This window comes from Benincasa hispida, chromosome 5 (assembly GCF_009727055.1).
Source record: "Benincasa hispida cultivar B227 chromosome 5, ASM972705v1, whole genome shotgun sequence".
Lineage (NCBI taxonomy): Eukaryota > Viridiplantae > Streptophyta > Magnoliopsida > Cucurbitales > Cucurbitaceae > Benincasa > Benincasa hispida.
The window spans coordinates 24038656-24110744 of record NC_052353.1 but is presented as its reverse complement, the minus strand read 5'-3'; the positions used below and the strand labels follow the sequence as shown (position 1 = coordinate 24110744).

The following is a 72089-nucleotide window of genomic DNA, read 5'->3' as shown; positions in this document are numbered from 1 at the left end:
TCGATTACTCGATAGCATTCACTCGATGACTTTTCTTCACTTAAATCGATGCTTGGTTGCTCAACAGCTTTACTCGATTGTATTTTATAGTATTTTGCTAAATACTCTATGGAATTTGATGGTACTCAATGGCATTTTGGTGTTTACTCGATTCTCTGCAATTTTTTTATTTTCTTGGTCACTTTGGATACTTTTGGCACAATTTTCTCTTAATGACTTCTAAATGCCTCGGGGACCATTTTACCTATAAAATTAGTAATTAAAGCAAATAATCAATACAATTTTGGGAAAATTATCATAGAAAATATACATTCTTTAAAGACCTAACACTAGGCAATGAAGGTATGAGTGGCTGCATGAGGCGATGGCATGAGCTAGGCGATGAAGATACATTCACTATGGTAGTCGGGCTGAATGCATGTGAGCTATGCGTTGACAAGGTGGGCGGTAGCCAAAGGCATGTGAGGTTAATAGGCGTGCGACAAGATTAAGCTGGGCGTTGACAAGGGAAAACGCAAGGCAAGGTGGTTGTCCAAGCGTTGGCGTAAGGGTTAGGCGATGTGAAGGAACCCAAATTGAAGGGAACCATAAACGGAAACAAGATCGACCCAAATTCGATTTTTCGTTGAATGTGAGATTTACGTAAAAGAAAGAAACAAGATATGAAGTTATATGTAAATTACAGCATGCTAACAAAAGGTTTTAGAAACCTTACCTTTGAATATTTTCTTCAAGATTCCCTCGAACAACACACTAAAAACTTGAAGACTTTCTTCAAGAAAACTTTGAAAAAGAGTGAACATGGCCATAAAGACTTCCTCTGTATTCTCAGGTTGAGAACTTAGGAGTGGTGGGCTCTGGCTATTTTTTATTAAGGAAAACTTAGTAGAGAAGAGAAAGAAGATTTGCAAATTATTCAGCAACAATTCCAAAACACATAACTCTTCTGTCTCTTTTCTCACTGCCAATCTCAATAATCATATTATTGAAAGAATGAGACTATCTTCTGTCTTTCAAAGAACCAAATACCACAACCACTTGCTTACGTGGGTTGAGAGAAAAGAGGGGGAGGGAGTTGTAACTCCCTCCCTTATTTTTATTTAAAATAAAATAAAAATGATATTTAATATATATAAATATAAATATGATAACTAACTTATCATATTAATATATAATATATTATATATATATAATATATATATTAAATTCTATATTATATCACATATAACATATAACCTATAGATTTAATATTGTATCACATACAATATAACTTATAGTTTCTTTTCTCTCTAATATTGTATTTAATATAAATCGCATTTATATTAAATTTAACAACTATGAATCTAATTCATAAAATAATATTTGAATCATATTGAAATATTTATTTCTCTCACTAAACTATAATGTATCAAATACATTATAATAATTATATCACATATAATTAAAACAACTTAATTATATCATATATAATTAAATCCCTCTACTAATTTGAACAGTTCAAATTAATCCAAAAACTGATTCTCGATTAATCCTATTGAGCTACCAAGGGACTTCATGGACCTGTAGCTTGAAGCTCCAACGGTACATGAATAATTAAATTATTCACCATCTGTTAACTGTCAGGCACTCCACTAAAGACCGACAGCTGCACTCTTCGCACTACAAATATATTTCTATATCCATTGGCTATAACCAATCAATAGTACGATGACCCTTCACAAATTGCTCATAAGTACAGTTAGGCCAAAATTACCATTTTGCCACTGTATTTACATCTAACTCCTTAAGTACCATTGATCCTTCTAATGAACAATAGATCATAGTCCAATTATGACTAAACCCCTCTCGGGCCAGGAGAGAGTGTGGTGCCACATTGTTCAAGACCCAGAATCAGCCCTTAAGGGAGCCATTTATCTACTTACCACGACCTCGGGGAAGGAGTGAATTCCTTTTTGTGTAACTGTGTTCCCAGCTCTCCAATCAGACGAATCCCCAAACCGACAGGCTTATTGAGTCGGCAAGCTGGCTCTCTCACCCATACAAATCAAAGGACCACCCTCATAGGCAGGAGTTCACAACTCACTCAGGATTCAAGTCATGTTATCTATGGTCATCCTGGTGAAATGCAAGTCTCTATTATGAACGGCGTTATATCTGTTGGGTTTTATGTCTTAAAACTCATGGTATGTAAACAATGGAGCTTATTCTGAAAATTTAATAAAGGTGTTATTGAATAGATCTATTGCTTGAATAGAAATCCAATCAACCTAAAAGTCCTTTGACTATTGGATGAGTACTTGAACTTTACATGGAGATATAAAGGTGGATCAGGTTCGAGTAAATAATCAAAATGATCTATAGTACATGGATAAGGTTGGGTACCTTATTCTGGTAACACTATTAGATATGGCCTCCTCTGTAGTTGTTACAAGGAGTTGTAAAATGCTACAAACGAAGTGATCCTAATTCATTCATGTTAGACATGAGAAGGGGGGTGTCCTTATGCAAAAGAGTTTGTACAAGATCGGACCACGAAATGAGTCACTCTTACTTTATAACGCTGTTTACTGTTTAAGACTGACTATTTCAAAGCGATGACCTAGGTAACTTGACCTTAATCTTGAGCTAACTATGAACTCCTATTTATCTAGGATTGCCCTTAGATGTGCATAGGTGAGGGTTGGCTCAACAACGTCGGCTCAATATGACTGCCATTTCAAGGGTAAGACTGAATAGATAGCTAGGGACATAGGGTGCAAGAGGGAATTCACTCCTATCCGCTTTAGGGACAGTAGAGAGGTGTTCCCTTAAATGCTGATTCTGGGGCTTGAACAAGGGATCTCGCCCTCTCATTTGGTATGAGAGGGAGTCAATTTTGTGATTGGATCACAAAACAATTGTTCATTAAGGGATCAGTGGGGACTTAAGGAACAAGAGGTAATTTCGGGGGTAAAACAGAGATTTGACCTAGCCGTTATTACGAACAACCTGTGAAGGGTTAATGTCACACCTCGCTCCAGATTACCCTCTTAACCTGGATGGAAAGGTGACTGTAGCAGTTACCAACCATTTTCCTGGCACTTATTGCCTATCTAACCTGTTAAATTTTGCTCAAACCCTGAATATGTACATATCATCAATATACAGACATATTAACTCAAAACTTAACACATTTACATTACAGGGTTTTGCAGCATTGTTCATACATGAATATTACAACTTAGTGAGCCCCATCTAGAATACTAGTCACTAGACGGACACATGTGTACTAACTAATACAGGTCTTTGATTATGCTTCCTTCAACCTGTTTCTTTGAGTGGCAGAGCAGCAACAGAAAAGTCTTTTGGGAACTGACCACTATCTAAAAGGAAAATATTTGAAAACATGAGCTAGAAGCCCAGTGAGTGACTAGCATTTAAAGCATAACGTCCATACATAAATTTGATATTAAAACTAAAAGCTTTAACTGGAAACATAAACTTGGCAACTATTATTCATGTCATCATCAACATCATATAGCGTTATTTTATGCTTTACTGGACTATGCCTTAGTCTATCAGTCTAGAGTGGCCCTCTTACTCACTCTTTATCATCCTTTACTGTATTACTACTTAACTAGGAAGGAACCCTTTTGTTCTCTTCCTAAAAACATAATTTGCAACCTTAGTTGAGAGAGAACCTTTACTTAATTCCTCAACGTCAATCCATAGTTAGTGTGGAGTGATCTTTACACTACCAATAACAACTTTTCTTACATTCATGTGATGCTAGTTTAAGTACCGTCATACCTTAGGTACTACTGCTCAGATACCTTCTCCGTGTACTTCAGTATCGAGCTGCTCGGATACCTTCTCCATGTCCTTCAGTATCGAGCTATCCAAATTCTAGGTTAAAGCTTCAGTATCTTCTCCGTGTACTTTAGTACTGAGCTATTCAAATTCTAGTACAAAGCTTCAGTACCTTCTCCATGTACTTCAGTACTGAGCTATTCACACTTAACTTGCTTATTCTTATTTCTTAATGACTTGGTTGCCCAAAGGCTTTCTATATCAATGCATCCTCTTGTTCATTGAAAAGCATAGCATAAAGATATCATTAATGTGAGATGCGTTGCCTGGTAACTATTTGAGAATAGTTGTCATAAATAGCTTTCAGTAAACATGCATTGCTCAATATTCATAAGCATTAGCAATTTACTAAAAACATTTAAAGCATTTAGAGTCACTCACTGCTTGTCGGGGCTCCTAACGGTTTATATGCCTCTTCTAGCTCCTCTTGGCCTGAAAGGACATAATCCCTAGTTAGCTTCCTTAGAATTCTCAGCAAAATGCTTCAGGTAGCTCGCTTACTAATGGAACTTTCACCAACTAAATAGCATTATTAGTAAGATGATCATCATGAGCGAGATCATCCTCATCAGCCAGACTTACCACTTCCAGCAAGATTTGTAACTTTCCAGCGAGATTTATGACTTTTCTAGCGAGATTTGTAAATTTCCAGTGAGATTCAGCACAAAACCAGCGAGATCTTTATCCTTAGCGACATCCTCCTCTTCCTTAACTCACTCTCGCTCTCGCTCTCGCTCATTTTCCTATCTCGCTCTCACTCTCGCTCATTTTCTTATCTCGATCTCGTTCTCGCTCATTTACTTATCTCGCTCACAATGGTGAGCTGCTTGCTTAATCTTCCCAAACAGCTGCCTACTTACGCTCCGATTCCCTATTCCAATTTAAAAAATTCATAACTCAAACTCTAGAACTCTTTTAAATAAACTTTCTTCTACAAAGTTGTTTATAATTGAGTTAACTTTCTTACCTTAAAATATTGGCCCCAAATTCCTTGTAATTTGGCTTAGATCTTCTAATCTTCACTTCGAGCCCTGATTAATCCGAGAATTTGCCCCTTCTACAAATTCTTCACTTTTTGCTATTCTCTGTGTGAGATATTTCTTTGAAAAATCAACCTCAAAAACTAGATTCTCCAAGCTTTCGAATGGCACTGATCTCACTTAATTTTCTCAAGTCCTTTTCCAAAACCGAGCTTCTGAAGTTCCTTTCCCTTTTATAGTTCCTTCCGCCTCCCCTGTTCAAGGTTCAAACTGCCACCTCATCCAGCACTTAGTGCTTCCGACCAATTCCCATTAGTGATTTTCTTTAATTAATTTATTTTTCCTTCCTTCATAACCCACGTTAGGCCTTCGCCTCATAATATAAATTTATCGTGCATCGCATACTCCATCGTCTAATGCCCAGCGCCTATCGTCTAGCATTCAATGTCTATCGTTTAGCATTCAACGTCTACCGTCTAGCACTTTTCGTGCAGCTCATCGTCTAACGCTGATGCCGATCATGTAGTGCCAATGCCCCATCGCTTAATACTATCGTCCAACGTATAGCATTATCGTTTAGCGAGATCCTTCGTATCGTCTTGCGCCCAGCGCCTATCGTCTAGCTCAATCGTTTAGCAAACGATCTCGCTCTAAGCGATTTCACTGATCTCGCTCTCAATGATCTCGTGCATAGCCTATCGCTTAGCTACTGCGAGCATCGTTTACATCCGCCCAATTACTACATGATCGCCCAGTGCCCACCTATACGATCGCCTACCTCATTGTGTAGTGCCCTGCTTTACTATACGATCGTCCAGCGCCTGCCTACACGATCGCCTATCTCATCGTGTAGTGTCGCACACTTACTATACGATCGTCTGCCCCATCATCTTGTGCTCAACATCTCGCTTTCTCCGCTCTCACTCACGCATATTCAACACATAAACAACTCTTGGCAACGCCTCTTGCCAATACTTCGGCCAATCATGCGTCCAACCTTACAAACGCATGGTTGCCTTTTCATCTTATGTGTTAATGTCTCCTAACACTTAATGCATGGGTCCTTTTTGACCTTACACATAGCCAAATTTTCACTTGTTACATTATCTAAAACTCACTCTTGACTAAGTATTTCTATCACTCAAAATTTTCTTCCTCGATCTGCCTACTTTCTTTACCTTCTTTCATAATTTTACTTAACACGCTTGTTACTCACTTATGTAGGAAAAATGGAGTACGGGGTTTACAGTTAACTTACTAATCATGGTTATATCGAGTGGATATAATATATCTACAGTGGGGAGAGTTCAACTATGGGCTTTAGTGGAGTGACCCATTAGTTAACGAATGAGGATTAGATCGGTCTAATGAGTTTAGCCGATTAATCTTGGATCGTTGGAGCCCATGATCTATAGGTCCATGAGGTCTCCCTACTTGCGCGGAAATGGGTTAGCTCTAGAGTAGTGTGATAAGTTAATTTGAAATGTTCAAATTAGAATCAAACGAAAATGGAGAAAATATATTTAAATATGATTTGAATATATGAAGATGAATTTGTGTAAAAATAATTTAATATTGGATATTAAATTAATTAGAATTATTTAAATTGTTTAAATAATTATTTATTAATTTTATTAGAAAATTAATTTATGAAATTAATTTGTAAAATTAATAAATTTTTATTTTAGAAATAAAATATGATTTTAAAATCAATTTTGGATTTTTGAAAATTGAAAAATCACACAAACTTGAAAAAATGAACCCACCTTCTCCTTTGGTTTATTCCAAGCATGAGCTGTATCCCATGCAGCACATCTCTTTGCATGATAGTCTGCGATATATTGAAGAGATTGGAGTGAAGAAAGAAATGATGAATCGATTGAATTTTTGCTGAAAAATTCAGATGAAGAAAGTGTTCTTCAAATGGGTTGGTTCAGTGAGTTTTCTCCATATTCCCTTTGATTCCAGCTTATTTTGAGTCCCACAACTCAATCTAGAGCACCAAGAGGATAGTAGAGAAGATCTTGAGGTGGTCTACACAAGGATTTGGAGAATTTTGTAGCTAGAAATAGAGATTTCAATGGTTCGGCCAAGGTATGTACTTGAAATCCATTACACTCTGTTTTTAGCATGTTTCTTTTCAACCAAAATTAATGAATTAGAATGCTTATGGATCCTGATTTCTTCCACTACGTGATGGTGTTGATCCAATAATATCATGGTCCGGTCTCATATAAACTCCTTTGTATAGAATATCCCCACTCACATGTCTATACATGAATGATCAGGATCATATCATTTGTAGCACTTTACAACAATTGTAACACCTACAAAGTGGATCATACTCGTAGTGTCACAAGGATAAGGTACCCATCCTTATCCATCTACTACAGACCATTTAGGTTATCACTTAAACATGATCCACTCGTATGTCTCTACATACATGTTTAAGTTACAAGATAACCTTGGATGTTAGTTTATTGGTTTGTGGTTAATACAACTAAAATATCCTATATTTTATAGACAATGAGTTTGAATAAAATATCATATATTTTATTAAATAAACAATGAGTTTGTTCAATAATATTTACAAACTATAGAACCCTATGAGATTTAGGCCATTAATCCCAACAATCTCCCATTTTACCTAAAGCTAGTAGGGTGTACAATATAGTCAAAACACAAAGTACACAAATAATAAACTAGGGCATAACACGCACCCAGTACAAATCTCCCGCTTGCCCTAGTCTAGACGTGGCCTGTTGTTAGCTCTCAAAAAGAGCTAATATTCCTAGTTTAATTCGGGCTCATTAGTGGATTTTATATGTTTATTTCTCTATTTTGTTGGTATCAAGCAATCAAGAGGTAGAATTAATCATTTGGTGAAGTACGGGTTTAATTTGAAGCAATTTGGAGTTAATTTGAACATACGGGCTTCAAAGGAGTTGAAAGGACCAAAATGCCATCGAGTTCCACCAAGTTTGAGGCAGCCATCGAGCACCATCGAGTACCATCAAGTGAAGGTTATCGAGTAATCAAGAAAACGTTACCAAGTGAACAAGGATCGAGTTTGGAGTTGTCGAGTATTGAGTAGCGAGTTTCTGGCAGTGGACGCAGCGTTGCAACGCTACTCCAAGCATCGCGACGCTCCAAGTTAAATCAATGCCAATGTCCCAATGCATCTCAACGCTCCAACCTAACTCTTGTGGACAGAATGCCCAGCGTTGCAACACTGCCTATCACTGTTGCAACGCTACGATCTTTGACAGACATGGATCTGAGTGCACGTGCAACCCAGCATTGCAACGCCATTCCAATTTTCAGTACATGCCGAATTTTGGAGGCCAAATCGATGGAGGCCAAAGTTAATATTCATTCTTCTTCTTTTTCCTTCAATTTTCAGGATCTTTAGGTTAGTTTTTATTTTATTTTTGGATTATGAATATGTATTGGAACGTATCCCATCGGTTTGTGTATGAATCGATGAGGTAATCTTTCGTTTAGTTCTTGGATCAAACGCTCTTTGTATCTTGATGAGTTTTCTATCTAATTTTATGCTTTGATTCATAATTATGTTTTTCTTAAATTTTGTTTAATTTAGATTTTCTTTTATGTGTGGATTGACGCCTCTATCATGAATTCATGTCTTCGCTAGTTAAATTCAAGCTCGCACACATGCTTGTATCATCCATGTTTTGAATTTATCCTTGTAGCACAAATTAGATAAGCATGCTTAGGTTTTTAGGTTGTCTGTGAATCATTGCATCGCACGTTTAATCTAGATATAAGAAAAAATTGATTATTTGAACACGACTTTCAAGCCTCAACTACGAATTAGCATGCTTGATCGGTTCGGATTAATTAATTTTCAAACTTATAGAGGTTAGTTAATTCGCATCGACTGGGTAGCTATGCATGTATAATTCAAATATATGATATTTTGGTTGAAAAGAATGATTTAATTTACAATGAATGGCTATTTGATTTGAGAACTAAAGGAATCCATTACCATTTCATATATCCATTGTATTTTATTTCCTTTTCACGCATTTATCCCTTCCACATAAAAACCCCCCATTTATCACTCTAGTTAGAAAATTAACTTAACAGAACAAATCGCGCTTCTCTGCGGATCAACTCGGACTTACCACTATTGCTACGTTTTAGTAGTGATAGAAGTAGTTCGGTATTTACAAATTTCATTTGCTTCGATTTGGAGTCAAACTAACGACATCAATTCCCGATCTAAACACCTATCCCATAGATCCATACTCTGCAAGTGACCCTTAAACACCTTAGTCGTGAGGACCTTTATAAACGGATCAGCAACGTTGAGTTCTGAATCTATCTGTATAACAATCATGTCTCTTCAATGTACAATCTCTTTGATGAGATTATACTTCTACTCTAAATGCTTCCTATGCTTGTGACTCCTAGGCTCTCGGGAATTAGCCACAACACCAATATTATCACAATAAAGTGTGATGGGCTTTGACATGTCTAGAATAACTTCCAGATCAGTCAGAAATTTCCTGAGCCAAAAAGCTTCCTTAGCAGCTTCACAAGCCGCAACATACTCAGCATCCATGGTGAAATCAGCGATGCACCCTTGCTTGGTATATCTCTATACTACCGCCCCTCCATTAAGAGTGAACACTGATTCTGATGTGGATTTTCTAGAATCCTTATCAGTCTAAAAATCAGAGTCCGTGTATCCCATAAGGATAAAATCCTTAGAACAATACACGAGCATATAGTCCCTCATTCTCTGTAAATACTTGAGGATGTTTTTAACGGCGTTCTAGTGATCTAATCCTAGATTAGATTGATATCTATTGACTATCTCCACTGCATAGTAGATGTCAAGTCTAATACATAACATCGAATACATCAAACTGCCCACAGACGATACATAAGGGATCTGTCTCATCTCTTCAACCTCTTGAGGTATCTTAGGACACTGTTCCTTAGACAATCCGTGCCTAAAAGGAAATAAGCCCCTCTTGGAATTCTGCATTAAATATTTGACAAGCATCTTGTCAATATACAATGCTTGAAACAGAACTAGCATTTTGTTCTTTCGATCTCTAAAGATCTGAATACCCAAAACAAACTGTGTCTTTCCTAAATCTTTCATTTGGATTTAGGTCGCTAGCCAGTTCTTAACTGCAGTTAGTAAACCAACATCATTCCCAATGAGTAGGATATCATCTACATATTGAAGGAACTCGTTTTAGAGGGAACCTATGAGCAAAAGCAGATCATCCAAATCCCATTTCGATTGAAAATAAACATTTACAGTAAAACATACAGATAAGCACTTTAACTAAATTACAACATGCTTTTGAAAAAGAAATAGAGTTAAGAGATTATACCTTTGAAGAACTCTTCTTCATGTTAATCCCATGAACTTTCACGAACACTTCGAACAACAACAAAGTCCCCTTGGACGGCAACAACTAGAATACTTGAACCAAAAGTGTAGGACACAGCCAATTGGTTACCTTGGTATTTTCAAGGTGAGAACCTAGGAGTGGTGGGCTCTGGCTTTTGGTTAGGAGAGTGTTTTGGAGTTTGGAGGAGGAAGACAATTGAGGAAGGAACAAACTATCACATAGAATTTTCTCAATCGTGTAATGAACCAAGTCTATCACATAGGCTCTTAACAATTCGTGTAGATGACTTAGGAAGAAGAAGAAAAAACTATTTTTCTTTTTATTCCATTTTCCATAAAAAAAATAAAAAAAAAAACCACTAGCCTCCCACTAAGGTGGTTAGAGAGAAACAATGGAATTAATTATCAAATAATTAATAATTATAAATAAATATGATAACCAACTTATCATATTATATTTATAACCTATAATTTTAATATTGCATCATATACAATTAAATTATAGTTCTTTTTTTGTATTTTATAGAATTTAATATAAATCATATTTATTTTAAAATTAACAACTATGAATCTTATTCATAGAAAATATATTTGAATCATATTCAAATATTTGTTCCTCCAATTAAACTATAATGTATCATATACATTATGTCAATTATATCATATATAATTGAATCTATTTAATTATATCATATATAATTGAATCTATTTAATTATATCACATATAATTAAATTCCCTCTTATTAATTTGAACAATTCAAATTAACTCAAAAACTGATTCTCAACTAAATCCTTTTGAGCTGCAAGACCTTATGGACTTGTAGCTTGAAGCTCCAATGGTACATGAATAATTAATTAAATACTTTAATTACATTATCCACCATTCGTTAACTGTCGGGCACTCCACTAAAGATCAACAGATGCAGTGTTCGTACTACAGATATATTTTTGTGTCCATTGGATATAACCAATCAACAGTACGATGACCCTTCACAAATTGCTCATAAGTACAGTTGGGCCAAATTATCGTTTTTTCCCTACAGTTACATCTAACTCCTTAAGTACCACCAATCCCTCTAATGAACAATAGATCATAGTTCCACTATGACTAAAACTCTCTCGGACCAAGAGAGAGTATGGTGCCACATTGTTTAAGACTTGAAATGAGCCCTTAAGGGAGAAATTTATCTACTTACCCCTGCTTCGGGGAAGGAGTGAATTCCATCTTGTGTAGGTGAGTTCCCAGCTTCCCAATCAGACGAATTCCCAAAATGGTAGATTTGTTAAGTCGGCGATCTAGCCACTTTCACCCATACAAAAAAAAGGACCGCTCTCATAGGCAAGAGTTCACAACTCACTCAGGATTAAAGTTGTGTTACCTATAGTCATCCTAGTGAAATGAAAGTCTCTATTATGAACGGTGTTATATAATGAGATAAAACATTTCGTGGTCCGGTCTTATACAAACTCCTTTGTATATCCCCACTCACATGTCTAATACATGAATGATCAGGATCAGATCATTTGTAGTACTTTACAACATTTGTAACAATTACAAAGCGGTCCATACACGTAGTGTGGCTAGGATAAGGTACTCAGCCTTATCCATATACTACAAACATTTTAGGTTATCACTTAAACATGATCCACCTATATGTCTCCATATACATATTTAAGTTACAACAACAACCTTGGATGTTAGTTTATTGGTTTGTGGTTAATGCAACTAAAATATCATATATGTCATAGACAAAGTGAATAAAATATCAAATATTATAAATCACTTAAATGTTTGTTCATATAAGGTTTACAAACTATAGAACCCTACAAGATTTAGGGAATCAACCCCATCAATCTCTCACTTGTCCCAAAGCTAGTGGGGTGAACAAGATAATCAAATTACAAGTACACAAAACAATAAAGTGGGGCATAACACCCAGTACAAGATCTCCCACTTGCATTAGTCCAACCGTGGTTTGTCCCATAGACCCATACTCCCGTGTCTATCGCCTATACACGATCGTCTATCTTTTTTCAAGCTGTCGTTTAATAAATCTATATTTACTTGACAATATCGTTTCCGTGAGAAAAGTCACAAATCCAGTCTTAGCAGAACTTACTAAAATTAGGAAAACAATTTTTCTTTTTATCTCACGGTTACCATGAACCACCAATAACCTCCCACTCAATTGGTTATTAGAGAAAAAGAATTAATTATCCAATAATTAATATTATTATAAATATAAATGATAACCAACTTATCATATTATATTTATAACATATAGTTTTAAAATTTCATCTCATGAAACATATAAACCATAGCTCTTTTTCTATTCCATGGTACTTAATGTAAATTTCATTTACATCAATCCTCCACTAGATGTATCTCATACGTTATACCGATCATATCATATATAATCAAAATACCTCTTGTCAATTTGAACATTTCAAATCAAAACCAAGAACTGATCCTCAACTGAATCCATTGAGCTACTAAGGGGACCTTATGGACCTGTAGCTCGAAGCTCCAACGGTGTGTGAATAACTGACTAAACTTTTTAGTCACGTGATTTACCACTTGTTAACTGCAAGACACTCCACTAAAGACTGACAGCTGAACTCTCCTTACCACAGATATATTATGTGTCCATCTTAACCAATCAGAAGTGCGACAACCCTTCACAGATCGCTCGTAAGTACAACTTGGTCAATAATCGTTATGCTTCTGTAGTTACATTTAACTCCTTAAATACCACTGATCCCTATGACTGAGTCCTCTCTTCCAAAGAGAAGCTGTGGCCACTATGTTCAAGCTCCGGAATCAGCCCTTATGGGAGCAATCTCTCTACTTATCCCTACTTTAGGAAAGGAGTGAACTCCATCTTGTGGATTGAGTTCCCAACTCCTAGATCAGACAAGTCCCCAAAAAGATAGGCATGTTGAGTTTTGCAATTTGCCACTCTCACCTATACTAATCAAAGGACCCGCTTCAAAGGTAAGAGCTTCCCAAAACACTCAGATTGAAGTCGTGTCACCTATGTGGGTTAGGTGAATGTCTCCTAGTATCAAGTCGGGCGTTATATACAGAGTTCTAGTCTCTCCGTGTGTCCTTATACAAACTCTTTGTATTAGGGACACCCATCCATTCCACATGAGAATGTCCAGGATCACCATTGTAGCAGTTACAATACTGCAAACCTCACAAAGTGGGCTATATCCGTAGTGTCACAAGGATAAGGTATCCCATTAATCCTTATACTACAGACCGTTAGGTTATCACTTAAGTATGATCCACTTGTAATCACATATACATGCTTAAGTTCACATAAGATAACCAAAGACTTTTTTTATTGGATATGAGTAAATTTCAGAATTAAATAACATTATTTTATTCATCAAACAATGTGTTCTTTACAAAACAACAAGACTCCCAGAGAATTAGGACACCAATCCCAACAGAATGTTCTACTAGGGTTCATTAACTTAGAAAATCTAGTTCTGAGTTTAAATAAATGATTTGTTGATTTGCTAAAAAAACACTTGCTTTTGATGTTTAAATAACTTTGATTCAAGTCTTATTAACACTTTAACAGCACATTCAACAATTTGCATGCATGTAACAAATTACTCTAATTCACCTTCCCAGGTCAGAGTGCGACATTTCCATTGACTGATCGGTGTGACTTATCATGCCATCGCATAGTCTTTAGCACACGATCGCATGATATACACTACTCGAAGGACGTTGCATGCCGTATGGACTTTCATGCTCATCGCATAGTCCAAAGCTCTGGCTATTTTGGATAGGAGGGTGTTGATAACGGGCAGAAATGCACGTTATCATAGTGCTAAGTTCTTAACAATGCGGCTGCATTAATAAAATGTGTTAGATTGCGTCCAAAAAGCATTAAGTTTATTGCATTGTGGTTGCATGTGTTCATTGCATAGAAATAGTTGATTTTTGTATTTTTATGCAGAATATGCGTTGACACAAGGCGGAAATTGCGATCATAGGAAATCATTGGTCGAGCCAGAGATTAACCGCAAGGCTTTGTGGTGATTGTGTTTGCAAACATTTGCTCAAGAAGGATTGCCGCAACTTGGTCGGTGCAACTTGGTAGGTGCATCTAGGTGAAAGGTATAATTAATCGCGATAGGACAGAAAGCTGATGACGGTCGAATCCGAATTAAGCTGACAGCCACTAACGATAACAAGTACATTCAGCTTTTCGATGACAAATATTCCACACATCAGTCAGGGAATTAAAGCCATCCCATCTGAGAAATCATAAGAGAGAAGCCGCCTTCACCCTGAAACTCTATAAATACCAAAGGCATCCCTTCAGAAAAGGGGTTCGAAAATTCATAAGTTTGGATCAGTTAGCTCAACACGTCTTTGTCCATAGTCTTTCCTTTTTATTTTAAGGAGGAGCAAGAGAAGAGTAAAGACATTGGAGATCGCTCAGGGCAACTCAAGAGAAAACCTTGAGGCGTAGAAGCAGAGAGCGGACCGACTCTCGCGAGAGCAAGATTATCTTTTGAACACGAGTAGAAAGACAGTGTAAAAGCCTGGGAAGCAAGAGATTGCTACCAGGCTCTTTATTCTATCCTTGCATTATTATTTTGTACTTCATCTATTGCTACCAGGCTCTTTATTCTATCCTTGCATTATTATTTTGTACTTCATCTTTATATTTATACAATGGAAGTTCTTATTCTACATCTATTCACTCTCTTAGTACGCATGAATAGCAAAACTAGTTGAATTAATTGAGAAGAACTAAGCTAACATAACTTAGGAAGTTCATTGCTTGTAATTATCTTGCATTATGCTATGCCAAATATCCCTTTAGAGCTACTCGAGAGAGAGTCTAAAGAAAAAACCTAAGACTCGAGAGAGCTAGGTTAGAATCTAGACTCGAGAGAGCAAGATTAGAACTACATAAACAAAAGATAGGGACATAGAGATAAGCTCTGTTTGCCAACCTGCATCGCATGCATCCTAGAGATAGGAATGATATTATGTGGTCGCCTTATTTGTGTGTGTGTTCATTTTGTCATCGCCTAAATAAGAATAGAGGTTTATGTGTAGGTCCTATAGACTTATCGCATATATCGCATGCGTTCTAACCTTAGAAGCCATGGCATTCGCACCGAGAGGTGGTTTACTATTGTATGCATGTTGCATGATCGCATAGCATGAACGCATCCTGGGAAGTGTTAGTCGAAACTTTTCTCAATCTGTTCACCGCATACTCATCGCATCTTCCATTTATTCAACTCTTTTCAAACTCCGCCACATTTGTTTATTTTTCATTATCGCAAACATCAACCTCAAAAACTATTGGTTTATTTGGTTAACGCGAAGTTTTCTTAAAAATTACCACCGCAACCTATTTTCCCAAGTCCCTGAGTTCAACCCTGGACTTACCAGGAAACTCAATGGGGTTCACACTTGGATTTCACTGAGAAAACTTGAGTGTTCAATGCATTTTCATCATCGCATTTCATCCACACTTCCACATCATAAATAACGCATCAGGTGTTTTGGAGTTTGAAGGAGGAAGACAATTGAGGAAGGAACAGACTATCGCATAGAGTTTTCTCAATTGTCTAGTGAACCAAATCTATCGTATAAGCTCTTCCCAATTCGTGTAGATGACTTAGGAAGAAGAAAAAAAATATATTTTTCTCCATTTTTCATAAAAAACCACTAACCTCCCACTAAGGTGGTTAGAGAGAAACAATGGAATTAATTATAAATAAATATGATAACCAACTTATCATATTATATTTGTAACCTATAGTTTTAACATTGCATTATATACAATATAAACTATAGTTCTTTTTCTCTATTTTATGGCATTTAATATAAATCATATTTATATTAAATTTAACAACTATGAATCTTATTCATAGAAAATATATTTGAATCATATTCAAATATTTGTTCCTCCAATTAAACTATAATGTATCATATACATTATGTCAATTTTATCATATATAAGCGAATCTATTTAATTATATCATATATAATTAAATTCCCTTTTATTAATTTGAACAAGTCAAATTAACCCAAAAACTGATTCTCAACTGAATCCTTTTAAGCTAACAAGGGGATCTTATGAACTTATAGCTTGAAGCTCCAATGGTATGTGAATAATTAATTAAACGCTTTAATTACATTATCCACCATTCGTTAACTGTCGGGCACTCCACTAAAGACCGACAGCTGCAATCTTTGCACTACGGATATATTTCTGTGTCCATTGGATATAAACAATCAATAGTACGATGACCCTACAAGAACTCTTATGCAAGAGTACCTATGAGCGGAAGCGGATCTTTCCAAAGGCATTGTGACAGAACTACCACATTTACATTCAAACAAAAAGATATGCATCATACTGTAAAATTACCGGCATGCTTTAAGATTAAATGATAAGAGAACAAGAAAACTTACCAGTTGAAGACTCTCTTCAGCAGAAATCTCGCTCTCTCCAAGGAATGTTAAAATCTCTTTCAACAAAACTCCGGTCGTCTACCATGAATGGCCTCCACACGAACAGTAGGAAGATGGGGATGACACCACCACTTGGAACCCTTAGTATTTTCTGTGTGAGAATCCAAAGAGTGGGCTTTGTTAGAATTTGGTATAAGGGAGGAGGACAAGAGATCGTATACAACGATCAAGCAAGTGGAAGAAAGTCGAGTCTATCGTATAGACAAAGTGCTTGATCATTTAGGCGAAGTACACGATTGTGTAGGAAAAGGGCAACAATATCTATAGGATCGTTTAGTAAAAGCTTAGCAGTAGATGATCGTTTAGTATAAGGTAGACGATCGTTTAGAAGATGGCGCACATGTGTAAGCGATCGTATGTAAATGTGAGCTATCGTATAGTCTCTCAATTTACTAAGTGATAGGCAGCAAACACTCTTGTGAGCAATTAACCGTGTTCTTTCAAAAATGAAAACAATTTTCATTTTATTCTTCAGTTACGAAAACCAATTGGAACTTCCCACTAATGCACATTTATGGAGACAACAGCGGCCAATTATCCTATACTTGTCCAATTAAAAAATAATAAATATAATCATATTATATTCATTAACCTATAGTTTAATATCATATATCAACCATAGTGTTTTCTCCTCCACTAGATATAAATCATATTTATATCCACTTTCCCCAAATTAATGTATCTCATACATAAAGTCAATCATATCATATATAATTAACTAGTTCAATCATATCATATATAATCAAACTCCTTTTTGTCAATTTGAACATTTCAAACTACCCAAAAACTTATTCTCAACTTGAATCTATTGAGCTATCAAGGGGACCTTATAGACCTATGGCTCGAAGCTCCAATGGTACGTGAATAGGTGACTAAACTCTTTAGCCACGAGATCTACCATCCGTTAACTGCCAGGCATTCCACTAAAGACTGACAGCTGAACTCTTCCTTACATAAGATATATTTCTGTGTTCATCGGATATAACCAATCAACAGTATGATAACCCTTCACAAATGCTCATAAGTACAGTTGGGCCAATTTACCATTTTTGCCCATGTAGTTACATCTAACTCCTTAAGTACCGATGATCCCTCTAATGAACAATACAACATAGTCCTACTATGTGTGAACACCTCTCGGGCCATGAGAAGCTGTGTAACGCCACATCGTTCAAGCCTCGGAATCAGCCTTTAAGGGGTAATCTATCTACTTACCCTGCTTCGAGGAAAGAGTGAATTCCATCTTGTGTAGTTGAGTTCTCAGCTCCAAATCAGACGAATCCCCAAAGTGGTAGGTTTGAGTCGGCGACCTGGCCACATGAACCCATGCAAATCAAAGAACTGCCCTCAAAGGTAGGAGTTCCCAACTCACTCAGGATTGAGGTCATGTTACCTATGGTCAACCTAGTGAAGTAAAGCTCTGTCATGAATGGTGTTATATAATGAGATGTTACACATCATGGTTAGCTCTTATACAAACTCTTTGTATAGGACGCCCCTGCTCGCATGTCCCCAGACGAATGATCAGGATCAGACCATTTGTAGCAAGTTACAACACTTGTAACTATTCTACAAAGTGGGCCGCATTCGTAGTGTTACCAGGATAAGGTTTCCCTCCTTTATCCATATACTACAGACCATTTTGGTTATCACTTAAGACATGATCCACTTGTATATCACCACATACATGCTTAAGTTACATAATGACAACCAGGGATTTTAGTTTATTGGTTTGTGGTAAAGTAAATAAAACATCCAATGTTCAAAGTCAAGTAGTGAAGAAAATATCATATATTATACATCACAAGCGTTTGTACAAAAGTGTGTTTACAAACTACAGGACACGAGACTTTACGACCATTGCATAACTCCAAAGGTGTTCTAACAACACTCTTGGAAGGAATGTAGTTCAGGATGTACGCTGCAATCTCTACTGCATAATCCCAAAATGAGTCAAATAAGGAAGTGTAACTCATCATAGACCGAACCATGTCCAACAGGGTTCGATTTCTCCTTTCTGATACACCATTTTGTTGAGGTGTACCAAATGCTGAGAGTTGGGATACTATTCTATGTTCTATCAAATAGTCCTGGAACGTTAAATCCATAAACTCTCCACCTCGATCAGATCAAAATATTTTAATTTTTTTGTTTAATGCATTTTCAACTTCAGCCTTGAATTCTTTGAACTTTTCAAAAGATTCAGACTTATGTTGCATTAAATAAACGTACCCATATCATGAATAATCATCAATAAAAGTGATGAAATATTCAAAATCTCCCCTAGCTTTTACATTCATCGGACCACAGAGGTTTAAATGTACTAGCTTTAAAGGATCTTTGGCCCTCTGACCATTTCCAGTAAAAGGTCTCTTAATCATCTTGCCTTCAAGGCATGACTCACACACAGGTAAAGAATTTTCTTCTAACTCGCTTAGAAGTCTATTCTTCACCAACCTCTCAATCTTATTGAGATTAATGTGTCCTAACCTTAAGTGCCAAAGTTGGGCATTTTCTTTAGGAGAAATAGTCTTTTATGTTGAATTACTGCAGTCTTAAACATTTCTGTGTTATGGAGGGCATTAATTGCTAATGGTCTTAGCATATAAAGATTATTTTCCTATTTTGCATAACAAATATCAACACCATTCTTAGAAATAAATACTTTATTAAAAAGAAAGTTGATATTATAAGAATGTTGAAGCAAACATTTTACAGAAACTAAGTTTCTTTTTAAATCAGGAACTACATATACATCTTTTAAAACAAGAAATTTGTTCTGTAAAGTTAAACGGAGACCTCTCACTACCATAGCTGAGATAACATGCCCAGTTCCAACCCGCATCGTCCTCTCACCAGTATCTAGTTGCCACCAGGAACTAATTCCCTAAAATGAAGAACAAACATGGTTAGTGGCCCCATAGTCAATAATCTAGGTAGAATCATCATTCTCCACTAAACAGGTTTCCAATACAAATAAATCATATTTACCTTGTTTAGTTTCTTCTTTTCTACCAAGTATTTGGGGCAGTTTCTCTTCCAATGACCATCTTGGTTGCAATTGAAACAGATTCTTTTTGCAGCCTTGATAGGTTTTCTACCCCTTTGAGCAGCAACTACTGGGTTAGCTTTCCCCTTCTTCTTCTTCCAATTTTTGGTGTCGGGGGAAGAAGGTACAGACTTAGTTCCAAAGGTCAAACATTTATAGAACTTTTAGAAGATGTAGCAACATTTGCTTCACCCTTCTGCTCCTTGCTTTTCATCAAGGATTGGAAGGTCTGTAGCTCATTGAGCAGAGTGGTCAGGTTGTAGTCAATCCTGTTCAAAATAGCATTGCTACAAAAATGAAGAAAACTTTCAGGTAAAGATTCCAATATAAAGCTAACCTGACTGGCTTCATCGATGCTCGACCTATTCATCTCCGCCACATTGAAGTGGACCATCATGTTGAGAACATGTTCTTGAACAGATGTCCCTTCTTGCATATGGGCATTGAAAATGTGTTTTAGAGAGTCATGCTTGAGCTGTGAGCATGGGCTCATACTTTTTGGCCAAGACTTCATTAAGACTTGCCAAGATATATGCTCAGGCCTTTTCGTTTGTCCATGTTCAATGCTCATATGCTTCCCGAACATTTTGAGGAGCATTGGTAGCTAGAATGGGAGGACGATCCCCCATTAGGACAAAGCGAAGATCATCAATGATTAGTATTATGTTGATTGTGTTTTTCCAACTAGCGTAATTCTCTCCCGTTAACTTATCCGCGGTGAGTAAACTTAAAATAGCGGTAGCCATTTTTAAAGAGCTTACTGAAAAAAGAACAAGCTTTTTACATTTAGTTTACTTGCATTAAACCACTTAAGACCACTAATCATATTTTAGCAAAATAGTCTAGTGTACCCTAAGTTACAATTATTTTGCAATGATGTTTCAATGAGGAAAGAAAAAAGTCACCGTAGGGTGATCAAGTGCCCCTTCACTGAAATGAGACATTCTCAACCATTAGACAGAAACAACACCTTGTCACTATAACTAACAATCACCATTGTTCGGTCCAAAATTTGTTAACATCCTTAACAATTATGTGTAAATGTAACCCCTCATTTTAGGTTCTAGAGTTCCACCCTAATGAGCCAACTGTAGGGAAAAATTGATTGGGACATAAAACTAAAGCAACCCTATCCATTTCTAGAGATCGAATAAAGTTTCATGCAATACTGCCATCCTTTAAGGGGACACCCACGATGCCACAAGGCAATGCATGAAACTTTATTTAACCTAATGAGAGAAATCAAAGATGTGTTGTCACATGTCCTACTCCCACTTACTATAAACACTTTCTTCATTCACCTTATTATTGACCTACCCAAATGCCACCCTTTAGGGGGGCACCCATGGTGTCTTGAGGCTGAGTGTAGATCTCATGGTGTCAATTTACAGGGAGAAACGTGTAGAGGATAAAAAAAGTATTATATACCCCATTTTCCTCCCACTGAGTGTTTTACCTAGTGTTAATTAACTTAGCAAAACTTCGGCTACTGATTTTATCTAAGTGTTTGTTTAATTTGCTAAAAAACAACTCTTGTCTTTGATGATTAAACAATTTTGATTGAAGTCTCATTAAACTCTTTAATAGACTTTCATCAAACTTGCATGCATGTAACAACACATCTATCTAATTCACTTTTCCAGGTAGGTTTCTAAGTAGGGATGTGACGTTTCTATCAACTTAAATACCCCAGCCTAGCCATAACCCGCCTTAGCCAAAAGGTCTCTTATAGATACATTTGTTACATATTTAATCTTTTATTAAGAATCAATTTAATCCTATTAAACCGATGAAAAGATTAAACTTAGATTTCTAATCTCATTAGAAATGTGATCTTAGGTCTATCTCAATCATGTTTTAGAACAATTTAAAAATGATTATAGCCTAAGGTTTGCATGCAACTCTTAATTATTGATTTTTAATTCTAATTTCATTTAGTTATAACGATTATAAATAAATGAAACAATTAAAACATCCATTGCATACTTGACATACTTCAGTTAATCATAACATTTATAAATTAACGTAAGGTAATGTCATGCTTCATGCAATCTCCATTCATTACTAATGTATATAACAATTATATAACTAGTTAATGAATCATACTATTACATACTTTCCATACATTCATTTAACCATATATTATAACAATTATAATATAAATGATGCATGGATATGCTATAATGCATGCATATATATACTGTAACATTTATACTATATGATGCATGAGTATGCTATATAATTTAAATCATGCATATACTTATATTGTAACACTTATAATATAAAATGATGCATGAATATAAATATATAACCTATGGTGGGTTTTAAAACTATATGACATACAATATGACATATAAGATAAAACATACATCACATGTATATTTACACTAACAGCTAATGGATCGGGATAGGGCACCTAAAAAAAAGACTATCTATTACAAGAGCAAGAGTTATTTGGTTTGAAATAGGTGAACCAGGCCTTGAACCACTCGAATTGAACCGCCCTTCAACGAACTTTCTTCAGTGATCGTGTAGCAAACTGGTTGTGTGATCTTGTAGCAAATGCTACACGATCGTGTAGCAAAATATACACGATCTTGTAGCATTAGCTACACGATCATTTAGCAAATACTACACAATCTATAGTAAAAGCTACAAGATCGTTTAGCAAAAGCTACACGATCTTGTAGTTGTGGCTACACGATCTTGCAGAACTACTTCGTCTTCTCCACCAAAATAGTGCTTTGAAACTCTTCTTTGAAGCTCCTCGGGAACAGCACGAGCGACTCAAACTTATGAATTACAGACTCTATAGCAAGAATATGCCCAAAAATAAAGGGGCCTTTACAAACCAAATTTGTAAACAAAGAAAACCTTAAAACAGAGTATCCTATCCCAAAACATCCATCAACAAAACCACATTCACAACCATTCATCACACGAAATAAAATGCAAAATTTATAAAACCAACCATCACTGTAAAATCGATTCAATAGAAAAAAAATGGAATTTGGGATCAGATAACTAGCAACTTAGCTCTGATACCAATTGGATGAACCCAAATTAAAGGGGTAAGTGAAAGCAAGATCGACCCAAATTTCATTTTTCGTTGAATGTGAGATTTACAGTAAAACAAAGAAACAAGATATGCATTTATATGTAAATTACAACATGCTAACAAAAGGTTTTAGAAACCTTAACTTTGAAGACTTTTCTTCAAAATTCCCTCGAACAACACACGAACGATTTGAAGACTTTCTTCAAGAAAACTTCGAACAAGAACGAACACGACCACAAAGACTTCCTCGGTATTCTCAGGTTGACAACCCAGGAGTGGTGGGCTCTACCTATTTTGGATTGAGGGAAACTTAGTAGAGGTGAAAAAGAAGATTTGTAAATTGTTTAGCAACAATTCCAAAACACATAACTCTTTTGTCTCTTTTCTCATTGTCAATCTCGATAATCAAATTATTGGAAGGAGACTCTCTCGTCTTTCAAAGAACCAAATACCACAAGCACCCACTTACGTGGGTGGAGAGAAAAGAATGGGAGGGAGTTGCAAGTCCCTCCTTCATTTTTAAAATAAAATAAAAATGATATTCAATATATATAAATATAAATATGATAACTAACTTATCACATTATATATATCTATATCTATTTNTATATATATATATATATATATATAATTATATGTTATATCACATATAAGATATAACATATAGATTTAATATTGTATCACATACAATATAACCTATAGTTTCTTTTCTTTCTAATATGGTATTTAATATAAATCACATTTATATTAAATTTAACAACTATGAATCCAATTCATAGAATAATATTTGAATCATATTCAAATATTTATTTCCTCTCACTAAACTATAATGTATCAAATACATTTTAATAACTATATCACATATAATTAAAACAACTTAATTATATCATATATAATTAAATCCCTCTACTAATTTGAACAATTCAAATTAATCCAAAAATTGATTCTCAATTCATTCTATGAGCTACTAAGGGGACCTCATGGACCTATAGCTTGAAGCTCCAATGGTACATGAATAATTAATTAAACTCTTTAATTAAATTATTCACCATCCGTTAACTGTCGGGCACTCCACTAAAGATCGATAGCTACACTCTTCGCACTACAGATATATTTCTATGTCCATTGAATATAACCAATCAACAGTATGATGAACCTTCACAAATTGCTCGTAAGTACAGCTAGGCCAAAATTACCGTTTTGCCCTTGTAGTTATATCTAACTTCTTAAGTACCACTGATCCCTCTAATGAACAATAGATCATAGTCCAACTATGACTAAACCCCTCTTGGGCCAGGAGAGGGTGTGGTGCCACATTATTCAAGACTCGAAATCAGCCTTTAAGGGAGCAATTTATCTACTTACTCCAACCTCGGGGAAGCAATGAATTCCTTCTTGTGTAGCTGTGTTCCCAGCTCCCCAATCAGACAAATCCTCAAAATGGTAGGTTTTTTGAGTCGACAATCTAGCCTCTCTCACCCATACATATCAAAGGACCGCCCTCATAGGTAAGAGTTCACAACTCACTCAGGATTAAGATCATGTTACCTATGGTCATCCTGGTGAAATGTAAGTCTCTATTATGAACGATGTTATATAATGAGACTAAACATTTTGTGGTTCGGTCTTATACAAACTCCTTTGTATAGAATATACCTGCTCACATATCTGTACATGAATAATCAGGATCAGATCATTGCAACACTTTACAACAATTATAACACCTACAAAGTGGGCCATACTCGTAGTGTCACTAGGATAAGATACGTAGCCTTATCCATCTACTACAGACCATTTAGGTTATCATTTAAACATGATCCACCCGTATGTTTCTACATACATGTTTAAGTTACAAGATAACCTTGGATGTTAGTTTATTGGTTTATGGTTAATGCAACTAAAATGTCGTATATTTTATAGACAATGAGTTTGAATAAAATAACATGTATTTTATTAAATAAACAATGAGTTTGTTCGATAATATTTACAAACTATAGGGCCCTGCGGGATTTAGGGCATCGACTCTAACATGATGAACCAACGCAAGCAATCAAAAGGTGAGCATTGGTCGTGAGCCTATGCATTGAAGGTAGCACGCTTTGGCAAGGGCCTTGGAGGCTAACATGCGATGAGGGCGCGCGACAAGACAAGCCATGGGCATTAGAAGTGAGGCATTGGCTTGGGCGATAGCTTCGTGTGCATGATGACTAAGGCTTGGCATATGGTGAGTGAGGCATATCAGCCCTTACAAGATCAAAGGCTGGGAGAAGCGATGATAAAGATGGTCAAGGGGCCAAGGCATCAGTCTTGAGCAAAGGAGATGGGTGAGGCTTGAGTTGGCACAAGCGTTGGAAACCTACATTGAAGTTGTCATGCGTGTAGGGGTTGTTGTGCATTGAAGCTAGCTAAAGGCAAGGCTTGCGTTGATGGCAAGGGAAGTTGTTCAGCCTTAAGCACCGTTTAGGGATTCCAGCTGGGTCAGTTTAGTGGAGTCAGCCCACTAAGGGGTTGATGTGGCAGCCTATTAAGGATGCATGGCTGACAGATTCAAGTATAAAAAAGAGAAGCTAATTTCAAAAAGCTGTTTCGAGTAAATCGCTCGAGCATTTGAGGAGATTCTAAAGCCATTTGAAAGCTAGAGAAGTCTAGTTTATGGTGGAGGGCTATTAGGAGAAGAAACCAACGGAAATTGGCTGAAAATTTGGAGAAAGTGCAAGAAGGTTAAGCTCTAGGGTAATCTAGGGCCAGTGTTAGACTTTTGAAGATTCTAGTAAAACCACAAGGAACTCTAAGCTTAAATTTTAAGGTAAGCATCTTGAGAAAATTTTGAGCAAGTTTGTAGGAGGAAATTTCTTGAGAAAAGCTATGAAAAATGAGTAATTTAGCAAGTTGAATCTAGAATTTTTTTTGAACAAGCAGGTAGCTTCTTGAGTTGAACAAGGTAGCAGCTCGAGGTTGAACGCGTGCGTGTAGGCTAAAGCAAGCCTTGAAATGAGTTGGGGTTTTGCATTGGGCAATGTATGTGACCATGAGTGTTATGAACACCCAAGGGAAGGCCTAGGCATTAGTGTACAACAAGTGAACGCCTAAGACAAGGCAAGGCCGAAGGTGGGGCATGCGTTGACCCTAGTGTTGCCGCCTAGCCAAGCTTGAAACCTACAATTTTTCTAAGTGTTGAGCATCTAGAAGCTTGTGTTGGAAGGTAAGACAAGGTAAGGCCAAAGGTGGGGCATGCGTTGACACTAGTGATAAGTGTTTATGATGTTTTAGAAATTCATGTTTCAAATGAAAGTTTTATCTCATGCTAAGTTAATTTACAAAGAGTTTTCAAACAAATGTATGAGTCCAACGCATGCTAGTTTAAAATTCATGAAGTATGATGTTTCAAACGCATACTAGCTCTTCAAAGTAAGACTTTATAATATGTTTTAGTTAGAAACTATTTCAAAAGATGAGGCATGGCTTGGTAGTTATATTTTGAGCTTACATGTTGAATTTAGCTCAAGTTATTATGATTTATGCTTTCATGATTCAGTATAAGATATTTGAATACATCAAGCTTGATACTGAAGGACTTGGAGAAAGTATCTGAGTAATAGTACCTAAGGTATGACGGTATTTAGTTATAACCACGTGCACGTTGGTAGTTTGACATCGAGGGATCGAGCAAAGGGGTTCTCTCTCGAGTAAGACTATTTGTTGAGGGTTTGAGCAAAAGGGATCACTCACAACTAAGAATCAGTTTAAAGCTCATGACCAAACATGTTATGTTAAAATTTTTCATGTTAAATTTCTGGGAAAGATTTTATATTTCAGTATATTATTTTTTAGTACAGTTAGAAGCATGAGAACTCTATTTCAAGTCACTTACTGGGCTAGTAGCTCACCCGGTTTATATGTTTCTTTTCCTCAGATAGCGCCCCAGAAGATAACTTTACTATTGCTCCACCACTAAAGAACAAAGGCTTTAGTTGTCTGAACCTTTTAGGTGTTTGTCTGTAATTACTTGTACACATGTTTTGGTGCATATAGGGACTAGTTCATGGGTTGGGGTCCTTAAGATCTTGTTGAATTCACTCTGTTTATGTTATTGATGTATGAGACCTTGTCGGATGTGACTGTTGGTTGTTGAGTATTTAATGGATATTTGTTGTTATCAGGGTTTCTAGATAGGCTTAGCAGGTTCGTAGGCAGTAAATGCCAACAAAAAGGTTGGTAATTTAATACATTTATTTTAATATACAATTGTTCGTAGGTAGTTTATGCCAACAAAAAGGTTTCTTAAATGAGATTCAAATAAGTAAATATATATTAAGAGAATTAAAATATTTGAATTTGATTCAAATAATTTAATACATTTATTTTAATATAAGATATTAAAATATAAATATATTATTAGGAAAATTTGGTCATTGATTCGAATAAGATTCAACTACAATTAAAAAAACATTTGTTATTTTAATATTTAATACTAAAATTTATTAAAGCAAAATTTTCCCTAGGTCATAAATAAGACCTTAGGATATTTGTCGTATGATTGAGGTTGACCAACGAATTATAGAGCATTCTCCCTACAGAATTCTCAAAATTCACAGATAATCTTTGTTAAAATTTTCCCTTTTCCCTTTTCTTTCAAGGAGACTCCCACAAGTTATTAGTCATTGTTAGAGTCATAGCAAGGAAAACTACATGGTGTTGGAGTGTAAGGGGATGAAACCCACCAACACGTGTGCTCCATAAGGTATGTAAATGCTTGACCCTCTCTATTTATGTTCTAAATAAAAGCAAAGCGATCCAAGGCTTCTGCTACGGGATAAATCGTTCATTCCCTTCAACAAAATCTTAAACCATTCTATCTTTTAAGGCATCCACAAGACCAAACTCCTCAAAAAAAATTTACTAATGTAAAAGAGAATAGAAATAACTTCATTTAAGTACTCCACAAGTACAAGATTGAAAATGTTAAGAATGTTAAGAAAACATAAGAAAGAAAAGAGCAAATAAAATCTAGAAAATTTGGAAGGTTGTACTTTTGAGATAAGGCATACACGACTAGGATTCTCTCTAGGTCTAGTTCAACATATCTCAAAGTGAATCTCACTCTACAACACTACCTCTCGAGTAAAAATACACTAACAAAATCCTATCTTCAGTGTAACTCGGGTTCTTGGAGAGGTGGAACTTTTCTTCAACTCGTGTAGATTTTTGGCTCCAAGTTTTCAATGATCCCCGAATTAATGACTTAAGGCGCTTTAAATAGACTTTAGTTAAAGTAAATTGTTGCTGAAATTCATGTCCCACAAAACCCTTGTCAATTTTGGAGTGAAATAACATCCTGATGGACCCAACCTAAAGCACAATGCGATCACATTGGTTTTTTTGCCTTGAAAGGAATGCGAACACATTGGAGCAAAAATACAAATTTTCCTACTATTACACCACAAATATATTTAGCTCAACAAACGTACAATGTGGTTTCACATTTGTAGAAATCATGACTAAAAATACACAAAAAAAAAAAAATAAATAAATAAGTAGGCCATCATGGGATTTAAGATTTTTATGGCATCTATGTCAAATTGTAGGTTGAGGGTTTATGTGCGTTAATTTATAACATTTGTATGTGACATTAATCATAAATATGATATAGTTTATTTTAACAATATTATGTCCAAAATTGAATAGAAAAAATGCACATTTTCTTGTCTTACGAGTAAACACATATCAGTTTTATTAAAATAAATATGTAGATTTTTCTCATGAAATACGGACTTCCACTACACTTTTTTTTACTACACATGTCTTATTAGGTCAAAAGGGGAATGCTAATAGTCTATTTTAACCTATTATCTGATCTTCTTTTAACATTAAAAACTTGAATAAGGGACTGTTTGGATTGTTTAGGAGAAAAATATTTTTCAAAAAGTAGTTTTTATTTTCTCATGTGTTTACATACATTTTCTCAAAAGTGTTTTTATATACACGTTTGTTTTCTAATATATACTCAAAGTGTACATCTTAATGTCAAATTACTATAAAATAAGAAAACTAAACTAATAATTTCAAATTTTATTTGAAAGCACTTTCACCGGTTAATGAATTATGTGTTAGAAATGGTTGAGCTCGAAAGAGGACACTTGAACATTAGACTTCTAGGCTTATGTTATTGAGTTAATTTGTTGAATGTGTAATATGTCGAATCTATGATTCTATTGAATGAAGTCAATTTCCTAAGACATTTTTAGCCGAAATGTTCTTTTAGGTTGATTGTTTACTTGTTGTTTTCTTTAGTTTTATAAAATCATCATTGATTGTTGACCCCTAGATAAAACTAAAAGAGTTTTCTGGTAGATAGAAAAACTAATAACCAATCTTTTGAGGACGATACTTGATTTCTAACCGTTGAACTATATTATTAGTCGATACGTGCGCTTGCAGAAGTTTAGGGGTATTTTCTATAATTCAGCCATATGCCATATCACTATCTTTATTAATAATTTATGAAAACATTAAGCAATGAACTAAATCGAACTATTTCCTTACTATGGGGACTTGAATCTACGATTTGAATATAGAGACAACAAACATGACCAATTATTTTAATCTCATGAATAAAAAAAAGGTAATTTACCATATCATCAACTAACGCAATCAAATAAAGAAATAAAACATGACTTCATTCATATATGTTTGAGGATTCACATAGTCCTTATGTGTTAATGATCCATTTTTACCTTTTTTTAGTCAATGTTTGTAATCAGAGATTACTTTCTTCAATTATTTATGGGATGAAAGAGTGTAAGTCACTATAAAAGCTATGTCAGTCAATCGAATAGGTGATTTTGAATTAGTTCGTAAAATTTAAGATCATTTTATTATGAAAAAAATATGCTAATAATAATGATTTGTCATGAAGTTTGACGAAATGAACAATGAAACAAAAATACATCAAAATTAAACTTAAATCATAAGTAGCAAATTGAAACAATGAGGATAAATAAATCCAAAGCATCACGCCTCTACATGCAGCTTCGAGGTCCCACTAGACAGTACCTGATTAAAGTAGATAGAGCCCAGTGTGATGGCTCGGCATCTGACGCCTTGGTCTTTATGCTTTTCTTGTCTTATAGTTCTGATCCCTTTTTCCTCCGAACCCCTGAACAATAATAGAAAAAGGTATCGATGAACAGGTACAGCTCTGATTCCTACATTTTTATACTTCCTCTTTGAATCAATGCTGTCACGCTCTCCTGTACCTCCACGTGATTATTGTCCATGATTGTTGTTGTTGTTCTTCTTCTTCATGCATAAGCAATCCAATCCAATCCCCATTTTCCCTGTACATAACGTGTTCGATTCCTTGCTGCGCTGAAGCGGTTTTTGCCTTTTTTGCTCTCTTCGATTCCTCGGTTCTTTGCTTTGACTTGTACCAACAGTGAATTTCGATTACCGAATTGGAGAGAGAGAAAGAAAGTGAGCGAGAGGGTCGAGTGTCAATTCGGAGTTGGAGCCGTACTTTGGGTATGAGCTGCTAACTTTATTATGGATGTAGGTGCCTTCTTTTCTTATATTATGTTAACGGAATTCGATGGTGGGGGACAGCTAGTGAAAAGGGTATTCTCTTGTTCTTTCTCTGTCTCGAGGGTTTTTTTTGGTTGGGTTCTCTCTCAATCTCTCTATTTACTCCCTCGATCTTTTCTCCCTTCTGTTTAGCTTGTAAGAGGTATCTGTTCGTATTCATGTTTAAGTTTATTTCTTCTAATGTTAAATCAATTCAGTTTGTAATTTTGTTTATTGCCTGAGCTTTTTTTTCTTTTTTTTTTTTTTAATTTTTTTTTTTTCATTTGTGAGCGAATGTGCATTGATTAGTTCTATGGAACTTCTGTTTACTGGACTCGTAAGAATGACGCTTGCTGATTCCTTTTCTGTTTTTGTTCCTGGTATATTTGATTAGCTAAGTTATACCAATTTCAATGTTTTCCTTGATTTCAGTTGCTGAGGAATTTAATATTTTTCATTTGATCAGCCAAATAGTTGCTTCAATTTTCTGGTTGATTTCCCTGTTTGTAGGAGATTCTTTCTATATAATAGGATTCATCACCGTTAAGAGTGTTGGAAAATCCATTTCCTATTGCAGTTAGTTGTTTTCTTTTATTGGAGGCAGGGCAGGACTTTTGATTCAATACTGCATGTTCCTGTGAGCGTATAGATATTCTATAATGGAAGAATGATTTCTTAACCTAAATATTCCTCTACTTTCGATCATTTTCTTTTTTTTTTTACCCCCTTCTTTCCCTCTCTCTTTCCCTTTCTAGGTTCTGGAGAGTTATACATACTTATTTCCCCCTCAGAAACAAGAAATACGTTTCACTGCATTAGTGAAAAGTTACCGAACTATTAACTACTATTGGGAGTTTACGAAAAATCACAAAAAACTTTATATTGCACAGGAAAGGATACATGGTATTTTGCTAGATCCATTCGCTCAACCCAATCTAAACATTCTCTCAGATTTCTTTCATACCACCATAAAGCCCACACGATCGACTCATACCATTAATCTATAGCACTTTAGCCCTAATCTTGAATCTACCACCGTATACAATTAAAGCCCGAAGGATGCCCTTGTATTCTTTCAATAAAAGTTTGGTTCATTATAAAAAGAAAAAAAATGAACAATGGAAAAACTCATGTTATTGGTTCTTCACTGCCTCTCAAACAAAGTGCTAACTTGGACTTTAGATCAATGGAGGGGCATCTTCTTTGAAGCCTACTAGCAGTGTTCATACCTTCCAGACAAAGAAGCTGCAGAAAGGGTTCAACTTCTTGGGACCATCCATCTCCTAGAAAATATCTCTTTATTGTTGATTGCAGTTTTGTGAACTTTGGAATAGAGATTTCACAGTTGATTGGCCAATGGATGTTGGTAGTAATTTTCATAATGTAAGGTCTAATAATTTAAATTAATGGTCGTGAAAGAAAATTTACAGATCTTGAAATTAATACATTTAAGAAATGGAGAAGCTTAACCCAAGCGGAAGATTGGAAATTTTCAGCAGCTCTTGTCGGAGCTTTCTGACCTCTATTTCAAATTCTATGTGCTACTCGATTTTATTTTTCTTGCTTAATGGGAGTGGCCTTTTTTTCAAAGCTGTCAAAGTTGGTGGATGGTTTCTCACTTCTCCAAGTTCCTTTGGTCTATTGTCTCCTATTTTGGCCTCATCACATGGTTGTTGGTTTTCTTAGTTTCAAATTTAGTGGTCTTCTATCAAGAGCCATCTTATTTTGTTTTGGGTTGTATTTCATTTTTTGCTCTACTTTTTTGGACAAGTCTATTCATGGGTTTTATTGGGTTGTATTTGCTTCATTTTACTTATTTTGTTTTACTGTACTTTGCGCATTAGTCTCTTTTCATTTTTTTAATAAAAAGTTCTGTTTCTTTTTTTTTTTCTTAAAAAAAAAAAACATTTAAGAAATAAGAATGTTTTAAGTTACAGGTGTGAAAGAAAATTTTACATTTATCATGTGCTTGATTATTCCTTCTCCAAGCCACACATTGGATTCGGTAATTTATGAAACTGCTGTTCTATTTATTTTAAATATCTTTTTTTGTAATTTTTTGATAAGAAACGAGAAAAGACTTCATTCCTCAAAAGAACAAGGAAACAACCTAGAGGGCGAAGAAATAAGATGTCCCCTCCCCTAACCAAGGTGCAAAAGGGCGTTTAATCTAGGTTAATAGTGTAAATGGTGTAGTTACAAAAAAGCTTGTGAAAGCTACTCCAACTGGAGGCTGTAAACTGTACAAGATGACAAAATAAACAAATGACTAACACTTATTTGAAATTTTTTTAGCATTCCTTTCCTTCCATAATAGCCACAAAAAGTCTTTGTCACATTGCTCCAAAGCACATTGGCCTTTTCTTTCAAACCTCCTCCGCCAAAGGAAACGGCCATACAATCCTTAAATACATGGACAAACTACCAAAGTGCCCCCATACCCTTCTACTGAAATAACAGTGCAGAAATAGATGATTAAAAGTTTCTTCACTTTTCTTACACAAACATGCATATGTTTGGGAACGGGAAATGTGAGGAAATCTCCTTTGGACTTTGTCATTGCTAATTGTTTGTTATATTGTTGTTTCTCTTATTTTATTAAGAACTCTGGGCTATGCATGTGAATTATGAATTACTTTTTCTGATCCAAGATGTGGCACCAAGATGCAGCTACTATCTCTCCAAATTATGTAGTGCATTATTCTTGGCAAATGGGGAATCTGTAGTGGTGGAGATTAAAAGCCAGTTTGAAAGCCAGGTTTAAAACAATTCTCTTTTAAAATTCAAAAACAGTTTTTGATGTATACAATCACTTCTGGGAGAATAATATTTAAAAATGAAGTTTTTGGAGAATATTGGTTTTTCTTATTATTCAAAAGGACCCAATAATGGGTAATTATAATACAAGAGAAATTTCAACTAAGGAAATTAATTAAAAAGGAAAGTAAACAAATCATAATTAACATAATAATTAAGACAAATATATACTAAACACAAATCTACACTCCCTCTCAAGCTGGGTTGTATATAGAATACAATCCAAGCTTGGAATTGAATTCATCAAAATTTCTCTTCAGTAAAGCTTTGGTGGGAATGTCAACAATTTGATGGCAGGACGGAACATAGTTTAGTTCCACTATGTTCTTGTTGACCTTCTCAGATATGAAATGTTGATCTATCTCTATGTGTTTCGTTCTGTTATGATGGATGAGATTTTTTGCTATGTTGATTACTGCTTGACTGTCACAGTGTATTTTGAACAAACTTTGAGTTTCTATCCTTAGTTCTTCCAAAAGCTTTTGAATCCACATCCCTTAAAAAATTCCAAATGCTAAAGCTTGATATTCAGCCTCTACACTACTTCTGGCTACAATTGACTGTTTTTTGCTTCTCCAGGTGACTAAGTTGTCCCATACATAAGAGCAATATCCAGATGTAGATCTTCGATCAGTTAGCTCTCCAGCCCAAGTAGCATCAGTATAAAGTTCTACCATTCTGTTTGATGACTTTTTCAAAATAGCCCATGACTTGGAGTATGTTTCAAGTATCTTAAAATCCTGTTAACGGCCTTAAGATGATGTTCATTTGGACTGTTCATGTGCTGACTAACAATGCTGACAGAATATGATATGTCTGGTCTGGTATGTGACAAGTAAATTAACTTTTCCACAAGCCTTTGATACATGCCCTTGTCAACTGGGCTAATCCCTTCAATTTGATCTTGGCCTAAATTTGGATCCATAGGTGTTTCAGCAGGTCTACACCCCAGATTTCCGGTCTCCTTTAGCAAGTCTAAGATATATTTTCGTTGAGAGATGACAATGCCATCCTTAGATCTCACTGTCTCCATTCCTTAAAAATATCTCAAACTTCCCAAGTCTTTAATTTCAAACTCAGTTGCAAGCATCTTTTTCAAATTAAGGATCTCCCATAGATCATTTCTAGTGATGATGATGTCATCTACATATACAATCAGGATTGCGGTTTTGTTGTTTGCAGATTTCACATATAGAGTATGATCAGCTTGACATTGATGATAACCACTTTTAATCAGAACTTTGGCAAATATATCAAACCAAGCACGAGGAGATTGTTTTAATCTGCATAAAGACTTTCTCAACTTGCATACCAAGTCTTTGTTAGACTCATTTTCCATTCCAGGAGGAACCTGCATATAAACTTTTCTTCGAGATCACCATTCAAAACGACATTTTTGACATCAACTTGATGAAGGGGCCAATCTTGATTTACTACTAAAGATAAAAGGACACGAACAGTGTTTAATTTAGCAACAGGAGCAAAAGTCTCCTGATAATCGATACCATATGATTGAGTGAAGCTTTTAGCCACAAGTTTGCTTTGAATCTTTCAACACTGCCATCTAACTTGTATTTAATTGTGAAAATCCATTTGCACCCAACAGGGTTCTTTCCAAGAGGAAGTGTTGTGAGAGTCCACGTTCCATTACTTTCAAGAGCTTTAATTTCCTCACTTATAGCCTTTTTCCACTTAGGATCCTTAAGTTCATCTTGGATATTGTGTGGAATTTGAATATTGTCCAACTGCGACGAATTTAATTTTCCATATGCCACATATTTTTCAATTGGATGGCTAGTACAACTTCTAACACCTTTCCGTTAGAGTCTTGTAAGGTAGCCCCTTTCTTTCTCGAGTAAACAATAGGAATTCGACTTTGTGGGATTAAAGGTTCAGATTCAGAAACTCGTAAGACTTCAAGTTCAGAAGCAATAAGTGGGATTGACACGGGATTAGGTAGCTCATTCAGAGAAGGAGCTAAAACTTCGGATATGATGTGAGTAAGAGGTAGGGGACAAGTAGGCTGAACTTCCCATGGCTCAAATTCTTGCACATTCTCCCCTTGAATTTGAGACTTGGTGAAATAAGGTTGGTTTTCAAAGAAGGTAACATCCATTACATTTTTCTAGTAATTGGGGAATTTGTGCCCCTTTTGATGTGATGAATAACCTAGAAAAATGCACTTAATGGATTTTGGATCAAGTTTAGATTGATGGGGAGAATGATTGTGAACAAAGGAGGAACATCTAAAAACTCGAAAGGGTAATTGTGAAGAAAAGTTTTGTAGTTGGGAATGAATTGGAGGAAGACATCTCGAGGAGATTGGAATTTGAGGACTCGACTAGGCATTCGATTTATGAGAAAAGTTGCAGTAAGAATGACTTCTCCCTAAAACAGATTAGGAACATTACTAGCAATCATAAGAGAATGAGCGACCTCAAGGTGTCTATTTTTCCTTTTGGCAATCCCATTTTGTTGAGGAGTGTCCACACATGAACTAGTGTGAACTATACTATGAGATGAAAGAAATGACCTAAGAGTTGAACTGAAATAGTTTCGAATTATTATCTGTTCTAAGGACTTGAATATTACTTTGAAACTGAGTGGAGATCATAGAGTGAAAGGATTGAAAAATACTGGATGTTTCGGATTTGTCCTTCATGAGATATGTCCATGTTAGTCTAGTGTGGTCATCAATAAAAGTTATGAACCAATGTGCTCCAAATATTTTTTTTAACTCTAGAAGGCCCCCAAATATCACCGTGGATCAATGCAAAATGTTTCGAAGATTTGTAAGGCACACTTGGATAAGGATTTCTGGTATGTTTAGAGAGTTGACAAACTTCGCACTGAAAGTGACTCTGTTTTTTATTAATGAACAGATGAGGAAACAACCTTTCAAGATACACAAAATTTGGGTGACCGAGACGAAAATGCCATAACATGACTTGATTTTCACCAGACAAAGATGTAGAACAAGAAGAGGACTCGGGAATGAAACTAATAGAATTAGAAGAAGACTCACACATGGGGTTGAAAGACGAACTTGGATGATGTTTTCCTTGAAAACGATAGAGGCCACCTTGCTACTTAGCAATGCCAATCACCTTTCCCGAACCCAACTCTTGAAATTCACACAAATTCGAAGAAAATTTAGATATACAATTCAAGTCACTCGTAAGTTTGCTTATCGACATCAAGTTATAGCTCAATTTAGGAACATAAAGAACATTGGAAAGTATAAGATCATTTCATAATTTTATCGACCTTGTTCCTATAACCTCAGAGAGAGAACCATCTATTATTCAGACTGAGGAATGGCCAAGATGTGATTTAAACTGAGGGAAAATACTGATGTCTCGGGTCATGTGATCTGACGCTCCAGAATCTAGAATCCATAATTTCTGTTTATTGTGTTGTATAGAGAAGTAAGGCATGACAAAGTCCTGATGAGCAAAAGTTATAGATGTAACAGTTTGCTTTGTCATGTTGTGAGACACTGATTAATTGAGATTGAGTGGCTCAATTGATGAGTTTGAACAAAAACCAAAGAATACTCACAAATAACGCATTATCATCCCGAGCATATTTGGAAAAAAAAAAAAACAGAACTAAACTGCCTGAACCAATTTCATTTGAACCAAACCAACTGGTCTGAACCAAGTGGGGCTTAAATGAACCAAACAAAGGCTTGACTGAACAGAATTGGCCTTAGATGAACCAAATCGATTTGGCTGAACCTGAACTAATCTTGAACTGAATGTGTGAAGAAAAACCTTCACTGCCCCGATATGAACATGATAGCGATTGAATTTGGTCATCTGACGTGAGATCTCTAAACAACGTACGACAAAGAACCCATTGAATCTCTAAACGACAAAAGCAGAGTGAGCAAATTGAGTCCACATATGATGATCTGAGGAGCAAAGAACCCACGGAGAATGTGAGATCATATCTGGGCAAGGACCAACCAACAAATGGCTGATTTGGTTTAACGGATCGTAGGCTTCTCGTTGTCTATGATGGATCGCTGACGTGGGATCGAGATGAATCGAAGCTGAAGAAAAACGATGACAGTGGGTTATGAGACGAATTGGGTACGCGGATCTGGGTGCACGGACCTAGGAGTGCGTGGACGAACGACTCTGGTATGGTCAGCAACAATGGCTAGGATGTCCAGCAGTGGTAACTGCAACTTGATGACGATGGGTTCTGTGGAGGTGGTGGCAGATCTGATGACGGCGGCTAGGGTTTGTGCAGCGCTGGCGATGACGGTGGTTGGACTAGGGTTAAGGTTTTATTTTTGCTCTGATACCATGAAGTTTTTGGAGAATATTGGTTTTTCTTATTATTCAAAAGGACCCAATAATGGGTAATTATAATACAAGAAAAATTCCAACTAAGGAAATTAGTTAAAAAGGAAAGTACAACAAATCATAATTAAAATAATAATTAAGACAAATATATACTAAATGCAAATCTACGAAAAACAGTCTTAAGAACAAAAGTATTTGAGAACATTTGTCTACGACAAGCAATTTTTAGAAACAAATTGTTGAAGTCGAGAAAAATCGAGAAAGAAGCAAATTGTTAATTATACACCCAAAAAACCCTTGAGATGGTGAATGTAACTGTTATCATTTGGTTGCTGTATTTTACATTTTTGAGGTATTTCTTGCCTTCATTTGTGATGATGTTCTATTTATTCTAGAGCTGCCCAAGTGGATGATATAATCTCATATGGGTGGTCAACGTTGGGGAAAACAATTGTTTTTAAGAACCTAGATGGAAGTCATGGATGTCACGGTTACGAGAACGTGACCTGTGCTCATGGAAGATATCCAAGGGTAATTTCATCTTTAACTGAGTGAAACTTTCTTCTCCTTCTGTACCTTTCAACACTGTCATGCACCTGCACACATGGTCTTTTTAGTCAACATATTTGAAGAGCATTTATTCTTTTCAGGCTTACCGAGAATGTGCTCTCAAATGGAGATGTATATTTTGGCAGTTTCAAAGATAGTTTGCCACATGGGAAGGGAAAGTACACGTGGTTTGAAGGAACAATTTATGAGGGTGATTGGAAAGATGGAAAAATGACAGGTAAGGGAAAGATTATGTGGCCATCAGGAGCAACATATGAGGGTGATATCTCGGGTGGTTATCTTCATGGTTTTGGCACCTTCCACTATTCTGATGGGTCTATCTATAATGGAGCTTGGAGGATGAATATTCACCATGGGATTGGACGAAAGCTATATGCTAATTTAGACATTTATGATGGTTCTTGGAAAGAAGGGATACCTGAAGGTTGTGGTAGATACTTCTGGAGTTCTGGAAATTCTTATATTGGGAACTGGAAAGGTGGGCAAATGTGTGGTAAAGGGATTATGAAATGGGTAAATGGCGATCATTTCATTGGCTTTTGGCTGAATGGTCTTCGACATGGATCTGGAGTCTATTATTTTGCTGATGGTGCATATTACTTTGGATCATGGAGTAGGGGCCTCAAGGATGGAAAAGGGACATTTTATCCAGCTGGTAGCAAACCACCATCCATGGAGAAGTGGCATAACTTTCTTGGTTATGATATTGATGGAAAAGGTTTTGTATCTCGTACGCTCTCACTAAATTTAGAGAAAGAAAAGGCTCCAAGGCATGGCCTTAAGCACAGTTTGTCAGAGAAGATTTCCGTCACTGGAATTTCAAGTGCTGGAGGACTATCAAATTGGCCTACATCGATGGATGTGAATTGGGGCTCAAGTTATCCTACTCAAGAAGCATCAGCTGATGATGATTCTTGTGTGATGTCCCATGCTTCTGATCAAGGTCAAAATAATGTACCATATAATGATAGAGTGGTTTATGAGAGGGAGTACATTCAAGGAGTTTTGATACAAGAGAGGGTTAAGGACTATGAAGAACTATTGCACAAAAGTATGGAACAAAAGAAAACTACTGTGAAAGAAGCAGCGAGGGTGTCATGTGTTAACTTCTTTGAAAATCATCGGAGCTACTATTTAATGCTTAACTTGCAACTTGGTATAAGGTAAATCTGTTAATTTTTTGAAAGTATAGGCGTAATTTGTTACATCATATGTCTCTAAACTGGACCACAGGCTGCCTCACATTTGCATTAATATGATTTTTTTAAGCAATGGAAGTAGAAATAGTTTAGTTTGAAAGGATACCTAGATAAACTAAATGCTGTAGATATGCTAGTACAAAATTTTAGTAGTAGCACAAGTAACACTTTGATGTATACTATAACTATCACACACATTCCTTTAAATTGTATTTGACAAGAAATGATCCACATGATTATGTAACGCAGCGTTCTTTTTTTCTTTTGCTGATGATGAGTATCTTAATTCCTATTGAAAAGAATGAGAAATCTAGAAATTTGAATCATAACAGTAAGAGTTGCTTGCAATTTGTAAATGATTATATGATGATTTTTCTTTTTGTGATGCTAGGAAGAAAAAAAGACTTTCTCTGATTAGAAATTGATAATGGAAATTCACGAAGAACTTAAAGGGGACAGCCTATAATTTGAAGGCTTCTATACATTAGTGGCCAAAGGAAAAAAATTCACTTTCTTAGAGATCTTCCGCTTCCAAATGGCCTCTCTAGTTTATATCAGTCAGTCTTCTAGGAATATTCTCATCAAGTAAAGAAAGTCCGACGTTGATGAAAAATTCTGCTCGTTTCCCTCTTCCAAATAATGCAGTTACTCCCCCTTGAAGGTGAATCAAGTCCAGTTTCTCAGTGCGGAGCACGAAATTCTCCAGCTCTCTATTGAAAAAAATGACTTCATATTCAAGCCTTCATTGAAACTTACATTACATTTTCTTTTTGACAAGGAAACCCAACATTTCATTAAATTAATGAAAAGAGACAAGATATTGAAAACAATGAACATGAGCCAAATCAGAGCGTAGACAAAACAACAAAACAAAGTACTATGTTGTGAAAGTAAAAGCCTTCTCCAAGACTTTTCATTGAAATAATGAAACGAGTCTAGTACTCAAAGTACAAGATATAAGATATAAAACAAAAGTAATCTCAGCAACAAATGAAATTACAATGACATAAATAGACCAACAATATAATAAAAAAACAAACATATCTAAGGAGAAAAACACCCTCCAATTTAAACTAATATCTTGAATAGTGAAACTTTTCCTCTCTTTTTATTGAATTACACTGACTAATAAATTCACATATTTATGCAAGGTAATAAGACCTAATAGTATAAGAAAAAAATCTATCCTAAACCAAATCTTTAAATAATTAGTAAATAAAAGATGAGATAAAACCGAAAAAGATAACTACAAGACTATCCTAACTTAATAAATTACAATACTCCCCCTCAAGGTGGGTTGTATATATTATACAAACGCAACTTGCTATTCAAATCTTCAAAGTTAGGTCTTGATAAATGTTTGTTGAGAATATCTGCAATCTATTGCTTAGTAGGCACATAGTTGAGATGAACAACTTCATCGTTGACTTTCTTTGAGATGAAATGTGGAGCAATTTCAACATGTTTTGTCCTATCATGGTGAACTAGATTCTTTGCGATACTTATGCAGCTTGATTGTCACACATCATTTGTATTGGTGAGGAATAATCTTTTCCTAACTCACTTAGGACTCTTTTGATCCATATGGCCTTCACACATGCCCTGAGCAAGTGTTCTAAATTCAGCTTCTGCACTACTTCTTGCAACTACAGGCTGCTTTTTACTTTTCCATGTAACAAGATTGATCCATACAAAAGAGCAATAACCAGAGGTAGACCTTCTATTTGAGATGTTCCTTGCCCAATGTGCATCAGAATATACTTCAATGGTTCATCAGTTTTTTTAAAAAAATAGCCCTTCTCCAGAAGTCATCTTTAGATCTAAGAATTCGATATACAGCTTTGGTATATATTAGGATTATGCATAAATTGACTAATCATACTAACAGTAAATCCAATATTTGGATGAGTATGAGAAAGAGAGATAAGACGCCCTACAAGACATTGGTATCTCCCCCTAACTAGAGGCGTGCTCTCAAGATTGAGCCCAAGTTTCTTTTGTGGATACATAGGAGAGTCTGCTGGGTTGCATCCTAACATGCCAGTTTCTTTTAGTAGATCTAACACATTCTTCCTTTCAGGTACAACTATACCTTGTTTTGATCGAGCAACCTCCATACCTAGAAAATATTTTAGATTTCCTAGATGGCTAGATCCTTGACTTCAAATTTTTTAGCCAAGTGTCTTTTCAAGTTTTGTAATTTTGATTCATCATTTCCAGAGAGAATTATAACATCAACATATAATATCAAGAGGGCAAGTAGATTTTCAGATCTTCTTTTGACGAACAGAGTATGGTTTGTCTAACATTGTGAATACCCAGGACTAAGAACAAAGGAAGCAAATCTACTGAACCAAGCATTGCTCAAGTCCATAAAGAGATTCTTTTAGCTTGCAAACCTTTGTTATACCAAATTTCTCTTCTCATCTAGAGGAACATCCATGTATACTTCTTCTTCCAAGTCACCATTCAAGCAAGCATTCTTAATTTCTAACTGTTGAAGACCCCAATCAAGATTAGTTGCTCAAGATAATTCTTATGGTGTTAAGTTTAGCAATAGGTGCAAATGTTTCTTGGTAGTCAATACCATAAGACCGAGTAAATCCTCTGGCAACAAGTCTAGCCTTCAATCTCTCAATATTCCCATCAGCCTTAGCCTTATACTTTACTTTAAAACTCCACTTACATCCAACAGTTAGTTTCCCATTAAGTAGATCTGTCACTATCCATGTACCATTTTTTTCAAGTGCTTCAATCTCATCTTGAACTGCTTTTCTCCAACCAGGATGCATGAGTGCTTCATGAATATTAGTTGGTACCTGAACATCAATAGTAGAAACAAATGCTCGATATGATTATGATAATTCATTATAAGACACATATTTCCCAATAGGATGTATGGTACGACTCCTGACTCCTTTCCTTCCAGCAATTGGAAAGTCTAAATCGTTAACCTCTTGATTTATAATTTCCAGCCCACCTTTGTCCTCACTTATGCATTGTTCATTGGAAGTAGATGTTGGTTTAGACGTTTGGGAGAGTTGACGTGCTCCAGAATCTGTCCTCTCTGCTTGTTTGTTTCTTCTTATGAAAGTGAGCAGTTTTTTAATAGCATTTGTTGGGACAATGATATTTGGATTTGTTTCTAAAGGAGACATAGGTATACTTGAAGAAGTGGGAGGATGGGGATGGATAGGATTTAATGAAGTGACTGATTCAGATTCAGGTTCAGTCTTAAGTAAAGATATCCGTGATTGAAGTTGATTGTCATGCATGTTCACCCCCTGATGATTTTGGAATAAAATGGGACGTCTTCAAAGAAGGTGACATCCATGGTATCATATACTCAATTTTTGTAATGAAAAGCATTTGTAACCTCGTTGAGTGGGTAGTACCCCAAGATATGCATTTATGGGCTCAAGGATCCAACTTACTACAATGTTGGGAATGGATGTGAACGAATGCACTACACCCAAAGACTTTAGGAATCAAATCAAAGACTGAGCACGAAGATGAGGAAAGGATAGAAAGAAGACTTGACGAGGAGTGGAATAACTTCTCTCGAATAGAATTTAGGAACGTGAATAGAGAACATCAAGCATCAAGTGACTTCAAGAAGATGTCGATTCTTGCATTAAGCTATCCCATTTTGTTGAGTATCAACATAAGAGTTGAGGTGGAGAATTCCTTGATTTGGTAGGTACTCTCCAAGATATGAACTAAAAAACTCTTTTGCATTGCCTGTTTTGAGGACAGATTTTTGTTTGATAGTGATTTTTGATCATATTATGAAACTGTTTGAAATGATTATAAACTTCAGATTTTTCTTTCATAAGAAAGACCCAAGTAACCGTGCATGATCATCAATAAAGAAAACAAACCATCGAGTCCCAGAGATATTCTTTTATTTTCAAAGGACCCCATACATAACTATGAATCAATGAAAGAGGACTTGAAGGTTTGTAAGCAATAGGAGGATAAGGGTTCCTAGTATGTCTGACAATTTGAAAAATCTCACAATTGAATAATGCAGGATTTTATTATGAAAAAACTTCCGAAATATTTTAGAGAGATAAAAAATTTGGATGACCCGACTGATAATGTAATAACATCATTTCTCTATCCTTATTGACACAAGAAGAAAACAGACTACTAGAAATAAAAGAATATAACAATGAAGACTCGTCTTCAAATGCTAATGGGCCTAGATCATAGTCGAGAAGATAGAGTCTGGAACATAGGTCAACACTGCCAATTGTCTTCCCCGATTCCAAATCCTGAAAAATACATGAGTTTGAATAAAATTTAGTCACACAAGATCGATCATGTGTCAATTTACTTATTAAGAGTAAGTTGCAATCTAAGTTTGGCACATGTAAAACATAATTGAGATATAAATTTAAAGTAACTTCGATTGAACCTGTCCTAGCTACTTTGGAATATGAACCATCAACAATTTTCACATATGAATTTGATGTATTAGCTTGGTAATTTTGGAATAGGGATTTGTTTCCTGTCATATGATAGGAGGCTCTAGTGTCTACGATCCAACGTTGCATCCCTTCTTTACTAGTTAGAGCAGTAGGCATGACTTTTTGAGCAACCAATCCTGCTCCTTGTATTTTGAGTGACCAATGATCTTTTGCATTGCTTCAATTTGTTCTTTGCTAAAAGGAGTCGATTTTGAAGTAACAGAATTATTAGAGGCTACATTAGCCACATACGCTCGAGTCCCCGACTCTCACGATCATTACGATGCCATGGTTTCTTGTCAATGGTTTTTTGTGGAGTTTCCAACATGTGTCTTTTATATGACTCACTTTTCTACAATGTTCACACCATGGTCTCTCTCTTTTTGCTTATTGTCACTTGGCACTGTTGGATTAAAACTACGGGCATCGAGTGCAGAAGCATCCACAATTGTAGGAATTGATTCTAATTTACCCATCATTAAACTCTTCCTACTTTCTTCTCGCCTAACTTCTAAGAAGGTTTCGCGAAGACCTGGTAGTGGCATAATTCCTATTATTCTCCCTCAAACTTCATCCAAATTATTGTTTAAGGCAAAGGAGGAATTTGTAGGTCCTCTTTTTCTCAAGAGTTTCCTTATAGTGAGTAGCATCACTAGTACACTTCCATGTGTAAACTTTAAATAAATCAAAGTGTTGCCAATGACGAGAGAGATTAGTAAAATATTGAGTAACAGATTGATGACCTTGGCGAAAATCATGAGGAATTGATTCAATTCGAAATAAACCTGAAGTGTTCTCTTTGCTCAAAAAGGTCTCCTTGACAATGTCCCAAATCTCATGTACTCTTTCATATAAGAGAATTTTCACTTATCTCATTCGTCATCTACATGACCATGATGTTGTCACTTTCCACTTTGAATTCTGGATCAATTTTTTTGGGCGACTTGTTCTCACTGGAGAGAGTCATCCTCCCTTACTACATATGAACATCTTAAGCGATTGTGACCATTGAATGTAATTGTGGCCATTCAATTTGTGACTTGTGATTAAGGTATGTGATGAAGATTCATTGGAAATAATTTCCATTGATTTTGATGGATTAGTCATGTTGAATATAGAAAAAGGAATTTCTTCCTTGTATTTATCATTTTTTCCTCGTATATTTATTCCCTTATATTTCCTATTACCGTTAGTTTATTTCATATTATAGTTATGTCTCTCTCTTTAAATTAGGATTCTATCTTTGTACAAAATTAAGAAGAAATAATAGAATTCTTCGAGTCATGTTGGAAAAGCAAGGGGAACCAACTATTATTGCTGAAGAAAAATAATCCCATCTACTATCACTGTAATTGGATTCTTGGAAGGAAAAAAACCAAAAAACCAAAAAAAAAAAAAATAATAATAACTCCCGATGGCAAGCAGCGAATGTCGAGCGGCGGTGGATGAGACTCGATGACCATAGGCGAGAGGGAGATGTGAGCCGGTGGGGACAAACCAAACTCATGAGCAGCGACGGTGAGAGGGAGACTTATGAAACAAATTCTACGAGGAACAAAACCCACGAGCGGCGATGGTGGACTAAACCCATGAGGAATTGACCCAAACTCAGAGAGATTCGAGCGGAACTTCGACGGTGATTTGCGAGAAGAACTCATGAGGATGAAGACAACCCACCCATTGCGAGATGAACCCACAACGGCCACGACGATCAGAAAATTTCGCCGGAAATGGTGAGCTGTGCTAAGGCTAGGGTTGGCTGTGATACCATGAAACTTTTTCTCTCTTTTTATTGAATTACACTGACTAATAAATTCCCATATTTATAAAGGGAATAAGACCTAATAGTATAAGTAAAAAATCTATCCAAAACCAAATCTTTAAGTAATTAGGAAATAAAAGATAAGATAAAACCAAAAAAGATAATTACAAGACTATTCTAACTTTAATAAATCACGACAAATAGAGTATTCAGCAAATAATTTGGAAAGAGAGCACCATGAAGAAGCTTTGACTCGAGCAATCTCATAACGATTAAACGAAGGAAGGGACTTGTCATGAAAAATATGTTGGTTACTTACAAACCAAATTTCTTTTAAAAGTCTCGTACAGACTATTTACCAAGCTGAACAAGAAGCTTCCCAAAAATCACTAACAGCCCCATTCAGTAAAGGGGAGAGTTAAAAAAGTCGAGCAAATTTATATTTTAAAACCTCTGAACCAACCCAAAGATGATGCCAAAAAAGGATTCTTGTACCATATCTTAAGGAGAATGGAGCAAACGAATCCACAGATTTCCAAGTTCGAGATATATTGATCTATGGTCTTCGAAGACTAGAATGAAGATTTCCATTTTTTTATAATTATTGTTTTGTAATATTATATGAACATGTTTTATGTTAAAATTTTTGTATAATTATTATTTTGTAATACATTACATAATACATATTTTAATTTTTTAAAAAGGAGTTGACTTTATAACATGACATATTGTATTTCTAAATGTTTTTATCTTTTTTAATATAATTTTGCATTTTAAAACTTAAAATTTAAAATCTACCTACAATGAAAACATAGAAATGTTATTTTTAGAATTTGCACGGTTTGGATCATAGAATCTGAAATCAATTTTCAGAAATAGAATCCGGGTTGTCTACCACACACATTTTCCGAAATCAGTGAATCTGAAAATAGAAAAGAAAATTCGAATTACCAACCAAGCATGCCCAAATTTACCCAAATTAGATTTCAAACAACAATACAGATAACCTAGTCAAATACAAAATTAACTTCAACCAACCATTCCATTTAGTCCAATTAATCCAACTTACTTAGATAATTTGGTGAAAATAAATATGACGTAAATAATTTTTTTTTTGAAATGGAAACAACATTTTTCATTGATGAAATGAAAAGAGATTAATGCTGAATGATACAATGAAATAACAAGAACTAGAACTAGAATCACCCTCATCACATCCCAAAATAAAATATGGTAATGACAATTGAATACTTTATATCATAAAGACATAATTACATAGATTGAACGAAAGTATTCCAAATATGACAGTAAATAATTGTATATGAAAATGCAGGGTGTTACGATTATTTATCTTCAATCTGCCAACGCCACTTATTGCCAATGCCACTTATCTTATTTGCTTGTGATGATATTGAAGTTACCAATTAGCCTTTTTCATGAATTCATTGAAAAATATGTTTCCTTTAAAATAAAAAAAAAAAAAAAACATCTCGATTCTCGAGAGAATTTCATTTGAGCTATCTGAGTTATAATATAATGGTTTGTATTAACAGTCCCTGAGAAGAAGTTATAGGTAATTCTATTTGAAATATTTTGCTATTCAAATAATTGTTTCCCAAATTAAGGGATTAATGTTTTTCCTATAAGAAAACAAATGCCAACTAAAGACCAGAAAATAATGCTTCCTAAAGGTTGTCTGGAGTTTGTTTTTAGGCCTGTTCACGAGATATCTAAACTGAATTAGATAATAATGGTTACTAATTACTCTATTTGAAGTTTTCAGGTACACTGTTGGTAAGATTACACCAGTTCCTATGCGTGAAGTTCGAGCTTCTGATTTTGGAAAACGGGCTAGAATAGTGATGTACTTTCCTAGAAAGGGTTCTCAGTTTACACCTCCACACTATTCTATTGACTTCCATTGGAAAGACTATTGTCCTATGGTCTTCAGGTAGCTAATGATCTACTGCACATCATTCAATTATTTATTTATAATATTGCAATAAAAATTTATGTATTTAGAGGGTGTTTGGGGCAAAAAGTGGAGTTGTGAACTTTGGAAAGTTGTAAACTTTTGAGGTCCACAGTGTAAAGAATTAATAAGACATAAAACTGATTTTTTTTTTTAGTGGTGGGACCCACAAACTCCTTGGACCAAACAAGGAGTGGAGTTCACAACTCCACACTTCCCAACTCCTTAGCCCAAACATCCCCATAAACCTTTGGTTATGGTCCTGATTGCTAAACCAACAATAACACGATGATGTTATTCTTACTCTTTTTCTAACTTCCTAGTTGTCTCGATGTTGTATTTGAATGACATACCATCATTTCAATTTCCTTCGACTACCCACCAAATTTTAAGAGCGCTATGGAAGTGTTAACCTAGTTGAGATGTCTGGGTGCACCTCCTAATCCTTTGGTTTTATTGTTTATTTCTATAAATACTACGTTTGTTCTCCTTTGTTGTAGTTTCTTTTCTAGAGGATTTTGATCTTCAAAGATTTTGTTTTTTCTTTTTGAAAAGGAAACACGGCTTTTCAATGATGAAATGAAAAGAGAACATATTCTTGTTATTTAGTTATTTAGTCTTTGCTTGTAATCTTCTTTTGTTTCAGTTTTAAAACCAGTTACTTGTTCAACTGGTTCCCTCTTTAGTCAGTTAGGCCGGCTGGTTCCTTATATAAGAGCCTTCATTTGTAACGCTTCTTCATCATTTAATGAAGTTTGAGGTACTATTTTCAGTTGTGTGCATCAAGTGGTATCAAAGCTCTCGATCAAAGGCTGAAAAATTAATTTCAAATTGGATCTTTTCCATTCTAGAATCATGGTCGCAGAAGCTGTCACCACATTAAAATGTCGATTACAAGATGTTGTTTTCACTTGTGTGCATCAAGTGGTATCAAAGCTCTCGATCAAAGGCTAAAAAATTATTTTCAAATTGGATCTTTTCCATTCCAGAATCATGGTCGCAGAAGCTGTCACCACATTAAAATGTCGACTACAAGATGTTGAACTGGCAATTGTAGATATAAACAATAATGTTTCCACCCTCGCTGGGGGAATAGAACAACTCACTCAACAATTCACAACCTTCACAGCAACTAACCAAGTAAATCCAAGAATCCGAGCCAATAGAAGAGCCAATGTTCAAGAGGAGATTGTCCAAGATAGAAGGCAAGAAAGTGTTAGGTACCCGGTCGCTGCAAACAAAGTAAAAGAATACCCAACAAAGCAGAATTCCCAGAAAACAGAGCAAGATACTACTATGATATTATTTATGACACTCTGGGAAAAAGTACAGAACAGAAGCTTTAAGAACGAGAATAATAACAAGGAAAATTCTAAGAACAAGATAGTAACCAGCCTATTCGAGAGGGCTGCCTTCTCTCCTCTTGCTGAAGCTTCTTCAGACAATCACCAAAATCTTCTTGCCTCCTCCCCTCACATTGCCCTGCTATTTAAAACCAGAAAAGTGGTCCCCTCTCCCTCCCTTATCCAGACGGTTATCAGCCCTTCATGGATATGCACCACTATCATCCAAATATTCTTTTTCAACCTAGGCAATATTTCTTTTTTACCCCTCCTCTTGTATGTTGATGATTGGGGGTCTAACAGAAAGATTAAATGATCTTCCTTTACCATGTTTTATGGTTGATGACTGATTCTTTCAAAGAAGAGGAAGGACTTAACCAAGAACTTTGGTCTAGAATTCCAAGAAGACAATGGGGAGACGATGAAGTCTAAGAACAACTCGATTATAAAATAAAAATGGCCCTTCCAGTATTTAATGGTCGAATGGGCATTGAAAATTTTTTTCATTGGAAAACGTGGAGAATTTCTTTGCATACACTAACACTGCTGAGGGAAAGAAAGTCAGATTGGTTGCCTACAAACTTCAAAGTGGGTGTTAGCTTGGTAACAAATCGTGAATAATAGAAGGTATTATGGTAAACCTCCCATTCGAAGTTGGCCTAAAATGTTGAGATTAATGAAGAGGTTCCTCCCTATGAATTATCAGCACGTTCTATACAGTAAGTACCAGAAGTGCCAACAGGGAGACCGATTTATTGCAGATTACACTGTGGAGTTTCATCGATCAGTCGCAAGAAATAATTTACCAGAAAATGAGCATCAACAAATTGCAAGGTTTGTCTTTGGACTGAGTGAAGACATAAAAAAGGTAGTAATTTACATCCTTTAGCTTATCTTGCTGATGCTATTTCTTTGGCTACCAAGATTGAAGAAGAAAAGGAAATAAAACTTGCAAGGACATATCAAAAAAGGTAGGAAGCAACAATTTTCCTCCAAGAAAGGAAATCTTGAATACAACAAGCCATCTACTTCCCAAGACAGAACAAACTCAAACAAGAATGATGACCATATCAATAAAGGAGCTTTCACTAGTAAGGTTTCTTAAACCACCGATTGACCCAAAAGTTTAAGTTGATGGGTAAAGGCGTAATTAATTATATTATCTAACACTCCCCACTTGTGAGTTTGAAACATGAAGATGAGTCAAACAAGTGGAAATAATATTAATTTGAGGAGGAAATAACGTTGTAGGAGTTTGAACATATAACCTCCCTGGACCACTTGGTCTGATACCATCTAAATTTGGGAGAATGATTATATTTTCTCTTATTCCCTATATGCAAACTTAGGTCTTCTCATGTAGAAGAAAGACCTCTTACAATTATGGAAAATAATAAAGTCACTAAAAGAAAAAATTTAACAATTGATATTTATACACGTAGAAATTCCAGCACTCCCCCTCAAGCTGGTTTGAAGATATCTTCCATAGCCAGTTTGTCGATCAATCTATCAAATTGTTCCTTTGGAAGATCTTTAGTTAGTACATCATCAATTTGCTATGATATAGGAAGATAAGGAATACATATCGTTCTTGCTTCAATCTTCACCTTAATAAAATGCTTATCAACCTCTATATGTTTTGTTCTATCATGAAGAACTGGATTATGAGCAATAGAGATGGCTACTTTATTGTCACTATAAATCCGTATAGGTGTAGTCAAGAAAATCTTCAATTCTTCAAGAATCCTTTTGATCCATATGCCCTCACTAATTCCATGAGCTAAAGCTCTAAACTCTACTTCTAGCCACCACATTCTGTTTTTTACTTCTCAAAGTAACCAATTTCCTCAAATGAAGGAACAATAACCAAAAGTAGATCTTCTATCTGTAACACTTTCTGCCCAATTTGCATCTGTATAAACTTCTATTTGGAAGTGATTATGGCTTTTGAATAAAATACCTTTTTCAAGTGACCATTTCAAATACCTCAAAATTCTATAGGTAGCTTCAAAATGAGTTGATCTAGGAGCATGCATAAATTGACTAACCATGTTCATGGTATATGCAATATCAGGACGTTTATGAGGTAGATAAACCAATCTTCCAACAAGTCTCTGATAGCGTTCCTTATCCTTTATTTCTTCAACTTTTGCTAATTGTGGCTTTAGATTTGGTTCAGTAGGGGTTTCCGCAATCTTGCAACCAAGTAAGCCTGTTTCTTTAAGTTAGTCAAGAACATACATGCTTTGATTAACAGAGATACCCTTCTTCGATCTTGCAAAATCCATTCTTAGGAAATATTTCAATGTTCCCAAATCCTTGATTTGAAATTCACATGCAAGTTTTTTCTTAAGATTCGGTAAACCTGCTTCATCATCACTTGTAAGAATAATATCATCTACATAGACAATCAAAAATGAAATTTTATTATTCTCCAAGTGTTTATAAAAATATAGTATGATCTACTTGACTCTGAAGAAATCCATAGTTGGACAACCTTTCCCAAACGCTCAAACCAAGCTCTTGGAAACTGTTTAAGACCATGAAGAGATTTCTTTAATTTGCAAATTTTACTACATCCGAGTTCATTTTCAAAACTTGGTGGCAAGCTCATAAATACCACTTCCTTGAGATCACCATTCAGAAAAGCATTTTTCACGTTAAGTTGATAAAGTGGCCAAGCTGAATTAACTACAACAGACAAAAGAACTCTAATAAAGTTAATTTTGGCATATGTCTGAGTAAATCCTTTAGCTACCAGTCTTGTCTTGTATCTCTCAGTACGACCATCTCCATGATATTTTATGGTAAACATCCATTTACAACCCATTAGTTTTGTATTTTTGTGCAATTCTACTATTTCCCAATTTCCATTTTGTTTTAGAGCATTCATCCCCTCCATAATAGTTAATTTCCAATTTATATCTTTTAACACCTCTTTTATTTTCCTTGGAAAAAAACAAGTCATCTATCCTAGATATGAAGGCTCTATAACTATTTCACAATTTCTGATATGACATGAAGTTTGCAATAGGATATTTGGTACAACTGCGAACACCTTTTCTAATAGCTACTGGAACATCGGGATCAAACATGATTGATAGAGTGTTTTGAATTGTAGAAGTAGGAGTGGGAGAAGAAGAAGAAGGACTACCAGTTTCATTCTTCGGAGTCTCAGAATGGCTCTGTGAAGGATAAACTATTTGGTCTTGGTTCCTTTGATTGAAGTTTCTTCTAGTATAAAACTTAAACTTAGGAATTTGACCAATATGATCATTTTGTAGTATTTCTCCCTTTGATTGAGAAGTTTTTACATTTGGCATTATAGGATTAGACAGAGGAACAAAAACATCTCAAAAATTATCTTCCAAATTTGATCTCTCCCCCTGAAGAGAATTTTGGGTAAAATAGGGTTGATTTTTTAAAAAAGACGCATCCATACTTACAAAAAGTTTTTTTGTCTGAGGATCAAAACATTTATAACCTTTTTTACATGACGAGTAACCTAAGAAAATGCATTTAACAGCCCTATGATCAAGTTTGGGCTGAAAGTGACTAGGTATGTGAACATAGGCAGTACGATCAAAAACTTTAAGATATAATTTAGAATATATTCGGGATGTTGGAAAAACACCGATGGGAGATCTAAAATTCAAGGTCTTAATAGGCATTCTATTTGTTAGGTAGATGGTTGTGAGAATGGGTTTCCCCGTAGATATTTTGGAACATGCACTGAAAATATTATAGCACAAGCTACTTCAAGTAAATGCTTATTTTTTCTTTTAGCAATCCCATTCTGTTGAGTATCCCGGCATGTAGACTGATGAACAATTCATTTTCTTTAAAAAATGCACCAAAAATTCATTGAAATGTCAAGTTCCATGATTAGAGTGTAAAATACAAATTTTTGTTTGAAACTATGTCTCAATCATACTGTAAAAATGGTTAAAAATGTCTTTCACCTCAGATTTTTTTCCCCAATTAAGTAAACTCAAGATAAACGAGTATGATCATCAATAAAAGTAACAAACCATCTTTTTCCACTATGAGTTGTAATTTTAGGACCCCAAACATTGCTATAAATTAAATAAAAAGGTTTTGATGCTTTTTAAGGTTTTGAAAGATATGTGGATCGATGATTTTTTTTGCCAAAATGCAACTTTCACAATCAAAGGAGGAACAATCAATTCCCTTAAATAAATTTGGAAATAAGTATTTAAGATAAGAAAAACTAGGATGGCATAGCTTACGATACCATAGTATTATTTATTCTTTAACAGAAAGAGGACTTATACTACTTAAACCCTGAGTTATTTTATTGCTAAAAGAACCTTTATCAAAGTAATAGAGGCCATCAAGCATCCTAGCATTTCCAATCATCTTCTCTGATTCCTGAAAAGTACAGTGAGATTCAAAGAAAATAATACAATAGTTAGAATTTCTAGGGAGTTTAGAAACTGATAAATGATTACAAGCTAATTTTGGAACATGTAAGATAGACTATAGAGCAATATTTTCAATCAATTTAATGGTTTTTTTCCTGCTATTGAAGAAAAACTACCATAAAAAATTCTAATTTTTCATTGCAATATGATGGGGAATTGGAATAAAAAAAGAACGGGTCATGTGATCTGAAGCTTCGGAATCAATAATTCATGGAGAAGAATTACACTACAAGAAAAGACTCGAGGATAAATATTTGTTTGTGTCATAGAAATACAAGAATTATTAGATGACAAATTGATGGGTGACCATTTAAGGATTTCATGAATTTGCTCTTGTAACATAACTGAAAATAGAAGGATTCAAGAAAGAAATCCAACAGGGAGATTAACAAAAGGGATGAAGAAGTTTAATAAATTTATTGATTCAGCAAAATTATTGGAAATCCCCCTTGGAAATGGCCAATTTACTTGGTCAAGAGATGGTCCTCCAGCTTCTTCTTCACTTCTTGATAGATTTTTGGTATCAAATACTTGGGATGATATCTTTGCAAATACTAGAGTAGTAAGAATGGCAAGAACATGTTCAGACCATTTTCCAATCGTTCTTGAAGCCGGTTGTTTTGAATGGGGGCCATCTCCCTTCAGATTTTGTAACAGTTGGTTATCCATAGTAGAAAGCTGTAAAATTGTTAAAGACACTTTGTCAGTGGATGTTCATCAAGGTTGGGCTGGATTTGTCATCTCTATGAAGTTAAGAAAAGTTAAAACAGCCCTTAAAGCTTGACATGTAGAGTTTGAGAAAGCAAGAAAATCAAATGAGGAAGTGCTATTAAGAAAATTAGAGGAAATTGATGAACAAGTAGAAGCTTATGGCTTAACAGATTCAAACAGAAGTTTGAGAAATGTGTTGATGGCTGAACTTTTTTCCCATTATAGAACAGATGAAAGAAATCTAAGACAATAAAGCAAGCTGAATTGGCTAAGTTTAGGGGATGAAAATACAAAATTCTTTCATAGATTTCTAGATGCAAAAAAAAAGGAATTTGATTTCTGAGCTCATAAATGATCAAGGAGTAGCAACCAATTCTTTCAAAGAGATTGAAGACCTCATCTTAGATTTCTACTCCACTTTATATACCAAATTTCCAGGTCAAAGAACAGTGCCTCTCAACCTGAAATGGTCCAAAGTTTCCACTGCTGATAATGCAAAGTTGACAGCAAGGTTCTCTTTAGTAGAGATCAAATCTGCCCTAAATCTGTTAGGTAAAAACAAGGCCCCTGGACCGGATGGTTTTACAGCTGAATTCCTTCTCAAATTTTGGGATTTCTTCAAGGATAAATATCTAGAACTTTTTGAAGACTTCTACAATAATGGAAAGTTAAATTCATGCATAAAAGAAAACTTCATCAGCCTTATTCAGAATAAAAAGGATGCTACTCAGGTATGTGATTTCAGGCCAATAAGCCTAACCACTTCGTCTTACAAATTAGTAGCTAAAGTGTTAGCGGAAAGGTTGAAAAAAGTAATGCCAAGTATAATAGAGGCTTCTCAAAGTGCTTTTATCGAAGGAAGACAAATTTTAGACCCCATTCTTATTGCAAATGAAGTGGTTGAAGACTACCGTTCTAAGGGAAAAAAAGGACGGATTCTAAAACTTGATTTAGAAAAGGCCTTCGACAGGGTGGATTGGGAGTTCCTTGAAAAAATTCTAGTTGAGAAGAATTTTGACTCAAGATGGATTATGTGGATGATGGGCTGTATTTCTAACACAAAATTCTCAATCTTCATAAATGGAAGACCTTGTGGCAGAATTCAAGCTTCAAGAGGAATAAGGCAAGGTGACCCTCTTTCTCCTTTCTTATTTCTACTAGTCAGTGAAGTCCTAAATGCATTACTTTTCCAGTTTCAAGAAAAAGGCAAGTTTGAAGGTTTTATTGTTGGCAAAGACAGAATTTATGTTTCTAATTTACAATTTGCCGATGATACTCTAATTTTCTGCCAAGATGACAAAGAAAAACTCAGCAACCTAAAGAAAATACTTGAATTATTTGAGTGGTGTTCGGGGCTGAAGGTAAATTGGGAAAAATCAGCTTTATGTGGCATCAATATAGACCATTTCAAGTTACAATCAGAAGCAGCCCTCCTAAATTGCAAGGCTGTCCACCTCCCATTTATGTACCTTGGCCTTCCTCTAAGGGGATACCCTAAACAATTAGCTTTTTGGCAACCAGTGATCAACAAAGTCCAAAGCAAACTGGACAAATGGAAGAGATACAACCTCTCTAGAGGAGGTCATGCCACCCTATGCAAGTTAGTTCTTTCTCATATACCAACTTACTATATGTCACTTTTTCAGATACCAGAAAAGGTGATTCAATCTCTAGAAAGAACATTGAGGGATTTTTTTTGGGAAGGGCATTTTGGAAGCAAAATAAATCATCTGGTTAAATGGAGCATAGCTTCACGGTCTCAAGAAGATGGTGGACTCGACATTGGGTGCTTGAAACTCAGAAATTAGGGCCTTCTAGAAAAATGGGGGTGGAGGTTTTTCTTTGAGGTCAGCTCACTTTGGAGAAAAGTCATTATAAGCATTCATGAAAGAAGTAAGTTTGGTTGACATACCAATGGTAAATTTTCCAGCAGCCTTAGAAGCCCATGGATTAATATTTCAAGATTTTGGTTAAAAGTGGATTCCTTGGCAGCCTTCAAGGTTGGTAATGGTGAAAGAATAAGCTTTTGGAGAGATCCTTGGTTGGATTTGGTTCCTCTAAAAATCTCATTCCCTAATCTTTTCTCTATCTCCACCAAACCCGAAGGTTCATTACAAGATTATTGGGATGAGATTTCAACATCTTGGACTTTTCATTTTAGAAGACTGTTAAAGGATGAAGAGGCAGAAAACTTCCAGCTTCTGTATGGAAAACTCAATCACTGTAAACTTAATTCGATTCCAGATAAAAGACGGTGGTCTTTAGAACCAAGTGGGGTTTACTCAGTCAAGTCTCTTGTAAAGCATCTATCTTTCTCCTCCCCAATTGGTCAGCCACTAGAATCAGCATTATGGAAGTCTAAGAGCCCTAGAAGGGTGAATATTCTGATTTGGATCATGCTGAATGGCTCTCTTAATAGCACAGATATCCTCCAAAGAAAGTTACCTACTCACTATATTTCTCCACAGGTTTACACTTTTTTGTTGGGTAAACTCAGAATCTCTCTTGCATTTGTTCTTCCAGTGTGTTTTTGCAGAATTTTGTTGGACATCTCTCTTCAAATGCTTTAATGCCAGCTGGGTTCTTGATAATGACTTTAAGGCTAATGTGCTTCAACTCTTGATCGGGCCACGTTTGAAGAAGAAGCCAAGACTATTTTGGACCAACGCAGTTAAAGCTTTGTTATAAAAAATTTGGTTTGAAAGAAATCAAAGAGTATTTCAAGACAAAGCTACTTCTAGTTGAACTAAGTTTGATATCGCCCATATCAACGCCTCCTCTTGGTGCTCGCTTTCCAAAACTTTTCAAGACTTCTCTTTACAAGACATTAACCTCAATTGGAAAGCCTTTATTTTCCCGCTCTCTTGATTTTGTAACAGCATAGTAATGGTTATTATTTCCAGTTTAACTTTCAGATAATCATTTGGTTGTAAGCCTTATCTTTTGCAAAATCCTCTTCATTTTGTACTTAGCTTTGGATTCTAGTCTTTCTTGGAGATGATGAGAATGCTAGGGAGGTGTCAAACCTAGTTGAGATGTCTTAGTGCATTTGCTGATCCGTTTTGTGGTTTTTAGTGTGCTTGTTTGTATTGCACTTTATGTTTGTTTCCTTCTTGTTACTTGTAACATCTTTCATTATCTTAATGAAGTGGATTGTTTCTTGTTAGAAAAAAACATAACTGAAAATAGAAGAAATCCACCAAAATATAAATTAAACCCAATAAGGAATTAAGTCAAATCAATAGAACCACTCTTTGGACCAAACCAGAAATAAACCTAACCAGACTGAAATTTAACCGAACCAAACTGGTTTGACTGAACTGACCAAACTGGTTTGAATGAATCGAACTGGCCTTGAACAAAACCTGACCAACCTCGAACCGAATGTTTGAAAAAAATTGCTGCTGATGAAGACTTAAAAGTCTTGGAGAAATCTTGAAAGAATTATGAAGTAGAAGTTTTAATGATGATCTAAATAGAGTGTTAAGTTCCCTTTAAATAGGCCCAAAGGATAAGGGCTTGTACACACCTAAATAACTAACCTAACCTCTTTTAAATAGATACAAAGGAGAAGGATTTTGTCACACCTAATCTAAGATTAAAACTGAAATTATTAAAAGAAAGAGAATATAATCGGTCAAATACAAGAAATATCCAAAATACCCTTGATACCCCTACATCAACTCGACCCCCTTAGAATTAAACTCATCCTTGAGTTTTAAGTTGAAAACTTGAACATATCTAGGACTTGATCAGGGAAGATGTCAGCTACATTGAAAGTATTGCTTATGTTGAAGGAAGTTGGGAGGTCTATCTTGTAAGCATTATCATTGAATTTCTCAAGGACAGGAAATGGTCTAAACTTTTTGTTGTTAAGTTTGTTGTATGCTCTTTTTGGTAAGCAGTCCTTGCAGAGATATATCATTACAAGATCTCCCAATTTGAATGAAACATGTCGTTTGTGAACATCTACTTAAGCTTAGTATGTAGAGGTTGCTTCCTCTAGGTGTTCAATGACTTCCAAATGTAGCTTTTGAATGCGTTCAACAAGTTGTTCAGCTTCTTCACTAATATCTACATTAGAAGGAAGAGTTGTGAGATCAAAAGTCAAACGAAGGGGTTTAGTATATGCAATATCAAATAAACACTTCTCTATTGATCTATTGTGCATATTGTTGTAAGCAAACTCCGCTTGTGCAAGGTTGGTGTCCCACTGTTTTGATTGGTTTCCACATAGACATTGAAACATATTACCCAATGTTCTGTTTGTAACTTCGGTTTGGCCGTCCATTTGTGGGTGGCTTGAGGAGCTAAATTTTAGTTTAGTGCCAAATTGTTTCCATAAACTTTTCCCAAAAAAAAAAATGAAAAACTCATGAATTTAATATCTCTATCAGAAACTATTGTCTTTGGAATGCTGTGAAGCCTAGCAATATCTTTAAAGAAAAGATTAGCAATGTTCAAAGCATCATATGTTTTCTTACCTGGTATGAAATGAGCCATTTTACTAAATCTATCAACCACAACAAAGATAGAGTCATATCCCCATTGTGTTCTTGGTAATCCTTAAATAAAGTCCATTGACAAATCTTCCCAAATGTTAGTAATAATTGGGAGAGTAGTATACAAACCTGTGTTTTGAGTGTTACCTTTGGAGATTTGACAAGTGAAACATCTTTTGACTAAGTTGTTTACATCTTTCCGAAGTTGAGGCCAAGAAAAAGGGTGACAAGAGTTCATAGGTTTTATCACGGCCTAAATGGGCTGCTAAGTAGCCCAAATGGGCTTCCATGATGATGGCCTCTCGTAAAGATCCTTGTGGGATGCATAATCTATTACCACAAAATAGAAATCCATCCAAAGAATGGTATTCCTTAGGAGAGTTTGAGAAACATTTTGCCAAATATCATGGAAATCAAGGTCACTTTCATAACAATTTGGTAGGCGGTCAAAGGAAATAATATTACTCTTAAGCATAGTAAGGAGGGATGATTTTCTACTTAAGGCGTCAGCCACCTTGTTAGTGATTTCGGAGATATGCTTAATGACAATCAAATTTTTGTATAAAAGAAATCCATCTAGCATGCATTTGGTTTTTTTTTTTTTTTTTCTTTTAGAATGTAGGAAATTTAAAGAATAATGATCGGTTATTAAAACAAATTCCTTACCTATAAGATAATGTTCCCATTAATGGAGGGCTCTACCAATGCATAAAGTTCTTGTTCATAGGTGGACCACTTTTGTCTAACTTCACTTAACTTTTTACTAAAAAATTCTAAAGGATGAGATTCTTGGGAAAGGACAGCCCCAATGCCAATAGTGCTTGCATCTACAGCTACTTCAAATATTTTTGTAAAATTTGGAAGGGCTAAAACAGGTGGATTGGCTAGCCTGTCTTTTAAAGCATTGAAACTATCTAATGTTGACCATGCAACTTTACCTTTCTTTAAACAATGAGTTAAAAGGGGCAGCTATAGAACTAAAATTCTTTATAAATTTGCAGCAAAAAGATGCTAAACCAAGGAAGGATTGAACCTCTTTGTCAAATGTAGGTATTGGCCACTCTTTGACTGGAGGATTTGCTTGCACACCTTGTTCAATGATGAAGCCAAGAAATTTAATCTTTCTGCATAAGAAGACACGTTTCTTAGGATTGATGTACAAAGTATTAGATTCAAGGATAGAAAATACTTCCTGAAGGTGTGGAAGGTGGTCATTGACAGTCTTGCTATAAATTAGGATGTCATCAAAGTAAATGATCACAAATTTGTTCATGCAAGGTAAAAAATTTGGTTCACAAGTCTCATAAAGGTGCTAGGAGCGTTTGATAGCTTGAAGGGCATTACAAGCCTCTCGAACAACCCTTGGTTAGTTTTGAACGCAGTTTTCCACTCATCTCCCGGCCAAATTCTTATTTGGTGGTATGCATTATGTAGATCCACTGTGGAAAACACCTTTGCACCGGCTAGTTGGTCAAGTAGGTTCGAAATTCTTGGGATTGGAAATCTATATTTGATTGTTTTCCTATTGACTGCAAGGCTATCTATGATAAGCCCCAACTACCATCTTTCTTGGGGGCTATAAGGGCTGGGACAGCACAAGGGCTGAGGTTAGGTTGGATATGCTTCTTTTGTAAAAGATCTTGGATGATAGCTTGTAGGGCTTGATACTCACTAGGGCTCATTTGATAGTGGGGCAAGTGTTGTAAAGAAGATTCGGGAATGAAGTCTATGTTGTGTTGGATGTCTTGGAGTGGAGGTAGTTCATTTGGGGCCTTGGTAATGGAAGGAAACTTATCTAAAAGGTTTTGCACCTTGCTGTCTACAGGGATTGGTAATAAAGCCTCGGGTTTGTCATGGATAAATAAAGCTAGTGTAAAAGTATTTGCACTTGTCCAAGCTTGTTGGGAAGGCACAATAGAGAATAAGTTTGCCCTATGCTTCTCCTTGATGGCATTTTTGCTTATAGGAGTTTTCGAATCAATAGATACAAGGATCACCTTTTTTACCCATCCATTCAAACTCATAGGTGTTGGCATTACCATTGTGTTCGATATGATTGTCATATTGCCATGGTCTTCCAAGTAGAATGTGACAAGCGTCCATGTCTAGGACATCGCATACGATTTGATCTTTGTAATGTGTTCTAATTGACAATGGAATCGTACAAATTTCATTAACTACAACCTCTCCCCCCTTTTTAATCCATCCCACTTTATAGGGGCTTGGATGGGGGTCAACTTTCAGTTTAAGGCGGTGTACAAGTTTCTTAGATACCATATTCTCCGAACTACCACTGTCAATAATAATGTTGCACACCTTCCATTGATGGTACAACGGGTTGTAAACAACGCGTGTCTTTGTGGATTTGTATCAATTACCAGAGTCAAGAGGACCTTTTGGATCACACCAGATAGTGTATCTCCCTCACCTGGTTGGGCCACATTGATATCTTCCTTAGAGTAGTACTCATCTTCTTCATCCTCATGTTTTTTAATTGTGAGGTTCTTTCTGTAAGAGCAACCGTTAGAAAGGTGCCCCGTTTGACCACATTGATTGGATTTTGATCATTTGAATAAAACTCTTTCATTTGGTTCTACATTACCTGCCTCAAGTCGAACACAGATGGGAAAAAGGAAGAGAGATGAGTGCGCGATTGTGGACTGATCAATAATAGGGGTGGATGGCCGTTGACGGTGGTTGCTTGACGGGATAAAGGTGGACAATAAACCTTTGCAAACTGATCAACTCTGGACGATCCAGACAAGAAATTGGGCAGATTCAGACGAGAGCACCAACGAACAGAGCTCCACGATAAATGTGTGAGTTGGAGGATGAAGGGCGAGCGAAAATGGTCAAACAAATCTGGATCGTCGGACGGACGAACGAATTTGAGCATGAGATACTAATCTGTTTCACAGATGGACGGATGGATCTGAGCACGAGGTACTTGATCAACAGATTTGGGGGTGCAAAAGAAAATTTGATGGAGATGGCAACTGGACAGGGTCGGTGGCTGGTTGGGTCGAATGTCAAAGTACGTACCAGATCCCGGGAAGGCTTGTTAGTGGAAGAGGGTTAGTCTGGTGACTGTGGCTAGGGTTAAAAAAATCAATGGCTCTAATACCATCTTAAATCATCGATTGACCCAAAAGCTTAGGCTGATGGGTGAATTATCTAATGAGGTTGATGAAGGTACTACTTTTAAAAGAAATTCTAATCCTTATAACCATCCTACTTTGGAAAAGTGTTTTAGGTGTTGTCAACAATCTCACTCGTCAAATGAGTGCCCACAAAGGATCTTGGCATTTTTTTTCTGAAAAAAAAATGGAAGCAACACTTTCCATTGATGAAATAGGAAGAGATAGGAGGAGAGATAAGAGAGTACAGGAGAGTTTCAAAATCATTCAAATTTAACAAGGGTATTTATTTAGGAGATGTCAGGCTGTCCACACTCAAGTTAGGCCTGTGGCAAGGGTTATATCCAAGGTTTGAAGGGCTATAGATGAAAGATTTGTCCAAGACGTTGTATCATTATCTAAATATCTCTCTCTTTCTCCTTTATATTATTCTTTTATTTTTTTTTATTATTAAATCACTGTGATTAATTTGTTTATATCTTTCATTTTCACAAATTTATTTTGTATTATTATATTATCATACTCATTTGCACTCCATAATGTACTTTCATGTTCTTCTTGATTCAAATAATGATCACAACTTAGAACCTCCATTTGTTATGATTATTTTTTTTGCATAATGTTAGGAATTTGAGAGAGATGTTCAAACTAAATGCAGCAGAGTATATGATGTCCTTATGTGGCGATAATGGTCTAAGGGAGCTCTCGTCGCCCGGGAAAAGTGGAAGTATCTTTTATCTTTCTCAAGATGATAGATTTGTGATCAAGACTCTGAAGAAATCTGAGTTGAAGGTTTGAAGGCATTAAACTAAAGATCCCTGGCTTGACTTTATTAGTTAGTGAATTCTAATACCTCATTCCTATCTTTAGTGGTTTTTCTTAAAAAATTCAATTATGTTTTTTTTTTTGGGAAAAGAAAACTGAATTTTTCATTAAAATAATGAAAAGAGGTTAATGTTCAAAATACATTGAAACGAAAACAATACAAACGAACTTAGAATATTACAACAAAATTAAGTTGGAAAGATAAACATTTTCATAAAGGTGGCTATAGAATTGGTTGTTCAATATATATATAGAGAGATTAAACGGAAACAAGACTTTTCATTAAAATAATAAAATGAGTCTAATGCTCAAAGTACAAAAAGAGGATAGACCCCTCCCTTCAACTTTTCCTCGGTTGTATCATTTTTCCTCCTTGAAAAATTGTCGGGTGTCGGATTTTTTGGTTTGATCAGGGAATTCGGTTTCTTTCTCTTTTTGGTTTCCGTTGGTCTTTCTCCAATCGGGAAATGGCGAAGGTGGCCTCTCTTCTCTCTTTGATGGGGATTTCGACTTTAGGTTTGGGAGAAATGATGTCATGTTTGGAGCCTTTCCCCTACGAAGGGCTTCTCTTGTAAGTCTTTCCTTGGGATTTTATTGGATCTCTTTCCCGCTGTTGAGTCGGTCTTTGACGTTTTATGGAGGATTACGATTTCTAAGAAAGTTAAGTTCTTTTTATAGTAAGTTTTGCTTGATCGTGTGAACATGACGGATAGGCTTTTGAGAAAGATGCCTTTGTTAATGAGTCCTTTGTGATGTATCTTTTGACGGAACATGGAGGAAAACGTGGATCACCTTCTCAGGGAGTGTCAGCATGCAAGATATGTGTGGAATGGCTTCTTTCAGGAGTTTGATTTTGTGCTTGCTTATTAGAGGGATGTTCCTTCAATGATTTGGGAGTTCCTCCTCTATCTGCCTTTTAAAGAGAAAGATCATTTACTTTGGTTTGTGGGGGTGTGCATTTTATTGTGGGATCTTTAGGGAGAGAGGAACAACAAAGTGTTTCGTGGTGTGGAGAGAAACTCTAGTTAGGTTTGGTCTTTGGTGAGGTTTCATGTTTCTCTTTGAGTTTCAGTTTCAAATGTAATTATTCTCTAGGCATTATTTTACTTAGTTGAAAACCCTTTCTCTAGGGTGTTTTGTGGGCTTAATTTTTTTTGGTATGTCCCTATATTCTTTCATTTTTTCTCAATGAAAGCATGTGTTTCTTTAAAAAAAAAAAAAAAAATACAAGTTTTTAGACCTACTATGAACAATGAAAAACATAAAAGTGTCTTATCAGAAAGATACACATTGAGCAATGGAGTCTTTTCTCTTGAGCAAACATAATATTACGAAAACATGTCAGAACCTCACTAACAATCTATTTCGTTTCTGCAGGTTTTGCTCAAAATGCTTCCTAAATATTATGATCATGTAAAAGCACATGAAAATACTCTCATAACAAAATTTTTTGGTCTCCATCGCATAACAATTAATGGTCGGAGTAAGGTATTTACTGTCTGCTATATGGCCTTATCTTCTTTTCTACTAAACATGTCGGTTTTCACCTCTAGTCACTCCATCTTCTTTCTGTCTTTTTCTCATCAGGTACGCTTTGTGGTCATGGGAAACATGTTCTGCACAGAATTAAGAATTCACCGTCGTTATGATCTGAAGGGCTCAACCCTCGGGAGATATACTCATGGAGATAAATCTAAAGATGGTATAACATTAAAGGATCTCGATTTGTCATATGAATTCCATATGGACAAATTGTTGCGACAATCCCTTTTCAAGTAATTTCCTTCTCTTAGAAGTAAATCTCTATAGATAGCACTTCGGTCAATGAATATTGTCTTTAAGAACTCTAGATAACCTATTAAGTAACTGAATGAATTAAATAATCTCTAATTTTTAAGAAATTAAAACTATGATGAAGTTGAGAAACTTTAACCATACAAGTCCAAAAAGAATGACAAAAAATTAAAATTTGGAACTTCTCTTTTTTTGACTGTATGATTGCAGTTGGGAATCTTTTCTGTTTTCTTTCTTGTGGTGGGAGTTTTAAGTAGAATTATTTCTCTGGAATTTTGATCCTCTTTCATCATTTCCCTCACTTGTATCATTTGTTCTTGACGAGGAACCCCTCGGTGGCAGATTTGTTGCCCTTTTCCTAGACCTTTTCTTTGGTGTTTGGGTTTGGACGTTCTTTATTCCATAGGATAGTTCATTATAATGTGAATGAAATAAAATCATTTCAAACATAAAAGGCTCAATACATAAAAGGCAAGGATTATAATGAGAATAACATAAAATCATTGATGATTTTATTGCTAATTAACTTATTTACAACCAACACCTTTAGTGAAAACGGTCAGTTATGTGGATGGTTCGCTGGTTTGATTTGCCTTAGGATCTTGGGGAGAGGAACAATAGAGTTTTTAGAGGTGGAGTGGTTAAGAGAGGAATTATGGTCCTCTTGGCAAGTTTTGCTTGGTCGTGTGAATATGTAGATAGGGTTTTGAGAAAGATGCCTTCGTCAATGGGTCCTTTTTGTTGCATCCTTTGTCAAAAGGTGGAAGAAAACCTGGATCACCTTTGGGAGTGCAAGTTTTGGAGATCTGTTTGAAACAGTTTCTTGCAGGAGTTTAAAAACACCAAGGACAAAATTGTATTCTTCCAATGGTTGATTGTGAGACAAAAGTAAAACTTTGAAAACACCGAGGACAAAATGAAATATGGACAAAATGATATTTAGCTTATTTCTCTCCAGATGGACATAATATTCACAGAGAGTGGGTTGGATGTCAATGCAACATGCCCACATATACGAAACCATTATTTAATTCTTCTTTTCATTTCTTTTTCTTTGCCAGACAAATTTCCCTCGATTGCATGTTTTTGGAGTCTCTGCACATAATTGACTATAGTCTACTGCTAGGAGTGCATTTTCGAGCTCCTGAGAAACTGAAGGCTTTGTTGGAACCTCCTGCTACAGTTCAAAATTCTGAAAATTTACTCCATGATGATGGTAAGTTTCTTCTACCTTGACATAATACTTTATGAATTTGTTCAGTTTCTATTAATTTTTTCATCATTGACGTTAATGGACACTATTGTGATCTGAATGCCGTTTTGGTTATTGTGGAACTTATTTTTTTTCTTTTTTTGAAATGGAAACAACATTTTTCATTGATGGTTGTGCTTTAAAGTTATTTCCGTTGAGTGTTGGGGGATATTAAAGTATTGATATAACTAAATTTACTGTCACACCAAAAAAAAAAAAAAAAGAAGTTTCTAAATTGATGGGTGATTTAACACTTATTATTTCTAGTAAGTTTTCATCCTTTAATCTTGGCAATGGTTCTAGAATTTCTTTTTGGCATGACAGCTGGTTCAGGTTACTAGTATCATTCGTTCTAAATTTAGTTATATCATCTTGTTGTGTCAGGTTACTAGGTTTCCCTATACATAAAAAGAATATCCTAAGGTTGACTTGCGGTCAATAGGAGATTCAACCCAATCTGCATTGGTGTAAACTTCTAGAGAACAATTTGCAGTCTTCTTTTTTAATATAAGGCCCTTTCTAGATCATGCTTCAAATATCTCAATATCCTAAACACAACTTCCATATGTCCAGTTCTTTAGAGGGTCTGTTCAAGAATTGACTTATGTCCAGTTCTTTAGAGGGTCTGTTCAAGAATTGACTTACCATTGCTAACAGCAAGGGTGATGTCAGGTTGAGTGTAAGTCAAGTATATTAACTTTCCAACTAGTCGATGATACTGTTTCATCTTCGGAATTAACTCCAAGCTTTGAGTTTGCATCCATAAACATATCAACTGGTTTGCAACCACTCAACTCTGTTTCTTTTAAGAGATTTAAAGTGTATTTCCATTGAGTGATAGAAATCCCTTTACTAGATCTTACTCCTTCCATTCCGAGGAAGTATCTTAGATGTCTCAAGTCTTTGAATTCATATCTCTTTGAGAGAAGTTGTTTCAATCGACTTATTTTGTCAAGGATTTTTTGTTGAGGGGGTCAAAACACCTATACCCTTTTTTAATCAGAGAATAATTAGATCGAGAAAAACTAGGAATATGAACATAAACAGTTCATCAAAAACTTTTAAGCGATAATAAGAGTACGAGCAGACAGTAGGAAAAAATAGCGTAGAGTGTTCAGTAGGTGTTTTAAAATCCAGAATTTTGGAAGGCATCCGATATATGAGATAGGAAGCCATGAGGACTAGATCTTCCCACAAATATTCAGGAACATGTGAGGATCTTTAGAGATATTGAGAGTTCATGTGAGGAAGTTGGGTAAGGATCTAGGTTTAATGCATCTTTGTGGACATTTGTTCTTTTTTCTTTTTCTTTTTTTTTTAATACTATTCTTTGTTGACATTTATTATTCAGGATTTTTGTAATTATTAGCTTGGTTATATTCTTTTGATTGGAAACTATTTTTGTAGTTACAGTTGTCTACTTTTGTGGGCATTTTTTTATGCCCTTGTACTTTCTTTCATTGCTCAAGGAAACCTCAGTTACCAAAAAAAATTGTTTATTCATAAATTAACGAAGGAAAATTTGTCCCCAATAGAGAATAAATTAAAAATACCTATGGCGCTATAGGAATTCTCCTTAGTCACACTGAAATAAAGGTACATAGCAGTATAGCACTATGAGGATCTTGTCTTCCATTACAGTATGTTTCAGGGATCTTTTGACTTTCTTCCTTTTAGTTACCATTTGTTCTTTTGACTTTCTTCCTTTTAGTTACCGTTTGTTTTCTTTCCTCTCGAGAAAGATGTTTTATTTTTCCTCTTCTTCTGCTATTGCTATGTTGAGGGTGGACTTTTGGTGTTAGGCAGAGTTGGATGGGGGAGTTTATTTACTTATTTTGTGTGTTTGTGTGTGTAGGGAGCTAGATATATTTCCTTTCTTTAAACGAGTTGCTCCATGTTTACATGGTTTTCGGTATTGATTCATGACTCCTGACGTTGCCTCTACTTTTGTAGTTCAAAGCTGAGAAAACTGATGCCTACCACGTTCCTTTTGGTAGTATATGGAAATGTCTTTTACAATATAGTTTAACCATTCGATACGTTTTTCCTCATGACCTCCTTCCAGCAGGTGAATCTTCAGAAAGTGAGCCAACGATTCCTCCAAAGGGCCTAATACTTGTAACACATGAACCTAGCTCTGTAACCACTGCTCCAGGTCCTCACATCAGAGGAAGACCATTGAAGACAGACACATTCGGTGACAGAGAAGTTGATGTATTACTGCCTGGCACAGCGAGGTCTGTTTTCACTTTTCACTTGGTTCTGTCCGAAAACAATTTTCTCCTTGGCTTTCTGTTTTCAAAAATCAAACATGTTCCTATATATATATGTTAGTTTCTTTAAATAGCTTCACTTTCTTTGTACTTCTCAAATTTTGCTTTTGATTTTTACCATGATTTTAAATATAGATTAGAAAATAAGAAAATATTGTACTATTAAGAGTACTATTTAAAAATAGAAAAAAGATACAAAACATTATCAAATGAGGTCTACATTTTGCCTATCTTTAGTCAAACATTACTTTTAGGTATTGGTCTTATAACACACCAGCTCAGGATTCAAAATTTGGATTCAAAATCTAATGGCCCTGACATTTCCTTGCATCCTCACGACTTGATAAAGTCATCCTTGTCTTGAACATCTTTTAAAGGTGAAGACTATTCCCATAAATCAATACAAATTTTTTTAGCATGGTTTGTCCTCACTCACAAGTTTTCTAGGAAAAATCTCGAGATATCACCTAGCATAGAATTGCTCCAAGCTAAGCATGCTTAACTTTGAAGTTCCTATAGTTGAGTTATAAAAAAGGAAGGTGTATCTTGTTGCTACAAGTAATAGCTATCTATTTTTCTAAGCGTTTCTTAACCATACTTTTATATCCTCATATCACTCTCATTCAGATGAGATCTTAGTTTATTCATATACCTATTCTAAACTCGAGCATTAGATGCCTACCAGCTTCTACCTTGGTTCGTCTCCAAACCTCATCTTATTGGGAGAGGTTTCGCTCTAATACCATTTGTAACAACCCAAGCCCAAGATTAGACAAGGATTCATAATCCAAATTCTACACCCAGTGGCTCCGAGTCTAACTTGGTCATATTTACTAATCAAGATTGACTATGCCTATGTTGGGGAATGAAATCAATCTACATTGGGGAAAGCTTTCTCATATTTCAATCTACATTGGGTATTTGGGCAGGCAATCTTTAACATCTATCAATTATTGGCCAGGCCAATTTTATCTCCGAAGGTCCAACTACTATGGTCAAATGCCGTCAAAGCCTTAATTTTAGAAATTTGGTTTGAACCAAATCAACGAGTTTCCACAAGGCTACTGATTGGTCAAATCGATTTGGTTCAGCTCGCCTGTTAGCTTCTTCTTGGTGTTCTTAGACAAAGTTTTGTTTTTTTTTTTTTTTTTTGGTAGATTACTCTATCCAGGATATTTGTCTTAACTGGAACAATTTTATATCTTAGTGTAACTATGACAAATGCTATTTGGTTTCTAGTTTGAATAGCTGAATTTTGTAACACAATATGATGAGGGTGATATGGGCGTATCAACCTAGTTGAGATGTTCAGGTGCACCCATTGATCCCTAGTCTTCAAGATTTCTATGCTTACAACGTTTCATTATATTTTGATCTTTGTATCTTGAGACTTGGTCTCTTTTCATTATATCAATGAAAAGTTCGTTTCTGTTTCAAAAAAGAAAAAAAATATTAACTAGGTTTTATCAATGGCATCCTACCACCTCAACATTTTGAACAGTATATTAGAAATGTCATGTCTTGAAAATGCCTACCACCTCCTCAACATATTGAACAATATAATAGTGTCTTGAAAATGCTTAAAAACAAATTGAGAAACCATTCATTATCAAGACTGCCTTTGATATACTTATGGCAAGAAACCAATGTAAAAAGCAAATGAAGAGATAATAGTACTCGAAATAGAAATAGATAAATTGGCAGATTAATTAAAAATAAAATTCACCAAAAGTATTCAAATTTAGTTCTGTTTATTATTATTATTTTTTTTAGAAAAAGGGTCTAATATAGATTAAGGCAACGTAAACAGTTTTGCAGGATGGGAATTTTGTTTTACTAGTTACAGCGTAGCATATAATTAACTTCGAGTTTCTTGTTATATATGCATGCAGATTTCGTGTGCAGTTGGGAGTAAATATGCCTGCTCAAGCTAGTCACAAACTTCGTGAGGCTCAGTCAGGGTCTGCTGAAGTAGAACTTTTTGAGGTTTACGACGTAGTTCTTTACATGGGGATTATAGATATACTGCAGGAGTACAATGTGAAGAAGAAGCTAGAGCATGCGTACAAGTCCTTAAGATTCGACCCTCTTTCGATATCGGTTGTAGAACCTCATTTGTATGGCACAAGATTCAAAAATTTCTTGGAGAAGGTCTTTCATGACTTACCATGAAAATGTAAGTAAACAGCTTGTATTTGTAGTTTGTTTTCAGTTGTGCTGTCTCTTTCATTTGTTTTCGTTGTGCTTATTGTTTTCTGGGTTAGATGATACACTTCAGTTAGATTTTAAATAAAGGGTACAAAGATCATTCCAGTCATTCATTGTAAAGTTACATAAATGTTTATTCAATAAATTGGATATAATTTTATGTTACTGAGAAAATACAGTATATTTTGTTTGTATGTAAGATCGTCTCATTCTTAACGTGTGTATTTGAAGTGAATCAATTTTTCAAAAAGCCTAGAGAACATCAACTACGATGTAGATCGTTGGTTGGGAGTATTGGAACAATGGCAAAAGTGCTTTTTATGATTGTTAAAGGTAGTTTTTACAGGAAAAGTTTTTGTTTGGATACAATTTAGAGGCTCTACTTAAAAGCGGCGCTCAAACCCATAGGATTTACTTGTCGAGCAGAAAATTTTTTAAAGGTCCGTTTGGATGGGTACGAATATTGAATATTTGGGATTTGTCATGTTTGTATTTATATATATATTTAATTTACCAATTTAGTATATAGAAATCAAAGTTAAATAATCACTTCCTTAAATGCTAGAGACTTATTGATGTAGTCATCAACTAAATTTAGCATGATTTAATTTATTGTTATAATAATTAATTATTTAATCAACTAAAATAAAAATAAATGAATACTTTTATATTAAATATTTGTGAATTCACATGGACACTAAACATAAATAATTACAAGATAGACAATGTAAAAGGTGACACATGGTTTTGAGACACTAAGCAATGGATATCTATTTATTATTATAATATTCATAATATTTTTTCTTAGATGTCCATGATATATACATGGAATATACCTTAGGAAAAACTCAAGTCTAAATATTATATTTATATTTAAGTTAAAATTAATAGTAATGCATAGTTGATTTTGATTTATTAATTAATTAAGTTACATTTTTACACTTCATCTAGGCATAAAAATCCTTCCATTATATAGGTATTAAAAAATCCAGGTCTATTCGATTTTAAAGTTTCCTGGACAAAAATATCATGGATTCTAAAAACTGAAATTATGTGAAACAAATAGATATATTATATGTTTGTTTGAAATCTCGTGGGAAAACCTCTTTGCCAAATTTGTATTGTTTTTTTTTTTTTTTTTATCTTTGATTATATTTGTAAATAAATTCCTATCTTTTGCTATATAATACAAATTTCTCAGTTATTATTTTTATACTGAATCTTATTGGATAAGCATGTAATTTACTTTATTCTAATCTCAATACAAATTTATAAGGATAAACTAAAATTTTAAACTATTTAAAATTTGAATCAAATTTATCTTTATGTAAGTAAGATCCTAATTCTATTAGGTGAGCATGTAATCTTACTTAATTTTTTAATTAATCATCTAGATTAACGAAAAATCACTACATCATGCATCTAATTTAGGAATTATTCTAATAATTTAAATATAACAGTTATATTTAAAAAATGTGCATGATATATTTAACCTATGGTGGGATTTTAATCTAAATGACATACTTTATGTAACATTCAAGTTTTAATTTAAATCATACATCACATGCCTAACTAAATTTAAAGAATAGCAAAATTGATAGACTTTTGGCATTCCTAGAAATTAAAAAAAAAATTACAATAATTTTTAAGTATCTTAAAATCTACGTCTTGATATCTTAAAGCTTGAATCTTCTTGAACTCAAAACCTAATTTTCACCATTCCTTGCCCATCAGTGTTGGAATGTTATGGTGTTGTCGAAATTTCCAGCATCTCTAGGTTCGAAGCGTCGCAGTGCTGATCACATAACACTCCCGAACTTCTATTCGATTCACTATTTCTCCTCTAATTTTTTTTTGTCCTTCACAGCAATTTTTTGCCATGAACGATACCAACTTATAGGCTCGATTTATAGTATAATGACGCCAAAAAACAATTGGTTGTACATTGATCTTATCAATAAAAACTGTAAATCTAAATGTCAAAAACCTAAATAGCCAACTTGCAATCAACAATTAAAATCTCATACATCACCTGTATTGACATTAAAAGCTACCCACCATACTTTTAAAAAAAAAA

At 35.2% G+C, this 72089-nt stretch overlaps 1 protein-coding gene across 10 annotated transcripts; it reads left to right on the top strand.

Moving 5' to 3' along the window:
• Positions 1-29902: 29902 nt before the first annotated feature.
• On the top strand, positions 29903-70121 carry LOC120077484 (phosphatidylinositol 4-phosphate 5-kinase 8-like). 10 transcript variants are annotated; one of them, XM_039031372.1, is made up of 11 exons: positions 30054-30375; positions 33066-33172; positions 37943-38078; positions 38198-39280; positions 47334-47501; positions 62287-62452; positions 63863-63973; positions 64073-64260; positions 65341-65495; positions 67597-67768; positions 69697-70121. In XM_039031372.1, the coding sequence occupies exons 3-11, from the start codon at positions 38062-38064 to the stop codon at positions 69974-69976; spliced, it is 2340 nt and encodes a 779-aa protein (XP_038887300.1). In that variant the 5' UTR covers positions 30054-30375; positions 33066-33172; positions 37943-38061; the 3' UTR covers positions 69977-70121. The 10 variants fall into 10 exon arrangements, with proteins under 10 accessions (XP_038887302.1, XP_038887304.1, XP_038887305.1 ...); XM_039031374.1 differs by lacking the exons at positions 30054-30375; positions 33066-33172 and adding an exon at positions 29903-30044; XM_039031370.1 differs by lacking the exon at positions 33066-33172.
• The last annotated feature ends 1968 nt before the right edge of the window (positions 70122-72089 follow it).

What these genes read in the sequence shown, in the direction of transcription:
- LOC120077484 (XM_039031374.1), top strand. An exon ending in CAATTAATGGTCGGAGTAAG is followed by an intron (nt 63,974 to 64,072) that starts GTATTTACTGTC and finishes TTTTCTCATCAG; the next exon opens with GTACGCTTTGTGGTCATGGG. An exon ending in AAATTTACTCCATGATGATG is followed by an intron (nt 65,496 to 67,596) that starts GTAAGTTTCTTC and finishes ACCTCCTTCCAG; the next exon opens with CAGGTGAATCTTCAGAAAGT.